The sequence below is a fragment of the Triticum aestivum genome, chromosome 6D, assembly GCF_018294505.1.
Source record: "Triticum aestivum cultivar Chinese Spring chromosome 6D, IWGSC CS RefSeq v2.1, whole genome shotgun sequence".
Lineage (NCBI taxonomy): Eukaryota > Viridiplantae > Streptophyta > Magnoliopsida > Poales > Poaceae > Triticum > Triticum aestivum.
This window is the reverse complement of record NC_057811.1, coordinates 327,657,670-327,728,881: the sequence shown is the minus strand read 5'-3', so window position 1 is coordinate 327,728,881 and position 71,212 is coordinate 327,657,670. Positions and strand designations below refer to the sequence as shown.

At 47.1% G+C, this 71,212-nt stretch overlaps 4 protein-coding genes across 4 annotated transcripts; 3 read left to right on the top strand and 1 right to left on the bottom strand.

The window, feature by feature from the left end:
• Positions 1-28,691: 28,691 nt before the first annotated feature.
• LOC123144913 (putative PAP-specific phosphatase, mitochondrial) lies at positions 28,692-33,106 on the top strand. Its single transcript, XM_044564172.1, has 9 exons — positions 28,692-28,944; positions 29,036-29,156; positions 30,226-30,328; positions 30,418-30,653; positions 30,739-30,798; positions 31,635-32,011; positions 32,351-32,429; positions 32,535-32,585; positions 32,695-33,106. The coding sequence occupies exons 1-9, from the start codon at positions 28,769-28,771 to the stop codon at positions 32,836-32,838; spliced, it is 1,347 nt and encodes a 448-aa protein (XP_044420107.1). The 5' UTR covers positions 28,692-28,768; the 3' UTR covers positions 32,839-33,106.
• Positions 33,107-34,401: 1,295 nt separating this feature from the next.
• On the top strand, positions 34,402-35,452 carry LOC123141557 (F-box protein At3g22700-like). Its single transcript, XM_044560665.1, has one exon. It carries the CDS (start codon positions 34,490-34,492, stop codon positions 35,450-35,452), a length of 963 nt encoding a protein of 320 aa, XP_044416600.1. The 5' UTR covers positions 34,402-34,489.
• Positions 35,453-52,719: 17,267 nt separating this feature from the next.
• On the bottom strand, positions 52,720-56,093 carry LOC123144912 (E2F-associated phosphoprotein). The gene is made up of 3 exons (XM_044564171.1): positions 55,910-56,093; positions 55,566-55,731; positions 52,720-53,169 (listed from the first exon to the last, which is right to left on the bottom strand). The coding sequence occupies exons 1-3, from the start codon at positions 55,989-55,991 to the stop codon at positions 52,914-52,916; spliced, it is 504 nt and encodes a 167-aa protein (XP_044420106.1). The 5' UTR covers positions 55,992-56,093; the 3' UTR covers positions 52,720-52,913.
• Positions 56,094-57,550: 1,457 nt separating this feature from the next.
• On the top strand, positions 57,551-59,370 carry LOC123141556 (MEIOTIC F-BOX protein MOF). The gene is made up of 3 exons (XM_044560664.1): positions 57,551-58,577; positions 58,695-58,853; positions 58,938-59,370. The coding sequence occupies exons 1-3, from the start codon at positions 57,687-57,689 to the stop codon at positions 59,037-59,039; spliced, it is 1,152 nt and encodes a 383-aa protein (XP_044416599.1). The 5' UTR covers positions 57,551-57,686; the 3' UTR covers positions 59,040-59,370.
• The last annotated feature ends 11,842 nt before the right edge of the window (positions 59,371-71,212 follow it).

Here is a 71,212-nt window from a genome sequence, read left to right as displayed (position 1 = left end):
ATGAAACTTTCCGTCGCATGGGGTTAACAGATAAAAATCTTAAACCGTCCAATACGGTGTTCCATGGTGTGGTGCCTGGTAAGTCGGCATATCCTGTTGGTAAGATAGCTCTGGAGGTGGCTTTTGGAGATGAGCATGACTCGAGATCAGAAACCTTGACCTTTGAAGTGGTGAAAATCAGCAGCCCGTATCATGCCCTATTTGGACGGCCAGCTTATGCTAAGTTTATGGCACGGCCTTGTTATGTCTATCTGCAGCTCAAGATGCCGGGTCACAAGGGAACTATAACCGTGCATGGGAGCCGCAAGATTGCTCTGGAGTGTGAAGAAGGTGATGCGGCTTATGCTGAGTCGGTTTGTGCAACAGAAGAGTTGAAGTTTTACAAGGACAATGTTGATCCGGCAGATATGACTTCGTTGAAGAAACCAACTACAGAGCATGATCCGGCCCTGAAGTTTAAATCGGCTGATGAGACTAAGCTTGTTGACTTCGTGCCTGGCGATTCGTCCAAGCAGTTTAGCATCAGCGCTAACTTGGATCCGAAATAGGAAAGCGCGCTCATCGAGTTCATCCGTGAGAATCGGGACATCTTTGCATGGAAGCCTTCTGACATGCCAGGTGTACCGAGAGAACTCGCTGAGCACACTCTCAATGTTGATCCCAAGTATAAACCGGTCAAGCAGTTTCTCCGCCGGTTCAATGAAGAAAGACGCAAAGCTATTGGAGAAGAAGTAGCCAGGCTCTTGGCGGCTGGATTTATCGTTGAAGTATTCCATCCTGAGTGGTTGGCTAATCCGGTGCTGGTCCTCAAGAAGAATGGCACTTGGCGTATGTGTGTGGACTACACAGATCTCAACAAAGCTTGTCCAGCAGATCCTTTTGCCCTTCCCCGTATTGATCAAATTATTGATGCTACGGCGGGTTGCGAGCGTTTAAGCTTTTTGGATGCATATTCTGGTTATCATCAGATCAAAATGGCAGTTAAGGACCAGGAGAAGACAGCCTTCATAACTCCCTTTGGAGCCTTCTGCTATGTGTCCATGCCCTTTGGGCTCAAGAGTGCCCAGGCGACTTATCAACGGTGTGTGCAGAATTGTCTGCATAAACAGATCGGCCGCAATGTTCACGCCTATGTGGATGATATTGTGGTAAAATCAAGGAAGAAGGAGACATTGATTGATGACTTGAAGGAAACCTTTGATAACCTGCGGGTTTATAAATGATGCTTAATCCGGCCAAGTGTGTCTTTGGTGTACCTGCAGGCAAGCTCTTGGGCTTTTTGGTGTCTAACAGGGGCATTGAAGCTAATCCGGAAAAGATCAAAGCCATCACCTCCTTGGCTAAACCGAAGTGTATCAATGATGTTCAACGCCTGGCAGGCCGGATTGCCGCGTTGAGCCGGTTTGTCAGTCGCCTTGGCGAGAAGGCCATCCCTTTATATCAGATGCTGAAGAAAACGGATAACTTCGTCTGGAGTGACGCCGCTAATGAAGCATTTGAGGACTTAAAGCGGCAGCTGGCTAATCCGCCGATTCTCGCTGCTCCAGTGGACAAAGAACCATTGTTGCTATATGTGGCAGCTAATGCTCGGGCTGTTAGTGTGGCTATTGTGGTGGAGCGCAAGGAGGCAGGAAAGGAATATCCGGTTCAGCGGCCGGTTTACTATATCAGTGAGGTACTTATTGAGTCCAAGCAGAGGTACCCGCATTGGCAAAAATTGGTGTATGGGGTTTTCATGGCAAGCCGGAAGCTTAAGCAGTATTTCCAAGGTCATCCCATCACGGTGGTCAGCTCTGCTCCTTTGGGGGATATAATCCAGAACAGGGAAGCAACTGGTCGGATTGCTAAGTGGGCTATCGAGCTCGGGCCTCACGGGTTGAAATACATACCCCGAACGGCGATCAAATCTCAGGCACTTGTGGATTTCATCAATGATTGGACAGAATTACAAGCGCCAGAGGAGAAGCCGGATCACACTTATTGGACTATTCATTTTGATGGGTCCAGGCAATTGGAGGGCTCGGGGGCTGGAGTCGTATTAACTTCCCCACGAGGTGATAAGTTTTGTTATGTTCTCCGTTTAATGTTCCCTTGCACTAACAATGCAGCTGAATATGAGGCTTTACTCCATGGTCTTCGGATGGCTAAGGAGATGAACCTAAGCCGAGTTAAGTGCTTCGGTGACTCGGATCTGGTGGCTCAACAAGTGTCCGACACTTGGGATTCCAAGGACCCACTAATGGCAGCATATCGTCGTGAGGTGGATATTGTTGCAGGTCACTTTAAAGGTTATCAGGTGGATCATGTGGACCGGCGGAAGAATGAAGCGGCGGACGCTTTAAGCCGCCTGGGTTCCCAACGTAAACCGGTTCCACCTAATGTCTTCCTGGATGTTTTGCATAATCCGTCCGTCAAGCTCCCTGGTGAAGAGGATTTGGCTGTTCCTGATCCGGAGGCTCAGTTGGTGGCGGCTCTTCATGTTATCCCGGATTGGACGGTTCCATATCTGGCGTATATGAACCGGGGCGAGTTACCAGAGGATGAAACTTGGCCAGGCAGATAACCCGGCGGTCCAAGTCCATGACTATTATCAATGGAGAGTTACATCATTGCAGTGTGACAGGGGCGTTTCAACGCTGTGTGTCTCCTGAGGAAGGCCGTGAAATTTTGCGTGAGATCCACGAAGGAGATTGTGGTCACCACGCCGGTTCAAAATCTTTGGTGGCCAAGGCGTTTCGTCACGGTTTCTATTGGTTGACAGCTCATGCTGATGCCGAGGACTTGGTCAAAAGATGTGATGGCTGTCAGAAATTCTCAAGGCGCGCTCATGTACCGGCTCAAGAATTGAGGATGATTCCAATCACCTGGCCGTTTGCAACTTGGGGGCTGGATATGGTTGGGCCTTTCAAGAGGTCCAAGGACAAGAAGACCCACCTTTTGGTGGCGGTTGATAAGTTCACGAAGTGGGTGGAGGCAGAGCCAGTTAGTAAGTGTGACGCAGCCACGGCGGTTCAATTCATCAAAAAGGTGATCTTCCGGTTTGGCTTTCCACACAGCATTATAACAGACAATGGTACCAATCTGTCAAAGGGTGCCATGAAGGAGTTCTGTCAACGTGAGCACATCCGGCTTGACGTGTCATCAGTGGCTCACCCCCAGTCCAATGGTCAAGCGGAGAGGGCCAATCAAGAGATCTTGAGAGGCATCAAACCCCGGCTTATGGTTCCTTTGCAACGGACGCCGGGTTGTTGGGTTGAGGAGCTACCTTCAGTGTTATGGAGCATCAATACCACACCCAACAGATCGACAGGATACACACCGTTCTTCATGGTTTATGGAGCGGAAGCGGTTCTTTCTAGTGACATCCGTCATGACTCGCCTCGTGTAGCGGCATATGTTGAAGCTGACAACGAGAAGGCACAGCAGGAAGCTCTTGACCTGTTAGATGAGGAACGTGACATGGCGGCAGCCCGTTCGGCGATTTATCAGCAAGATCTGCGTCGTTATCATAGCCGCCGGGTTAGAACCAGAACCTTTCAAGAAGGTGATTTGGTGCTTCGACTTATCCAGGATCATACGGATATGCATAAGTTATCCCCCCCCTTGGGAAGGACCTTTTGTGGTCAGCAAGAATCTGCACAACGGGTCATACTACCTAATCGATGTTCGAGAGCGCAAAGACTCACGTAAATCGGAGGAGACCAAGCGGCCGTGGAATATTGCTCATCTTCGTCCCTACTATACTTGAGCTATAGGCTCTGCTTATGTACATATTATGACATTGTATATACTATGATCAATATAATAAACCGGAACCTCAGCTAAAGCAGGGTATCTGTTGTTTTTCTTACATCATGTGTGGTTACATGCAGCTTACAAAGCGGCTTCCGGTTTACCCCTTGATTTAGCTTCTCAAAGCTTTATATTACATCACTTGGGGGCTTGGTCGTATCCGAACCATAGCTACACCTCTTGATCGACGCAATGCCACAGCATCACTTGGGGGCTTGGTCGTATCCGAACCATAGCTACACCTCTTGATCGGCGCAATGCCACATCATCACTTGGGGGCTTGGTCGTACCCGAACCATAGCTACACCTCTTGATCGGCGCAATGCCATAGCATCACTTGGGGGCTTGGTCGTATCCGAACCATAGCTACACCTCTTGATTGGCGCAATGCCACAGCATCACTTGGGGGCTTGGTCGTACCCGAACCATAGCTACACCTCTTGATCGGCGCAATGCCACAGCATCACTTGGGGGCTTGGCCGTATCCGAAACACAATCACACCTCTTGATCGTCTCATAGCCACATCAATCCGGGAACAAAAAAAGTGTTGTAAAACAACAGCTCAAACATAGGCACCCACTGAGCACAGCTCACAATGTTGCTTGGGGATTCTTTGCTGTCGAATTTAGGGCCTGGCAGCCCGTGAAAAGCCTCGACTACAACAGTTTTTATTTGCCTTTTGCTAAGTTTTCTTTGTTTTCTTAATATTTGTGATGTTTTTAAACCGGTGTTTATCAACCCGGTTAGGCTGTCAACTACAAGTTGTCAGTACACGATCAAATTATAATCCGGAGACTATCAGCCCAGTCTGGTTTTGACTCAAAGTCACCAGTATGGAATAAACCGGTGTTTATCACAGCCCGGAACGGTTTTTTGATAAACCGACATCATATAACAGGAGTTACTTCTACTCCGGATTAGGGTTATTACCCTCATTACAAAGTTGGTCAGCCAACACTATGCCTAAAAGGTCACAGGTATCATATATTCCATATTTTGGTTATCTTTACAACCTGTTATAACCTTGGTTATATATATTTGGGTATCATGACCCGCCCGGTGGTAAACCGCCAGGGCGCTTTAAGCTTCCTTATCTGCAGGAACAACTTGAATAAATAGCTATGGATTATGAACATCATATCTTAAGGCATGGCGGATTAACACGCATCAGTTGCAGATAAATATGCACGAAGGCATAACAGACCAAGTGTTTTAACTAGCCTATTACAAGGCGTTTCAGTGCCCAAAGGGATAATTGTTTCTCAATAAGCATTGGCAGCACGTGGAAGACTAAACCGGCCCCCGGATTATGATTGCCTTATCAGCTTGACCTGACGGCTGCGGATCATCTTGCACCGGTTCATCTTCTCGTCTCTACCCAGCGGCTGGAAGTCAACAGTTGTCCAGTCGATCCCAGTTAAAGCTTGGAACACAGCTTCGTCGCTTATAAGGGTGGACGGTTCAATTATCAGGGGCATAAGTGTGCTTACGGATTGGAGGGATCAGATTTTGCGCTTCCGGAATTGGTGCAGCAACCCGTCTGTTTTGTATCATAAGCTTGCCTGATAATATGAGAGATCAGCCTCTTCAGCCAAGTTGACAAGCCAGTGGACGTACTTCCCGTTTATGGCGGCGGAGATCTCAGTGCCAAATTCTGATCCGTCTTCTTTTAAGCTTGGGATAGCCTTTAGCCACGTCCGTCGATCAAGATCAGGCACCCATGCCTTTGCCCGGGTTAGTGCGGTCCAGAGCGCCAGCCCTTGCAGCAGACCTCTTTAGCTCTTCCTACCCGGGCAAGGCAGCATAGATAGCCTGTCTAAGGTATCCCTTGATTAACGTCGGGGCGGCTATTGTGAGAAGCGGTGCAGATAATTCGTTGTGGCCGGTATAGACGTTGTTGTGCGGGATCAGCGTGGTAGGCAGCCTTCAAGCTTCTTCTGAACATCATAGCCCAGGATGACTGAATGCGAAGTTCCTGGCTCAGTTACAAACGATCAGTAAACTGGGCAACGCATGGGAAGATATGTTGAAAGTATATAAAGGAAAGGATGCTGTACCAAAACACAGCAGCGGTCATAGGCATTGTACTTGCCGCAATTTCAACCAGTCAGCTCGTCTACCACCGGTTTGAGAGCTGCTTCTGCGTCTTCAGCTCTTTTCCTGCAAAGCGGATTTCTCTGTGTTCCAATCCGCCCGCTCCTTGGTGAAGCTCTCCTTCTAGCTTTTCCATAGCGGCTAAGGCGCTCGTCAGCTTCATCTTTTGCTTTGGAAGTTTCGGGCCTGTTGGGACTTGATGTTCTCTTGCAGATCAGCGGTTTGGCTTTCCTTCTTGCTCAGTCAGCCTATAAAGAGACAGATGATAATGAGTTGACAGTACATATTTGAAGTTACCAAGCACATAACAAGTTATGCCCTTGATACTTGGGGGCTAATGCATATTTGCTCCTTATCAGAAATTTCTACAAGTCCCAAGCACAATACAAGTATTAATCTTGGCACTTGGGGCTAATGTGTGTTTGCTCAAAAAACTGTTGGTATGGGAATTCTTCTACAGTCCCGATTCATCTTCTATAAGTTTAAACCGGCCCTTGGGGGCTATACCGGTGAAAGAGCAGTATGGCAAATTTTAAGGAACCGGTTCATCTTAAAGGTAATCCGGTCCCTGGAGGCTAAATATGCAAAGTTAAGTTATGACAAAAGTCCCGGTTTAGATTGGTATCATAAACCGTCACTTGGGGGCTACTAGGAGTTGATAAACTGCAATTGGACAAAAGAGAAAAATAGTAGTTACCTCATATCGCTCCTTCATCAAGTTTACCAAACTAGCTTCATAGTCACGGCTGGTATACAGACGGTTCAAGAAGCCAGAGTGAATGTCTTGAGCATTGAGATGGGCGTAGCTTGATAAATCGGCATTCCATTTGCCTTTGCCGATAGCAGAGAGCTCGTCCTTGGCAGTATGCTTTGACAAAGCGACAGGATTGCCAGGAGTGGTGTGGCCAGTGCCAGTAATCATAATGTCATCATCTTTCATCAGCAGCCTTCACTGGAGTTGGCGGTTTGTCAGTATCCTTAACTGGACTGACCGGTTTGTCATCAGTTCGGACAGGGCTGGTTGGCCGGTCTGCATGCTTGTAATGTCAACTCGCACTTGTTCGCAAGGAAGTCATGGTCTGAGGCGGCGGATCATTAAGCATGGCGTCAGCGTCGGTTCTTCCGGATCTGAGTTTTTTTCCGGTTCAACAGCTAATTATCATCAGCCGTTTGCTTAACCGAGCCTTCTTGCTGGGGTCTCAGCTTGGTGCTGAGAAAAGATAGACATGAGGATCAGTACAGTCTGTAAAGATAACACATCAAGAATAAAGACACGTGCATAGCTCACCCAGGAACTGTTTTGAGGGGTGGAAGCTGTTGGGCCGATGACTCGCCAGAAGATGAGTGAGAAGTACCCCTGATAATTTGAATCAGACGGGGTTAAGAGGCTGGTGGAAACAACCTGCTTTAGGGCATGAAGTATCAATGGGATAAGAGGACCTCTGATCGGCGTTTCCGGAACCGGACTGTTCGGTTAAACCGGCGGAGGTAACTACCTGGGCCGTGTGGCTGGGTTGTGCGGCGAGCCTCGTGCTGCTGCGTCTTCAAAAGAAAGTTTGTGGTCCAAGTAAGCAAGGGGGTGAGAAAATTTTACTTTGCGGTTTGCTGACGGATTTTTGATGTTGGCAGAGGATCTGAATCGGAGGAAAGAATGGATTACCTCTACATCCATCAGCATGACTGCCATTCAGCGTCGTCCTGATAATAATCATTTGTCAATGAGGTGTACGAAAAATGAACCAAGAGAGTCAAGTTCTACCTCTGGTTCCAGATTACCCACATCGTCATCAGCTGGTAGATTCGGAGGATGCAGTGGTCCTTTTCTTGGCAGGTTTTTTTAACAACCTTGGTCTTCGGAACGAACTGGCTTGACCGGTTTGTCTTGCGGCTTTCACCTGGTTTGTCTTGTGATGGTTTCTTGTTCCAGAACGGGATCATCACCCTGTCAGAAAATAATCACACTTTCAGAGAATATTTGGACAGAAGCAACTTCAGATAAAAAGATTATATGATTCTTACAGCTGGTGGTTTGTTGAAGGTGCAGAAAGGAGTAGTCCGGTTTGGGCACAGAACAGCCTCCGGTTTCGTTCAGTATCTTTTTTACAGCTCAGTGACTTCTGCATCTGTAAGCTGAATGTCAATGTGCCGCTGAGCATCCTTCAACTCCCGTATACTCACACATCAAACCGGAGCGCCGGCTTAAGGGCAGAATACTCAGCTTATCCAACAACGAGCAAGATTCAACTCCTGTCAAACCGTTTGCCATGAAGGCTCTGAGCTTTGATAATTGAGGAGCATAGTTGGCCTTTCTTCTTTGCATCAACCTCTTGAGGAAAAGATGTGTGTTGCTAAGGCGTTCAGGGCGGTAACCCGGCAGGGGGTTTTCATCAGATGGAGATGTATCCATGCAATAAAACCAAGTCTGGCTTCCACTCTTTGGGTGACTGTGGAGTTTGCGGATGAGGGAAGGTGACTTCCTTTCCTTTTTCTGAAACCGCCATTCCGCCCAGTTCCGTATTGGGGTCCATCGAGAACTCTGTGCGACGGTTTAAGTGAAAGAAATCCCTAAACAGTTCGACTGTAGGTTCCTCTTGCAGATAAACCTCACAAAAGACTTGGAAGTGGCAGATGTTGGTCACAGAATTGGGACCGATGTCTTGAGGGCGCAGCTGAAAATTGGCCAGTACATCGGAAATTTTTTGAACCGGGAGGGCTAAAACCTCGTCCGAGATGATCAGCAAACACGACTACCTCTCCGTCCTTGGGTGTAGGAGGATTTTCCGGGCCAGGGACCCTCCAGTGGATGACATCTTTTTGGCTAAAGCGCCCGTTTTAACAAGATTGTTTAACTGCTTTCGGTTACTCGAGAAGGAGCCCAATTGCATTCATAGACTTGCTTGGCCATGGCAATGGAAATCTGAAACATGATTATTGCCGGTTTAAGATTTACATAGTGGACAACTATACAGCGTATAAGGATACAAGCATATTGATAAACCGGATTTGGTTATTCGTAAACCGGAGTCTGACAATGGAAACGTGTAATGCATTGGCGGTTCAACAGGGGACTAATGGTATCTACCGGGTCATCATTTTTTCTGTGAAGTTAAACCTCCTAATTTGGTATTGAAGATACAGATCTAAGAGGAATAAGTGAAAGAAAAACAAGTTTCACAGCTTGGCATAGTAATTTCAGATCTGATGTGCGTTGGAAAATGAAAATATGTTCTGACCTAATTTCAAGTGTCCGAACAGTTCAGCAAGGTTCAGATGAGTTTTATACAAAGCAGATGCCCTAACAAGGAAAAAGGAGTTTAAACTACAAGGGCACTGGAAAATATCAGATCTAACTAGCCATTGGTGTTACTAAAGAGGAACAGGGAAGAATAGCTCCAAGAACTTCGAAGAACTCTGATGAACACTGAACCCAAATGGCGGATCTAGAGTGAGGAGAAGGGGAACTTACTGGTGATGAGGAAGCAACGGAGGATCGCCGCGTTTCTCTGGTGCGATCAGGCTGATGCAGCGGCCGTTGTTGAGGCAGATGCGAAGACCGAAGGCAGCGGCGGAGCTCGAAGGGTTGGTCGGCGCGAGGAAGAAGACAATGCGAAGAGGCACGAGGGGGGAAAGTGAAAAGAACTCCTCGGCCTTATTTATAAGGTGAATGGATAAGTGGCAGGTGCGAGAATCGAGGAGCCCGAAAAATGGGATATGTGACATCTCTGTTGCCTTGATTGTCGGAGGCTCGTTAATGAAGGTGGATTATACACAGTTTTAAATAACAGATGACGTCACGGCGGTTTACCATGATCCTAGAAGATGATGTCACGGCGGTTTACAAGATCATGTGAAGATGTTGAAGAAGAAAATTTCTTAAGTATTGAGGGTTGACGTGAACCGGTTCAAATCAATCTGGGGCCTAATGTTGGGGATATTACCACTTGGCGTAAACTGGCCAGGAGAGGCTGGGTTAACCCGTTAAGTAGTTCATCTGTATCTGAAGTCCATGAAGACAGATGGTGACGCTTTATGGAGGCCCAGGGCCCAAAGCCGGTTTAAGGCCTGTAGACATAAACCGGCATTGATATGTAAACTTGTGTTGTAAGATAGAAGTAGCAGAGACCGAGCCGGACACGATTATGAGCCGGCCTCGGGATTCTGTAAACCGACGGGCGTCAACCCATGTATATAAGGGGACGACCCGACGGCGGTTCAAGAACAACAGACAACAACTCGAGACTCAGGCAAAGCGTATTCGCTCCCTGGTCATCGAAACCCCAGCAATTCCATCACAACTAGACGTAGGCTTTTACCTTCATCATAAGGGGCCGAACTAGTATAAAACTCTCTTGCGTCCCTTGTCCGCATTAACCCCTTTAAGTTAACCCATAGCAATGGCTCCACGACTAAGTCCTTTCTCTAGGACATCTTCCGTGACAAAACCACGACAGAGTGGGAGGAAAGTAGAACTTGATGAGGTAACAGTACCTGCTCCCTTGTTGGAAAGTAGTTCATCACAGAAACCGGTTCCTGTGATGTCTACACCAATTAGTGAGGAAATTAATGATGATGGTCATGAAACTTCAGATCAAGTTGTTACTGAACCTCGTAGGTCAACCAGAGTAAGATCCGCACCAGAGTGGTACGGTAATCCTGTTCTGGAGGTTATGTTAGTAGACCATGACGAACCTACGAACTATGAAGAAGCGATGGTGAGCCCAGATTCCGAAAAATGGCTTGAGGCCATGAAATCCGAGATGGGATCCATGTATGAGAACAAAGTGTGGACTTTGGTTGACTTGCCCGATGATCGGCAAGCCATCGAGAATAAATGGATCTTCAAGAAGAAGACTGATGGTGACGGTAATGTTACTGTCTAGAAAGCTCGACTTATTGCAAAAGGTTTTCGACAAGTTCAAGGGATTGACTACGATGAGACCTTCTCACCCGTAGCGATACTTAAGTCTGTCCGAATCATGTTAGCAATTGCCGCATTTTATGATTATGAAATTTGGCAAATGGATGTAAAAATTGCATTCCTGGATGGATTTCTGGAAGAAGAGTTGTATATTATGCAACCGGAAGGTTTTGTCGATCCAAAGGGAGCTAACAAAGTGTGCAAGTTCAAGTGATCCATTTATGGCTGGTGCAAGCCTCTCGGAGTTGGAATAAACGTTTTGATAGTGTGATCAAAGCATATGGTTTTATACAGACTTTTGGAGAAGCCTGTATTTACAAGAAAGTGAGTGGGAGCTCTGTGGCATTTCTGATATTATATGTGGATGACATATTATTGATCGGAAATGATATAGAATTTCTGGATAGCATAAAGGGATATTTGAATAAGAGTTTTTCAATGAAGGACCTCGGTGAAGCTGCTTATATATTGAGCATCAAGATCTATAGAGATAGATCAAGACGCTTAATAGGACTTTCACAAAGCACATACCTTGACAAAGTTTTGAAGAAGTTCAAAATGGATCAAGCAAAGAAAGGGTTCTTGCCTGTGTTACAAGGTGTGAAGTTGAGTAAGACTCAATGCCCGACCATTGCAGAAGATAGAGAGAAAATGAAAGATGTTCCCTATGCTTCAGCCATAGGCTCTATCATGTATGCACTGCTGTGTACCAGACCTGATGTGTGCCTTGCTATTAGTTTAGCAGGGAGGTACCAAAGTAATCCAGGAGTGGATCACTGGACAGCGGTCAAGAACATCCTGAAATACCTGAAAAGGACTAAGGATATGTTTCTCGTTTATCAAGGTGACAGAGAGCTCGTCGTAAATGGTTACGTCGATGCAAGCTTTGACACTGATCCGGACGATTCTAAATCGCAAACTGGATACGTGTTTTTATTGAATGGTGGAGTTGTCAGTTGGTGCAGTTCTAAACAAAGTGTCGTAGCGGGATCTACATGTGAAGCGGAGTACATAGCTGCTTCGGAAGCAGCAAATGAACGAGTCTGGATGAAGGAGTTCCTATCCGATCTAGGTGTCATACCTAGTGCATCGGGTCCAATGAAAATCTTTTGTGATAATACCGGTGCAATTGCTTTGGCAAAGGAATCCAGATTTCACAAGAGAACCAAGCACTTCAAGAGACGCTTCAACTCCATCCGGGATCAAGTCTAGGTGGGAGACATAGAGATTTGCAAGATACATACGGATCTGAATGTTGCAGACCCGTTGACTAAGCCTCTTCCACGAGCAAAACATGATCAGCACCAAGGCTCCATGGGTGTTAGAATCATTACTGTGTAATCTAGATTATTGACTCTCGTGCAAGTGGGAGACTGAAGGAAATATGCCCTAGAGGCAATACTAAAGTTATTATTTATTTCCTTATATCATGATAAATGTTTATTATTCATGCTAGAATTGTATTAACCGGAAACATGATACATGTGTGAATACATAGACAAACAAAGTGTCACTAGTATGCCTCTACTTGACTAGCTCGTTGATGAAAGATGGTTATGTTTCCTAGCCATAGACAAAGAGTTGTCATTTGATTAACGGGATCACATCATTAGGAGAATGATGTGATTGACTTGACCCATTCCGTTAGCTTAGCACTTGATCGTTTAGTATGTTGCTATTGCTTTCTTCATGACTTATACATGTTCCTATGACTATGAGATTATGCAACTCCCGTTTACCGGAGGAACACTTTGTGTGCTACCAAACATCACAACGTAACTGGGTGATTATAAAGGTGCTCTACAGGTGTCTCCGAAGGTACTTGTTGGGTTGGCGTATTTCGAGATTAGGATTTGTCACTTCGATTGTCGGAGAGGTATCTCTGGGGCCACTCAGTAATGCACATCATTATAAGCCTTGCAAGCATTACAACTAATGAGTTAGTTGCGGGATGATGTATTACAGAACGAGTAAAGAGACTTGCCGGTAACGAGATTGAACTAGGTATTGAGATTAATCTCGGGCAAGTAACATACCGATGACAAAGGGAACAACGTACGTTGTTATGCGGTTTGACCGATAAAGATCTTCGTAGAATATGTGGGAGCCAATATGAGCATCCAGGTTCCGCTATTGGTTATTGACCGGAGACGTGTCTCGGTCATGTCTACATAGTTCTCGAACCCGTAGGGTCCGCACGCTTAAAGTTCGATGACGGTTATATTATGAGTTTATGTGTTTTGATGTACCGAAGGTAGTTCGGAGTCCCGGATGTGATCACGGACATAACGAGGAGTCTCGAATTGGTCGAGACATGAAGATTGATATATTGGACGACTATATTCGGACACCGGAATGGTTCCGGGGGTTATCGGATATATATAGGAGTACCGGGGGTTACCGGAACCCCCGCCCCTGGAGGTTATTGGGCCTCATGGGCCCAAGTGGTGGAAGAGGAGAGGCGGCCAAGGGGCAACCGCGCACCCCTCCCCCCAAGTCCGAATTGGACAAGGAGGGGGGGCGGCTCCCCCCTTTCCTTTCCCCCTCTCTCTCCTTCCCTCTCCTCTCCTACTCCAACATGGAAGGGGGGAGTCCTACTCCCCTACTCCCGGTGGGAGTAGGACTCCTCATGGGGCGCGCCAAGGGTGGCCAGCCCCCTCCCCCTCCTCCACTCCTTTATATATGGGGAGGGAGGCACCCCCTAGAGACACAACAATTGATCCCTTGGATCTCTTAGCCGTGTGCGGTGCCCCCCTCCACCATAATCCACCTCGGTCATATCGTAGCAGTGCTTAGGTGAAGCCCTACGTCGGTACAACATCATCATCGTCACCACGCCGTCGTGCTGACAGAACTCTCCCTCAAAGATCGGTTGGATCGGAGTTCGAGAGACGTCATCGAGTTGAACGTGTGCTGAACTCGGAGGTGCCGTGCGTTCGGTACTTGATCGGTCGGATCGTGAAGACGTACGACTACATCAACCGCGTTGTGCTAACGCTTCCGCTTTCGGTCTACGAGGGTACATGGACACATTCTCCCCTCTCGTTGCTATGCATCACCATGATCTTGCGTGTGCGTAGGAATTTTTTTGAAATTACTACGTTCCGCAACAGTTAAGTTTTCGTTGGTATCACATTACGGGGGAGTAATATGCTATGTGCATATTACAAGCCTAGAAAATGTGTACATTTGAGATATTATCACTTAGAGTTGATATTATTAATTATCTTGTTCCTAGGTGACATGTTAGCTCTACAATTTGCAATTTGATTGTGTTTGTTGTGAAGATGATGTTGGATATCCTTGTTATCTACCACCGGGAATTATTTCCAAATACTTCTTGTCTTTTGACAATTGGTACTCACTTATGTGTGGTAGAATTTAGTGATCATCTTTACATTGGCTTTTGCTTTTATTTGCCTTATCTCTTACCAAGGTTTGTGTCAACTCCCGTTGTCTTCCATATCACTTGTGGATCTTGTTAATTTCTTGATCTTGTCTAGTGTTTTCTAGATATAGTGAAAGTGGTGATCCCACCTTGTGCATTTTGTATTCAAATGCAAATTCTCTATAATGCACTATTCTTGGGGGAGCTATCGTATTTTCTATAAGAACACTCATCTTGTGGTCCTTATCAAGTGTGTTGGTGGAAGGCAAGCCGTTTCTTTTTGGTACTTTGTGCCATCATGAAACTTTGTAGATAGCTTGGTTTGTTTGGAACCAACCTCTCTTTTGGGGGTTTTACATCTTTTTGCGTGTTTAGTGGATATCTCATTCCTTGATGTATCTTTTAATGATATCTTCCAAGTGATGATTTCTCCATTTGGTATTCTATTTTCACTTGGTATTTCTTTTTCATGTGGTTTCAGTCCTTGAAAGTCTTGAGCATGCATATTTACTTCATGTATTTTCTTTGGCATGCTTTCTTTCTTTGACCCATTATATAGGGGAAACTCCACCAAGTCTCAAATTGGATGAGATGTGCATGAAATTCTATTTCATATCTATGTGCACATATTTATGTGGAGTTTGTCCTATGTATTGGTGTTTCTAACTCTATGGTCCCAATGAGTTTGGGTATAATTTTGTTTGTGTTGTTGTTCTAGGAACAATTGGAGATGCATTGGATGCTCGGCTCACTCACAAGGAAGGTGGTGTCACCATGTGCTTATTGGAGTCAAGCTAGGATGATCAATGAACTATTATCTACCTTTGATTGGTATCTACTACATCCTTCCATTGATATCTCGGGAACAAGTTTCATCATCTTCTTCATGCACGCATTTCTTGCATCAACCTTGTGTAGGTTGCATCATGGCATGTAATTCATTCTTTCTTGTGATACATGTTTCCATTCTCAAAGCATCCCAACAATGATCTCTTGTTGCTAGTTGTGATGTCTTTGATGTTTGTGTGTGGAATTCTTTGATATACAATAAGACAATATTTAGCCTTGTGCTATGCTTTTCAAGCAAAGATCTTATCACTACATTTTATAACTTCCGTTTGGGTATTCTTTTCTTCCCTTGAGTAACCATTTCTTGTGTGCATCCTTCTTTGTGGATTGATATCATGCATCTACCTAGAATCTTACACACTTGAGAGAAGTTACATCTTTAGTGGATATCCTTATTCTTTCACGTCCATCTTTCTTTCCTTTCCTAGGTGGCTCCGTGAAAGGATTTGTCTTGAGTGCGGATGAAAGTACATGTAGTCCCCATGTGTTGTTTTGGTAATTAATTAATGACAATCCTTATGGACTAATGTTTGCATTGAGATATACAAAATGGAGTTCATTGGAGTATCTTAAGGGTTGCCATGCTTAGAGCTATGGTTTGAGCCATAATGGATCAAGATCTTAAAAGGATGATTTGAATGATGAATTCTAGGAGTGGCTCAAAGATATGATCATAATGGACTCATGTGTTGAGTCATGATTGAGCAAGCTATTCAAGTGAAGAATTCAATATACCCTTCATGACGTCAAGATTAAACATGGAGTAGAGATATCGGTTGACCAAGTTGAAGCTCGGAGATTGAACTCTAAATGGTCAACACACGAGCGCAAATGATGCACCACATAAGATCTTGTGGTATGATAAGAAATTATCAATTGCACTCTGTGTACTAACCCATACTATGTGTTGTCTATGTTTTTGAGGGTTAGGTGATTCTCATGGGCTCGCATCGAGAGAGAGATTTCAAGTGTCTATGAGAGGATGGCATCAAGTGTTGGTGATCATGGTTGATAAGGGCAAGTTCAAGATAACCATCCCGAGGGATTACATGCTTGAAGCTTGTGGATGATCACATGATGGACAAGTGAAGATGAATACAAAGCAAAGCCTCCCATATTGTGCATGGGGGAGCTACTTGAAGACTTCACCAATGTCTTGCCTTCAACTTGAGCCAAGAAGAAACATCAACATCAAGATCAAGTGAAAGGCTTGAGTCAAAGGTATTAGTTCCTTTGGCGTTAGTGTTGTGGAGAGATGACCACCGAAGAAAAATATACACTCAAGAATGGATTCTCGATAGCTATGTAGTATAGCTCTTTTATGTTTCTTGAGTTATAGGGGTCCCACACTATTAAGAGGGGATCAAAGGGGTTAGTGATAGATTTGCTCAAGTCAACATCTTCTATTTCTACTTCCTCACATCATATTCAAACATAGGCATATTTCACTCCTATCCAATACAAATACAATATGCCTATACATCTACCAAAGTAAATCCATAGCCAAATAGATTCCCCAAAGTATATGATCTTACCTTTCCATACTTTGCACCCTACATTTTGGTTTATCTTGGGTGGTTCTCTATGTGAGGACCTGGAGCTTTTCCATAGCTTCAAAACGAGCCCAAGATCATCAAAATCGGAGTCCGGATGTGAAAGTTATGCATGTTTTACTTTTGGGGCGGCTGCAGTTTTTGTGTTGGCCGGATGTCCGGGCTTTTCCCCGGATGTCCGGCCACTGCTATCTAGAGGGCGTCTGATTTGTGTGAAATCGCCGGATGTCCGGCCCCTGGCCCGGATGTCCGGCCGTAGATGTCCAGAAACCTTACCGAAATGCTGTTTGTATACGCCGGATGTCCGGCACTTGGCCGGATGTCCGAGGCCCCAAGTTTGGCCAGATGTCCGGGCCCTGTAATTTGTTTTCCACATACGTGTGTGTGATTCTCAGCCGCCGGATGTCCGGCCCGGCGCTGCCACTTACACTAAAACGGCTAGTTTTCTTGGCACACTATATATACCCCTCTACCCATCCGGTAGAGGATTGACCACTTCATCTCAAATCGCCCCAAGAACACAAGTGGCTCCCTCTCACTTCTCCTACACCAAATCTTAGATCCCGGAGAGATTCGTGAGAGTTCTTGAGAGTTTTTCCAATCAAGTGATAGATCCACTCCCTCTCCCTCTCTTGACCAAAGGAATTCGTGATTTGAGCAAGTCTTGAGCATTTCCACTTTGTTCTTGTTACTCTTGGAGGTTGGAGACTCCTAGGCGGTAGGAGTGCTCCGGTGAGGAATCAACTTGTGATTTGTCCCCCGGAAAGTTTGTGAAGGTTTGGAGGCCGCCTCAAGGTCTACCACTAGTGGTTGAGAATCGCCTTTGTGGTGATATCTCAAGGAGAATAGGGTGAGCCTTCGTGGCGTTGGTGTGCCTTCGTGGTAACATCCACCTCTCTAACGGTGACTAGCTTCCCTCCAAGGAAGTGAACATCGGGACACATCCTCATCTTCGTGACTTTGGTTATCCCTAACCCTAACTCCTTACTTGTGGTTTACTTTGGTCACTTGACCGTGCATTCACTATATCTTGGTGTCCTCATTATATTGTGTTGGCCATTACCTTGAAGAGATTATTTAGGCCTACACTTTATATTCGCAATTCATACTTTCTACTATTGTTCTATCTTATGCTTAGAGTGAATTGCTAGCTTGTAACATTCATTTCCATATCTTGTGACATAACTTGTGTAAGCTTGTAGTGCTTACTTGAGTTTGCTTATATCATTCAATTACATATATTGTGATACAATTTGTGTAAGCTTGTATTGCTTACTTGTGGTTGTGTGTATTATTCACTTCCATATCTCGTGATATACATTGAGTAAGTTTATGTGACTTACTTGTGCTTACTCATATCCTCGTTGTTCTCATCTTGTCTATCCTAAGTTGTTGGTGCACTTAGTGAGCCTAGTATATTTAGGATTTGTGCTTGAAAAGTATCCGCCTAGTTTATTTCCGCATTAGGATATAGCCAAATCCGCAAAAGATTTTAAAACGCCTATTCACCCCCCTCTAGGCGACATCGTGGTCCTTTCAGCGGATCTTATATCTTTGCATCTTGTTGCACTCTTGTGTGGTGAAATTTTTTTATCATGCTTATTTTTACGAGGCCTTTGCCATCTTAATTGGTATCCCTCGTCTTGATAAGGCTTTCATCTTCTATCTTCACCATGGGTTGTCGCAAGCCTTGTTGTTAATTCACATTTTAGTGAGCTTGTGAACCCATTTGCTTGTTGGGTGTGTGTGGGGAGGACATGCCATGCACCGTGTATCTCATTTATCCGACACTATGTTGATGCTTTATGCTCATCCTTATATTAGTCTTCTCAAGTGCTTTGTCATGATTCACACACATCATTTTGGTTGAGTCTTTTCTTAAGTTTCCTCTTTTTCATGTTGCTCAACCATTTGTTTGTTGCGAGTGCTATGCTTTGTTTCCTATATGCTCACTAGCACTTGTTGTGAGTTTCTGTTGATTTTGGGGGAGCTATGATCCTATTTTGTGTAAGGTGTATCCCAATACAAAAATTCTTATGTGTGCACAAATCATGGGGAGCTTCTCTAGTTTCTTTAGAACACTCCTTTGCTCATATCATAATATCCTTTATTCATGTGGCACGTAGGATCATTGGTCTAGTCAGTTCAATTGCTATCTTTTGATACCTTGCTTCAATTGGTATCTTCTGATTGCTTGATTGCTTGTTTCTCTCTTTTCTATGTCTTTGTGGCATATCATTCTTTTGCCATCTTTGGGCCTCAATATAGTTTGTCTTACTCTAAGTATTGACCTTTGGACATGTGTGTGGCATTCCACTCTCTTGTTGAGAAATACACAATTTCTGGAGGACCACAATTTATATTGGCCTTCTAAGCTTTTCGCCCATTTTGGAAATCGATGCCAATGGGGAGAAGTTTCAGAGAGTTTTGTGGAGAAGTTTAAAGAGTTATTTCTTCTTCTTCTTGCTTTGGTTTTGTTCCTAAGAATTTGCATCTCGTACGCATGCATTATTGGTTGTGCATTGCATGGTGATACATAATTCCTTATATAAACTCTCTTGAAAGTGATTGTCATCAATTACCAAAATGGGGGAGATTGAAAGGACATGCGGTGCCCTCATGTGTGGTTTTGGTAATTGATGACATTCTCTATGGACTAATGGTTGCATTGATTTATATTTGAAGGATTTGTCCATAGGCATTTCTTGAAGTCCATGTGTTGGTTTCAAGGAGTTTATGAGTTGACCAAGGTGCTATTAAGGAATTATCCAAAGATTGGTCATGTGAGTGTTGAGCTTATTGCAAGCATGTCTTGAAGAAGAAGATTGTGTGATCATTCATGTTTATCTTCAAGACATCATCCAAATGAAGGAAAGCTGGAAAGATTCAAGGTTGATCAAGACTAAGTCAAGAGTGAATCAAGTTGATCAACTCACAAAGCGTAGAAGATATACCGAGAGGGATCAAGTGATCCCATGGTATGGTAAGCATTGCCCATTACGCTTTGTGTACTAACCCATGGTCTATGTGAGATTTCTATGTAGGGTTAGGTATGTGTCCATGGGCTTGCGTCAAGAGGAAGACATCATACAACCCATGGAGAGGATGACATCAAGTGGTGATCGTCATCAAGATTGCCGTGTGCAGGTTCAAGTGGAGCATCACGAAGAGATCAAGTGCTTGAAGCTTGCCGTCCATAGTGGTGACAATGGACTTGTGAAGATGTGCGGAAAAGTGGCTCACCCATAGTGGAATATGGGGGAGCAATCAACTAGTCTTCATCATGCCAACGCAATCAAGAAAGGTGGTCCAACTTGAGGGAGTCAAGATCGTCATCATTTAGCTCAAGTGGACCATGTGCAAGGCAAAGGTTTGCCCTTGATAGGTTTTCTATTTTACCGGTCTCATGGTGGTAGTTGGGAGACCGGGTTATAGGATCGATTGTCGTACTATCAAGGGGGGCTCTCGATGCGTAGCTTGATCGTATCATTCGTAGAGAGCTCAAACCATTGCATCCTTGCATTATCTTTCTTGATTCTTGTTTGGTTTCTCCTTGTGAGATTTGGAGCTTATGGTCATCTTCTTGACAAGCTTGAGTTCATCGAAAACGGAGTTCGCATGCTTCTTCTATTGCGTTTTCGGTGTTGGAGGTTTTATCGGTCTTATTCGAGGAAGGGTTCTCACCATTTTCTTATGGGCCTTTTATAATCTCCTTCTTATTGTTATTTCTATCAAGATTGTGTTAGCCCTTTTCTCTAGCTTTCCAACAAACTTGATTTCGTTGAATTCAGATTCCGTTTGCAGAAGTTGTGTCGGTTTTGGTGTCCTTAAAAAAAGCTGCAGCGGTACTACCGCTCATGGGAGGGGTACTACCGCTTGGAGGGGATGTACTTTTTAAGTACCGCTCCCTGTGAGCTGTAGTACCGTGCCGGATTTTTGCACTGACCGAAACTCAGCGGAAGTAGCCACAGATGTATTTTTTTAGTACTGCTCGCAAGCAGTAGTACCGCTACCCTTAGCGGTAGTACCGCTACCCCTAGCGGTAGTACCGTGAGGACGAGCAGTAGTACCGCTCCGACGGTTCTACCGGCCTTTTTCCTCCTCGCTGTTGTTTTTCAAAGGGCTTCCACCGCCCTAGGGTAGTACCGCTCCCATGAGCGGTAGTACCGCTCTGTGCGGGCTGTGAGCATAACGGTTGGATTTTTCCCCACCTATAAAAGGGGGTCTTCTTCCCCAATGAACCTAATCCTTTGAGCTCGTGTTCTTCCCCCATTGTTGATCTTCTTCGAGCTTGCTATCTCTCAATCGCTCCATGAATTCTTGCTAGTTTTGGGGGGAAAGGAGAGAGGAGATCTAGATTCACATTTCCACCAATCACTTTCTCCTCTATGTGAAGGGAACCCCTTGGATCTAGATCTTGGAGTTCTTGGTGTTCTCCTTCTTGTTCTTCCTCCCATTTTCCTCCCTAGCATTCGTTGCTTTGGTGGGATTTGGGAGAGAAGCACTTGGGCACTCCATGTGCCCTTGCCACTGCATTTGGTGCATTGATTTGAGTTCTCCATGGTGATATGTGGAAGTTACAAGTTGAGAAGCTTAGTACTCTTGGGTGCTTGGTACCCTTGAGCTTGATCCTCTTGGGTGCTTGGGCGCCCTAGACGGTTGGTGGTGTACGGAGCTCAATCATTGTGGTGTAAAGCTCCGGGCAAGCGTCGGGGTCTCCAATTAGGTTGTGGAGATCGCCCCGAGCAATTTGACGGGTACCGGTGACCGCCCCCAAGGGTTGCCAAAGTGTACGGATTCGGTGACCGCCCCCAAGGGTTGCCATTTGTACGGTTCGGTGACCGCCCTCAAGGGTCCCTTAGTGGAATCATGGCATCTTGCATTGTGCGAGGGCGTGAGGAGATTACGGTGGCCCTAGTGGCTTCTTGGGGAGAATTGTGCCTCCACACCGCTCCAAACAGAGATTAGCATCCGCAAGGGTGTGAACTTCGGGATACATCGTCGTCTCCGCGTGCCTCGGTTATCTCTTACCCGAGCCCTTTACTTATGCACTTTACTTTGTGATAGCCATATTGTTTCTTGTCATTTATCTTGCTATCACCTGGTAGTTTATCTTGTTTAGCATAAGTTGTTGGTGCACATATGTGAGCCTAGTTGTTGTAGGTTTTATGCTTGACAAATTAACCGCTAGGTTTATTCGGCATTTGTTCAAGTCTAAACCGTAATTTTTTTAAAGCGCCTATTCACCCCTCCCCCAGGCGACATCCACGATCTTTCTGCCAGGATGTTGACCTTGAATGTAGACTCTTTGGATGCTGATGCAAGAATGACCGCGCAATCCGTCTGCTACCAGATGTTGCAGCGGCAGAAAGATCAGTTGGCTGCCGCGGAGAATGAGGACGCGACGGAGGCGATGGAGGAGGATGCAGAGGCTGTCTACGCGACGGCGACGACACCTTGACCGGGGAGTACCCGAGTGGGATTGCCGGTCCGGCAGGACAGAAAATTGCACGTGTTGCCGGACTGATATTCTTTGGATTCAGACATGTAAAAACCAAGCATATTTGGCTCTTTTCAGATGTGATCAGACATGCGATCCGACGTTGGTGTGATCCGGTGCGCTGTGTGGATTGGAGTAAGTTTGAATTTGAATTTGCTAGCGGACACATAAGATAGCGTTGGATATCAGTTGTCAGCATCCAAGCTCATGGACTGGTCCCCTATCCGTGAACGGATGTAAGAGAAAATTTGCGGGTTTGACGTTGAACATGCTCTAATATCATCAGGGTTCGCTTTCAATCAAAAGGGTCAAGAACGATAGACATTTGATGATGGGGGCTACTGCTGATCTGCCACAGCGAAAAATTCAGGTGCCTTGCTCTTGGCGTACTAAAAATTATTATCATGCATGTCATCACCACCATGGGTTCAGAGCAGCAATTTTTTTTTGAATGTTGGCAGTTGATCTGCCAAATTCATTGATCAGAAGAATTTGAGTACAGGAAACACGCCCAAGCGGACAACACCAAAAGAAGAAAACAAAGGAGAAGAAAGAAGACTACTATTGCCGACTCAGCCTGGGTCAAAAGGTATGCCAGCACCGGCCATGTTCCACATCTTGATTTCATCCATGACCTTGCGCTTGAACGCAGCTTTTAGTCATTGCCTCCTGCTGGAATAGCCGTCGGTTTCTCCCACGCCGTCAGATGAACGAGAGAGATCAAGCAACTTGCAAGCGCTCCCATGTACTAGTACATTGTACCAAAGCTGTACCGTGCACTGTGCGACTCCGGCTTGTTGGTCTTGGGCGTTGGTTGGTGGTGCAGTATGGTGGGGGTCAGCCCGATCGTCCGTCACCGGGGACAAGGAGAGGGAACAGTTGGATGGCAGAGGCGCGAAGCGAAGGGATTGACGTCTCCGGGTTAAAATTTCTGTGCGCGTTAACCCCGCAGCGTCGAGTGCACGCTCCGTTGCGCTGTGGAAACTGGAGACAAGTTGTAAATTTCAACCCAAGCGGCAACATTCCAACCTCCCAGTCCGGGATGATATCACCGGGAAATTTACACATCTTGCCGGGATCCGAACGGATTTGCAATATGATGATAGGGAATGGCATGTTGGTGGGAGGGGATAGGAGGTCCAGCGTGCGTACAGGATGAGGATGATCTGTGCTGAAAGGGAAGGCGGGCGGGGATGGACGGGCCACCAGCCTTGCTAGTTTTGGATATGCATGCACTGCGCCTGCGCTGGTCGTCTACCTACCCGCTTTTCTCTCTCCCTCGCCCTGGCCTGTATGATTGGAGCCGCGGCCGGCAAAGTCTCCATGCTTCGTTGGCCAAAGAAGGCATGTCGGCGACCTCTCTCACCCAATTGATTTTAACCCATCCAGATCTTTCTCACCGAGATTGAAACTTGTTAGAGCATCAACAGTCACAAAATGCTATGAGTAGCATTCCTTTATCCCGATATTTTGGACAGAGTAAATCAGTTCAATGCAAACATTGTTACACAAGGAGCCGATAAGCCAAGAAGCTCGAGTGACTTGTTAGAGACTTTATGTCGAGATGAAGATGGTAATGCCATTAATAGGTTTTTTAGATTTTAGTACTGACATGGGGGGGGGGGGGGGGGGGGCAATCACCTGTTTATATTAGGCTTACATGTTTTGTGTGATCCCATCATCATTTTAGCCCACTTTTTGGTGGGAGGGTCCTGACCCAAACCCTATTTGACGCCTTAAGCGTCAATGATAGGCCTTTTTTAAATTGGCGCCACCTCCCCTCCCCCCACCTTGGGATGCCCATCTATTTTTCTTCTCACCACTAGAGTAAAAATTGAACCACCACCGGGTTTGGGGAACCTTCCCATGGAGGTTCTGCCTGTTTTATTCTGCGCGATTTTTCTTTTGGTTTTCTTTCAACACATTTTCTTAAATCATTTTTAAAGTCAATGGTCAACGTTCTGGAGCTCTCCCTATATGTCGCATTTTGCGTCAGTTTCTATTGAGAAATAGACATTTTGCGCCAAATAGACCCTCAAACGCACATAGCATGTGGGCCGACCCATTAAGCGACATCCACTTGCTTGGATTCTTTGCTTCGCATTTTTCTCTAGTAAACATATTGTAGCGACTCGATGACACTATAGTGACTCAGACTACTATAGTTAGACACTGCAGTATGTAGTCTTTTCGGACATTCATTTCAATAGCTTTCTAGAAACATGACATTTTTTTAAATTCCGAACAACTTTTGGAAACATGACCATTTTAGGATTCTAAATTTTTTGTAGGAAATTGGGAAGACTTTTGGAAAATAACTGGGAACATTTTTTGAAGACACTAATATTTTTTAAAATTCCAATCATTTTTGAGGAACATGACCAAATTTTGAAATTCCTGAAAAGTTCTTGAAAAAACATAAAAGATATTTAAATTGTGAAAGTTTTTCAAAAACACAAATTTTATGTGAAATTCTCTTTTTTTTCTAAAAAGGAAATATTTTCAGGAAAACCTAAATACTTTTTGGTAATTCAGACTATTTCTATTTTTTATATAATTTCCCAATATTTTTAAAAATTAGAAGAAAAAAACAGAAAATAAAGTGCAACAAGGCAAGACGTAAACTTTGAGGGGGCAAAACTCAGTTTTTTAGTTTAGACCCTTAAAAAAAATATACACGCATTTTCTACAAGCCGGGGGGGGGGGGGGGGGGGGGGGTGAGGGTGCAGTGGCCCCAACTGAACCTTATGTAGCTCTCCCAGCATAGGGCATAACACCACAACAACATTTTGATGGAAGGCTCCATCTCGGCGATGCCATGGCGGCGAGGTCGAGGGATCCGTGGGAGTTTGTCTTCCTCGTTCCGGTGGTGCGGCGGATCTGGTGTCCCTTGATGGACTTATGGTGTGCGCCCTGGGCGGTGCAGTTAGTTTGGAGGGGATGATTCTCGTCCATGATCTGGTATGGTGCCCGTGGGTGGTGGTTCTGATCCTATGCCTCGACGATGTCGACGACAGGCTATAGTTTTAGGAGGCGAGGAGTATGGGACGTTCCCCGGTCAACGTGCCACTGAGAATTTGGTTGCGCCGGCGGCGGGCCTCTCCACGGACACAAATCTCTTTTCAGGCAATGGTGCTCTATCAACTCTGGCAATGGATTGCGGCAAGAATGGCGGTTGTATTGATCCTGAACGTGTATTTTTCCTTAATGGCCCATGGTTGAAATGGCGTGGAATATTAATTTGTGCATGTATGTTTATCACGGTGAAGTGTATCGGCGAGGTGAGAAGAAGAGTAAAGGAGAATTTGCTAAACACGGTCTTTGATTAATAATGTTAGCTTGCATGCATAGAGAGTTCAGCGTGCATGTGGTAAATGGCAGATGGAACAGGAATGCAGGATGGTGCAGGAAAAATGCAGAGCCGTGCGGGAGAGCTGTTCCTTCTAACGGCGGCCGCTTTAAATGAGATGATGGCCCATAATATTTCTATATCACGTACGGTGAGAATACCTGTTAGAATACAACTTATGGCGCTGATCCGTATGTGACTGGATGGCTAAGATATCAGGTGCAGCTGAGCCCGAGCTCAGAAATGAATTTTCGTTTTTCCTTGCCCTTTATTAGTGATTCCTGCGTGTGCGTTGTATTGCGTCTTGCTATGAATGGTTAGTGATAATCTTCTAAAAAACATTTGATGGAAGAAAATACTGTTGCACTCGTCATATTTATTGGAGTTAGCTAGAGGCTGATGCACGGCTTTCATTGTGTGCGCGCTCTTGAGGGCATCTCCAACGTGGAGCATCTATTGGACAACATCAAATGTCTGTGGGCGTGTCCAAACGTGTCCGCGGATAACAAATGGATAATCGACTGATTCCAATCGTGGACATCAATTGCTTGCCCCATTTGAAACGGATCGAGCATAAAGCACAAATGAATTGAAGCTAAACCAATGAAATTCAACAAAGTTTGGTATATTTACAATGGAACGGCAAAATTTAACAAGTTCAAACTAAATTCAAACTAAACCACACTAAAGTAAGTGAGATACTGGCCACTGACCTCATAGGCATGGTCTCCAAGGCCATCGACAGCTCCGTCATCGTTTGCCCCGTCGTCTGAGTCACCTTGGTTGATGTGCCTATGGCGGAATGCACGCCAGGTGTTGCGGCATCCGTGCCTAGCAACCGCTGCAAACTCGCGATTGAGGCACTCCACCGCATTGTCTAGCTCCTTGCGCTGCTTTTCTTCGATGACGTCGGCGGCTCGGATGAAGGTGAAACGCTTAGACTCCACCAGTCCCACTCAAAGGTGTTGGCCATTGAGCCGGCGTCGGCGGCTCGGATGAAGGTGATGTGCTCGGACTCTGGTATCCCCACTGGAAGAAGCTGGTCGTTGCATCGGAGCCGACTGGGGCATCCTCAAGCCTTCGCGGGCGCGGGGTCAATGAGCACCCATGTCGGCACCACCTGGGTCGTCTTCGTGAACACTGGTCGGCGTTGCACGTTGCATTGCTCTTGGTCTTCCGCCTCCGAGAGGCATTTCCTCGCTGCCGAGGAGAACGCGTCGCCGACTTCGGTGCCTGGGAGATAGCACTCCATGCGCAAACGTTGCTTGGATGGCTGGTGATCGGGCTTCGTCTCAACGATGACCTGGCACCAAGAGTTGCCCAGCTGGCGACGCAACAAGGAGGGAGGCTCCTCCTTCATGTGACGTCCGATCTACACCGTGGCCAAGCGGCAAGGATGGCGACTCCTCCTTCGCACGACGTCTGATTTGAACATCGCAGTTGCATGAAGGGGACTGCGACGCTGACCCTCGGTCGATCATCGTCCACTCAAGCATGATCTCGATCAGCCGAGCAAACTCTTCATCTGTTGCAACTGCGGTGGCGAGGAGGACGACTTTTGCTCCTTCTCGTTCGAGGAGAATCGGCTCCAGCTTGATGGATGGTATGTGAAGACTATCAACACGTGACTCTGCTAGATTTGCTTTTAGTCTATCACTCAGGGCATGGCCAACGCGCCACTGTGGACGGCTGCCCCAGCGCTTGACGTCACTGTAATCTGTCCACGTAGGCACAACCAGTAGCTTGCAGATGAAAGCGTGATCCTGCAGAGGAAGTAGCCTCCTAGTGACAAAAGCAAGAGAGAGAGGGCAAAGGCGAGAGACGGTGTGAGGTAGCTTCTCCTTGTGTGCATGTAAAGTAAGGTAAAAAGCAAGGTTGTATACGTCATACATGGGCTTGATGGGGCAGCTCTATGCGTTGAGTGTTTGAGAAACTAAATGGTGCCCCATCTATCTTTACTTAGGTGGAAGTGGTGAGGCATTAGGAAGGTGATGCCTCTTTTGTACATGCCCTCAATAACCTTGAGTGCAAATGACATCGTTGCTACCGGACTATTTATGCTAGTAGAAGGCACATGCTATACAAGTAGGCTCTTGGTTAGGGCATGTACAATGCATAGCCCCAGGGTGATGCCTCACATACTATGTAGGATAGGATATAGAAGCGGGATCCTCTATGGGAGACGGGTGGTTGGAGAGAAAAAATGTGGTTCAGTGTCAAAAGCTGAAAATGTTGGAGTGAAAAGTAAAGATGCATGTGTACTAGAGTCTTTATTTTCTATTTCTTAATGAGACCTACTAGTGGTAGCTTGCATTTTTATTTAGAAGAACAGGGAGGCTCCTCCCCAGTTCCATTATATGAATGAAACCACAAAGTCGTTTAGGGATACATCAACTCACTGAGAGGAGCAGTTCAGGGAAGATCCGAGAGAAGGAAATTACATCAAGCATGCAGACATAAATCGACAGGAACACAACATGCACATAGCGCAAGCAATCACGCCCTTAGATGCAGAGCAGTTCCTGGGAGGCTTTGCGAGACTTCAACGGGGGCGCAACCACAGCTTGAGGCGACCAGGTGGCCGTCAGGGTTGAGATCGGGCTTGAGAATGTTGTTGCTCCAGTCTCTCGCTTCTTGGAAGGAGAGGCAAAGCCCAGCGCGTCGTCTGTGATCTTCAGCTTGATCCATGGATCCATCAGAGGGGCTTCGGGGTGCCCCATCATCAGCCACTGATTAGTAGCGGCCGTCGCAGGAAGTTTGCTGGTAGCTTGCATTTGAGAGAAAAAATAAATGTAGATGCCCTAAACTAGTTTTTGTTATGAGGCCGCCCTCATTGTACATGCCCTTAGGCAGCAAAAGAGATACCATATGTCTTTAAATGATGAGTACGTAAGAAAACAATCACAATGAACCTTTTCTAAGCACCACCACGTGAGGGTACAGGAGGTGTGCAAGTCCAGAAGAATCCAGCACAACTCATTTTGACGCGCGAGCTCATGCAGCGAATTCCAGAAATTACAACCGTTGGATCGGTTGTGTTTGCTATGATAAATTGATAAGCAGTACCAACTCACATTCACTTTGTGAAAGAAATCAACGGCTAAGAAGTGGTCCACGTCAGGGCCAGCGGCAAATTCAAGTTTAAAATTTGCTGATCATAGCAGTAGTAGAGATATCAGTAGGACACACACAATCATATGGTACCTAGCTGGAGCGAGATGGACCAAAAAAATTCAGAAGTGGACGGAAGTGGTGCAGACTCGCACAAGCAGGCCCAACATCTGTGCGTCACGTAATCCCTATCCCGTACCGTATTGGCGGTCCATGCGAACACGCATTCCCTGCAAAAAAGAGTCGGCCGTTCTGCTCCCGCCACACGCGCGCGCGCACACACACATGCCGCTCCTCCACCCCTCGCTTCCGCCGCACCGCCTCCTCGTCGTCCGGCAGTGCAGGCTCATCGCCCCGCCGGTGCATCCTCTCTCCCGCCTCTCCGTTAGGTCGTGCCCTCGCCAACCTCCGGACAATACTAACCCAACTCTGACAGCAAGCCGCCGCCTCGTTGGCTCACCCCTTATTGTTCTTGGACAGGGCGGCATCGGTCGCGCATGAGGTGTGCGCGCTGCCCTTCCCGCCGGACCGCGCTTCCCACCACCGCGAGCTCACCGCGGCCGTCGCCTCCGTCGAGCGCGCCTGCCGCCTCTGCGTGGATGTGAGTTCAACTCGTCCCCTCTCCTTTGGATCTGTCCGTTTGAGAAACTGGAGGCCTGTCAGATTTGGGCGTGGGATTATTCTCCGTTCGGTGATATCGTGCCACTGTAGTGTATGTAATAATAAACTGATATGGTCCTTTGGTAAAGTCAGATTCTGGCAATGGTGTGTGTGCGGATTTTGGGCGTTCCGAAACTCAGTTACAGTAGATTTTTTCCTGAACTGAAAACTCGGCTAGTTAGTCGGCCACAGAGCTGAGCAGCGATTTTACAAATCGTCAACTACTCCCTCCGTTCCTAAATATTTGTCTTTTTAGAGTTTCAAATGGACTATCACATACGGATGTATATAGACATATTTTAGAGTGTAGATTCACTCATTTTGCTCCGTATGTAGTCACTTGTCGAAATCTCTAGAGCTGAGCAGCTGGGAGTAATTTGCATTTTTATGTGGAGCACCATAATGTTGATCTCCAGCAATGCCAACACGGGGAAGCTTTGATAAAACCATGAGACTTCCCGTGTGCGAAGGTCCTTCTCTGGTATAAAGTTTGCCACAGGAAAATATAGTACAGAGTGAACCACCAATATTTTGAAGCAGGATGTAGTCTGCTCAGTATTCTGTCAGCTTATGAAACTTTTTTCAAACGTGTCTAGAGCACCACTTTAGTTATTCAAAATGTTCCAATAGCCAGGATAGGTCATAGTGCATTGCAATATGTATGTCTGTGACAGGAAACTGAAATCATGTCTAGAACAAGAATTAACCTACAGGATTACTTAGAAAAATCACAAAAACTAAAGGTAGAATAGATACGATTTAGCCATTATTAGAAAATTACCCTTGTTTAGCAGCAGAAAAACAATTTTGTTCTCGTCAGGTTTACTAACACCAGAGGTTTCAGAGGAAAAAGACTATACTAAATCCGAATGTTGAACTTTTTGAGTTGCCAATTTATCATCCATCATCCAATTATGATTTCTTAAATTTTAAATGTTTTTCCGACATGTCGCTGAAAATAATTGAGCAACCTGAGCTTATTTTGCTGGTTAAATTGATTGCCTTGACAGGTGAGGGCATCAATGCTTGTAGGTGACGAGAAGATTCTTGAAAAGAACGATCAAACTCATGTGACAATTGCAGATTTTGGAGTTCAGGCCCTTATCAGCTTTGGTAATTCATAATTCACTTCCTCAGTTCATCATATGATATGCACTTTGCACCGTTGTCTGATGCCACCTCTACCATGATGCCATTGGAAGAGCTACACCAGTTGTTCCCATCGATACCTCTGGTCGCAGAAGAGGACTCGGCATTTATACGGTCCTCTAATGCTGCTGATAGTAAGAGTAATACACTTGTTGAGTCCATTTCAAGTTTTTTCACAAAACATGTGAATAACAACGGTCCTCCTTTAACTCATGATGATGTGTTGAGAGCTATTGACAGAGGAGGCAAGGATGCTGTCTCCTTTGATTCAAATCCTGCTACTTATTGGGTAAGCTATGAAAGTTTTATTAATCATACATCCAGATCTGCAAAAGTTAGTTCCAGTGAATAAAGATGATGCTTTAATTTTGTAGCTACTTGACCCGATTGATGGTACCAAGGGTTTCTTGAAAGGAGAGGATTCTTTGTATGTGGTATGTTTCTTTGTATGCATTTTATGACTCATGATTAGATTTTGTTGATCACGTCACTAGTGAAATCTGGAAAACAGCCATTGTTAGAGCATGCTACAAAACCGCACAAGCATACAACTTCGTTATGGGCTGCACATTCATGCATGCACAAAAAATGTTTTCCCCATCGAACAAGCATGGGACTCATGGGTCTTTCTTGGTAGCCACATTCGTGTTGACCATGCTCACTTTTGTGGGATTATCTGTATTGACACTATGGACAGGCCTGGGGCAGTGGTGAAGTACTCCCCACTTGTGCCAAGTGGTCTTGGGTTCGATGTGGCCTCTCTGCATTGCACCATGCAGGGGTAAGGCTTACCTCATATAATCCTTCCCCGGACCCACCTGGTGTGGGAGCTTCTAGCACTGGGTCTGTCCTATCATTTATCTGTATCGACACTATTTGTGTAGTTTGTTCCAATACTTTGGTCAGCCACTACCTGTAGCATTGGTAATTCGGATGCATGCATCAAAGCAATAATCAGCATTATGTGGTTTGTCATACTTTTGAGGTTTGTAGCTTGACGTTTCTACCTAGTCTTTCATTCAAATAAATCATTGATTAACCAAGGGTAAGAACACATATGCAAAAAATTCTGAGGCACATTTCCTTTTGACTCATCGTTCAGTATCAAAATCCAACAGTTCTGCATGTCTGAATATGAAGTATGTTTCCTCCTATCTGGTCACTGTTCGATAAGGATTTATTCCTCAGTGGTTTTCTAACATTAGATCTTAGTCACTTTGTTTTCTTATTCTCTTTCTTCCAATATGAAGCTTTTTGGCTTGGTCCTTAGGTGGGTTTGGCTCTTGTGGTGGATGGAAAGTTAGCAGTAGGAGTGATGGGATGCCCAAATTTGACCGATACTACCGTAGGCGACACGGAAGATGAAAGTATTGCGGCTTGTCCTGGCCATGGCATCCTTATGGTGTCTCATGTAGGCTGTGGTACTTGGACTAGGCCCATGTCTGCTGACCAATTGACAACAGCACCGGATATTTGGAAGAGATGCTCTGTTGATCCCTGTTCAGTTGCACACATGGCACGCTTCTGCATTGTTGATAGCCATACTTGGGATATGATGCCATTATCTGCCCACTTCAGCTCGACAATGGATGAATCTGAGCCGAGAGATGAGAACAAAATTCTTCTCCAAAATTCTTGTGGTGGAAGGTTTGTTGCAGTTTCCTCGCGCATACTAGTTTACCTTCCTAACCAATTTAAACATGGTCCTAGTGAATCAGCACATGGCTTTTCAAGGATTGGCAACTATTTTATCGCCGTCCTAACAAGTTCTCAAATTTCAAAAAGATGTTGTTTACTAGTACTAGTTTGTGAGCAGAATCTGAAATGGAGCCATCCTTTTTCTTTCTTGTGCTGTCCTGCTACCTTATTGCTTTTAGTTATCCTAGAAAATCTATCTTAGGTTGGTAGTAACTATCTTAGACTAACTATCGATTTGTTAATACATGATTTACCTTGATTCTGATCTTATTGTTGCTGCTTTTTTAGCTTGTCCAAGTATCTCTTGGTAGCTTGTGGGAGAATGTCAGTTTTTATCCTCCTAGCACGGGCGGAAAAACTACTCAAGGTGACCTCTTACTTGAATTTTCCATTGTACTGCATGACAAGCTGAACAGCTTGCTGGCTTAGTTTGCGCTCGTACTGATCCTTTCTACTCCGGCTGTTCACATAGGCTTGGGATCATGCTGTTGGGGTAATTTGTGTTGAGGAAGCTGGAGGTCAGGTATGCCGTCTCGTTTGCTAGGCCAGGGATACAAGAAATTTCCATTTGCTCTATTGATCCTTAACATTATACATATACTTATGAGTCCCTAAATTGATAAAACTTACAGACATGTGATTGGAGCGGGAAACCATTGGATTTTGGAGCTGACCTAACCGGGCGTAGAATCATCTATCCTTCGGGTGGTGTTCTGGCGACAAACGGTGCTCTTCATGACAAGCTTGTGGAAATGGTCTCAGCAAATTACAAATAGAAACGTTGAATAGATTCAGAACTGAAACACGGTTTCTTTTTCTTTTTCTTTTCACTTTTTTTTTACCAAAGTGATCTGGCTGAGCATTAGATCGCATGACTTCTCGCGTTACAGAGATAAACCACAAAATTTGGCAGATTACTTTCAGTGTCGATACCAAAATGTATATACATGAAGAGAACAGATGTTCTCTCTGAATAGTTGGTGCCTGAACTGCTTAAGCAATGCCATTCAGAAGCTTTACAGGCTAAACATGATGGTCCTCTTATTAGCCGTCTTGGTATCCAATTGGCTACCAAATTCTAGAACCTTTTGCCTCCAATCTGACAGTAGACAATAGTGCACCATACAAGATTTTGGCCATCAGTTCAAACAGACGATAAGGACCCCCCCCCCCCCCCCACACACACAAAGGTTGCAGTCGTCGCTCCAGCGCAGGGTAAGGATAATGACTTACCTTTCTATGGGTCTTCATGCAGAACTCGCCCGCCAAAAGGTTAGCACATGTACTATGATACTATCTTAGTTGAGGTGGAGAAAAGAGAAATCAGCAGAAAAGACTTACCTTCTCTTAATTAAGAGATGATCTCTTACCAACAATATGGTCTCATCATACTTTTAGGAGTGTCTTGTTATTAGAGATAAGAATAAGAGATAATCATTCTACATTTTGTTTTTATTGTCTTCTCTAGACTATATGGCACGCTTAAGATAAAACAGGCTTTGCCATTGGCTTCTTGTTGTAATCCATGTTGACTTTACGAGGCATCATCGGCTGCTGGTGCATGAATTTGTTGTGCGAAGAAAGTAAAAAATACACGCCTTGGAAACAATTCTATCATGTGAAGCAAGAATGTTGAAAGTTAAAAAAGAGAGTCAATTTCACATTTTACCCTGGAGATAGTACATTTGTGACACATATTACCCCATTTAGTGAAACTTCTATCGAAATATCAGATTTTGGAACACGGTTTAACCCTAGTTTTGCATTTTCCTTGTTTATATTAGATAGGATCTTATTGTTGTGTCAATGATTCCTAAAAAAAAATGTGTAAAGACTTTTCTTGTCCATTTGTTTCATCCATCGTCATCATACAGATATTTTTGACTCCGAACGTCACCTCACACCTTGCTTAATGGATATGCATCAGAATATGAGGGCCCAAAGCTTCTAAAAAGGTTATTCTAGACGAATTTCCACTCGACGGGTAATTAGTGTCACAAATGCATATATAGGGGGTAAAATGTGGAATTCACTCTAAAAAGAATGTAAGTTCATGTTTAGTCTTTTTTCCGTCACTCTTTCGTCCAATCTTCCCCGTATGAAATCAATCAACTTGATCTATTTACCTTCTGAACAAATTCACTTTAACTTACTTACTAAACTTCTTAACAAAATACTATAAGGAAAATCACGAACAGAATTTGATAAACATTTATTTATACAATCACATTAACATGATGATAAGGTAAACCACGAGCTAACGTATTACGTATACAGTACCTTGGAGTGATTTAGATACATCCCAAATCTAACACAAGTTTTTCGGGAGCGAGCGAGTATTATATACCCTGGCCTCTGGCCTTGTTGGACGCATCGTATCCTTATACTTCGTGATTGCGACGTGTTGAGTTGTTGACCCTGTCGGCCATGGCGGATCACAGACAATCCTCTGATACTCCTAGCAGCATCCCGGACGACCTGATCCCCGAGATCATCTCCCGCCTGCCCGCCCGAGCGGTCCTTCGTTCCCGCGCCATCTGTAAGCTATGGCGCAGCATCATCGACGACGACCGGTTTCCCCACGCCCACCGCCGACATCAGCCGCACATGCCCCTGCTGCGCCTCTACCGCGACGGCAGCCTAGCGCCCCCGGAACTGAACCCGCCGCACTTGCGCGTCCGCATCGAAGGCATCGACCTCCGCGCTCGCGCGTCCCAGCCGGTGATCCGTTTCGCCGTCGCTCAAGAGCACAAGCATGCCATCGAGTCCGAGGAGCAGCGGCCGCGACGGGACCGCAATTTCCGGTACATCGATCCGGCGAAGCTGTCGCACCCCAGCGCGTTCGACGTCCACGGCTCCTGCGACGGCGTCCTCCTCATCTCCCACGGATGGAGCATATATGCATACAATCCTGCCACGCGCTGCTGGGCCGACCTCCCCGAAAACGACAGCACCGTCATCGGCTTCTACGTGCATCGCCCTTCCGGCAACTTCCATATCCTGTTGTCCAACCGGCTCCGTCGTGCCGAGCACTGGGTCTTCACCATGGGCCACAAGGTGGTCCAGAGGCGCATTCCCTCCCCCGAGTTTCTGTCCGATCAGAATAGGATCCGCCCCGCCTGCGAGTCGCCGCCGGCCCTCGTCTCCGGCAACCTGCACTGGCTGCCGCAGAGCTTCCAGAGCGACAGACAACTGCTGGCGTTCGACACCGTCTCGGAGACGTTCCGGTGGATGAGCCCACCCAACGTAGATGCGGACGGACGGGCGCTGCTCGAGCTCGAGGGCATGCTTACCATGACCGTCATGCGCGGGGAGAGGACGGTGCAGCTCTGGGTCATGCCGGACTACCAGCAACCTGCCTGGTTCTGCAAGCTCCTGATAGAACTTTAGATCGGAGTAGGCTAGTAGATCCGGTGAGCCTACCTTGTCCAGGAGCAGATGAACTTGAGCTGGAGGCCATCGTGGTGCTGGGGCGCACGGTGATGGCGGAGAGTGGGCGACGGTGGTGGAGCTTCCTGTGAGCACCGCGCTAACCCTAGATCGGTAGAGATTGTAGGTGGGGATTGTGGCAGCGATTAACCTCGTGAATAGCGCCCCGGCCCCACCTCTGTTTATATAGCGCGGGTCACAGGGGCCCACCAACCATGGTTTGGTTGGGCGCCCCCGATCAGGGCGCGAGTCAAGGGCCCGTTCGACCCGTTGGGCTCGAACGGGAGAGAGATCAACCTAACATTCTCCCCCTTGATCTCAACTTTACTTTTAACTTTATACTTTCTAGTTTATCTGTTTCATCACATATTGGTACATAGAGCATGTTTCATCGTCACGGCTTAATTGCCGTTAGAATCATACAGCTACAACATACTTTATGTTCAGAAACAAATTCTGTTCCTTTTGGGCCTATCCAGGAATCATAAGGCTTTCCCTTAAACCCATGCCGGCTAAGTGTTCCTTGAACACATTGGGTGGTAAGCCTTTCGTTAGCGGATCCGCAAGCATGTCCTTTGTCCTTATATGCTCGAGACTTATAGTTTGATCCTGGATTTTATCTTTCACAACATAATACCTTATCTCTATTGTTTTGGCAGCATTACTCGACTTGTTGTTGTGAGCATAGAATACCGCGGGCTGGTTGTCACAGTACATCTTTAGTGGTTTGTGAATACAATCTACCACTTTCAAGTCGGGTACAAATTTCTTTAGCCATATTGCCTGCCCCGTGGCTTCGAAGCATGCTATGAATTCTGCATACATCGTGGATGATGCAACTATCGACTGTTTGGAGCTTTTTCACGAAATAGCTCCCCCAGCGAGGGTGAATATGTATCCCGACGTGGATTTTCTATCATCTCTGTCCCTCGCAAAATCTGCGTCTGAATACCCTTTTATCTCTAGGGAATCACTTCTCCTGTATATTAGCATGTAGTCCTTCGTGCCTTGCGCATAACGCAATGCTTTCTTTACCATCTTCCAGTGCTCTAGGCCTGGATTCTCTTGATATCTACCGAGTACCCCGGTGATAAAAGCTAAGTCAGGGCGAGTGCACACTTGTGCATACTGTAAGCTGCCAACTGCCGAAGCATATGGTACTGCTTTCATTTGATCGATCTCATACTGGTTCTTGGGACATTGAAATTTCCCAAAACTATCGCCCTTGACTATTGGAGCAGGTGTGGCTTTACTCGCATGCATATTATACTTTTTAAGAACCTTTTCTAAATATGCTTGCTGAGATAGTCCTAAGACTCCATTGTTCCTATCTCGGTGAATTTCTATGCCCAAAACATATGATGCTTCACCAAGATCTGTTATGTCAAAATTTGAGGATAAGTATTTCTTTGTTTCTTGTAGTAGACTAACATCACTACTAGCAAGCAGGATATCATCCACATACAAGATTAGGAAAATATATTTCCCACTTTTAAACATTGCATAAATGCAATTATCCTCAATATTTTCTTTAAATCCAAAACTTTTAATCGTTTGATTAAACTTTAGATACCACTGCCGAGAGGCTTGTCTTAATCCATAAATGGACTTCTTCAGGCGGCATCCCATATTTTCCTTGCCTTCCATGATAAAACCCTTGGGTTGTTTCATGTAGACCTTTTCTTTTAAATCACCATTCAGAAATGCCGTCTTAACATCCATTTGATGTAACTCTAAATCAAAATGAGCAACTAATGCCATTATGATTCTGAAGGAATCCTTACATGAGACTGGAGAAAATGTCTCATTGTAATCTATCCCTTCTCTTTGTGTAAATCCTTTTGCCACGAGTCGTGCTTTATACTTTTCTATATTCCCTTTAGAGTCATACTTAATTTTGTAGACCCATTTACAGCCTACTGTTTTGGCTCCTTTGGGAATTTCCTCTAAGTCCCAAACATCTTTGGAACTCATTGATTTCATCTCGTCTTCCATTGCCTTCATCCAGTTCGATGAATGAGGGCTTTTCATGGCTTCTTCATATGAGGTGGGATCTTTTTCCATATGAACCATTTCTGTGTTATAAACTTTAAAGTCAGTAGAAATAGCCGACTTTCTTGGTCGTGTAGACCTTCTAAGGGCCTCAATATCTGGCACATTTTGTGCCTCAACTTCTGGCACTTCTTCTAAAATTTGCTATTGCACCTCCCTTTCATGCTCAACAACGGGTTCAGTCGGCTCCTGACGGACAGGTTCCGGGTCTTCCCCCATAGCTGTCATGGGTGGAGTTGCAACTGGTAGTGAGAAAAATGGCTCCTGAATCATCGGATTAGGTGCATGCACCCTCTTCTCCTCAAGATCAATTTTTCGAGCTACCAAGCTCCCCCTCATCATTTCGTCCTCTAAGAAGACTGCATGCCTCGTTTCTACAAACTTTGTATATCTGTCAGGGCAGTAGAAACGAAAACCTTTTGATCTGTCTGGATAGCCAATGAAGTGGCAACTTAATGTTTTGGGATCTAACTTTGCAATGTTTGGATTAAACATTTTGGCCTCAGCAGGGCACCCCCACACCCTGAAGTGTTGTAGGGAGGGCATCCTTCCTGTCCATAGCTCGTACGGTGTTTTGGGCACCGACTTGCTTGGTACTCTATTGAGAATGTGAATGGCGGTTTTAAGCGCCTCCATCCATAATCCCAATGGCAAGTTGGAATAACTCATCATGCTGCGCACCATGTCCATAAGGGTACGGTTGCGCCTTTCAGCTACTCCATTTTGCTGAGGCTCGCCCGACATTGAATACTGGGCTACTATGCCAGTCTCATGCAAGAACTTCGCAAAGGGTCCAGGGACTTGGCCATATGGAGTGTGTCGACCGTAGTACTCTCCCCCACGGTCGGACCTTACTATCTTTATTCTTTTATCGTGCTAATTTTTAACTTCAGCTTTGAATATTTTAAATTTATCCAACGCTTCCAATCTTTCTTTGATTGGATAAATATAACCATAGCGAGAGTAATCATCTGTGAATGTTATGAACGAGTCATATCCATCCACACTTTTCACCGGAAATGGTCCACAAATATCAGTGTGAATGATTTCTAGTGTGCCTGTGCTATGGATTGCACCTTTTTTGATTTGTTTTACGTACTTTCCTTTAATGCAATCTATGCATTGTTCTAAGTCTGAAAATTCTAACGGAGGAAGAATTTCACTTTTGACTAATCTTTCTATTCTCCCCTTCGAAATATGGCCCAAGCGACAGTGCCATAATTTCGATGAGTCAAATGTTCTTTTTCTTTTCTTTCGTTCTTTATTCGACGCAGAAACATGTTCTTTCACATTGCAAACGGAATGAACTTTTTCACGAAGTGATAACAAATAAAGCTCATCATGTAGTAAAGCATCACCCACATAAGCATTATTTAACCAAATGGCACACTTGCCATGTCCAAAATAACACTCATAATTATCTTTGTCCAAGCAAGAAACACTTATTAAGTTTCTATGACATGATGGAACAAATAAAACATCTCTAAGTAGAAGATTGAATCCATCAGCTAACTCCAAGGAGATATCACCGACAGCTTCAACTTCTGCTTCAACTCCGTTCGCCACTTCAATGCGTCTTTCGCTTCTTAGCGTAGTCCGCGTCGAATGGAATCCCTGTAAAGAATTTGCAACATGAACAGTTGCTCCTGAGTCAATCCACCAAGTGGATTTTGAAAACTATGCATACAGGGATTCATTGACAAATGAAACTATATTGTTACCTCTTTTTGCCATGATCGACTTTAGCCAAACAGGATAGTCTTTCTTGTAATGCCCGGTCTTCTTACAGTGGAGACAAGTGTCTTTGTCCACTGAGAAAGGCTGTTGCTGACGCTGATTTTGATAGGAAACTTTTCCTTCTGGCTTTGAAGGAGAACTTTTGTTGTTTAGATTGTAATTCTTTCTTTTGTGACCCTGCACATAGTTGAGTGTACCACCATGTGAGGCTTTGAGTCTCTCCTCTTCTTGAACACACATTGCTATTGTCTTTTCAACGTCCCATGTTCCAGGTGACATATTATAGTTCACAACAAAAGCTTCAAACTCCTTCGGCAATGAAGCCATGACAAGGTGGACCAGGAGCGCTGGTTTGATCTCCAGATCCGCATCCATGGGTTTGAGCTTTGCTGCCATATTGCTCATCCTGAGGATGTGCTCTCTTATGCCATGACTACCACCTGTGTATTTTTCTGTCACCAGTTGCTCTAACACCTGGGTGGCATATATCTTTGAAGAGCCAGTGAACTGGCTTTTTATCTTTGAGAGCAACTCCCCTGCGGAAGTGCACTCTGCAATGGAGCCCACAATGGCGCTCTCAATGGTGTTCTTTATAAAAGCCATGCAATTTTTATTTGCATTGACCCACTTTTGATTATCTATGAGGTAGGACTGCTCCAAAGGAGCATAGTCCCCTTTCTTTTTAGCCCATGCAGCATCATCATCAGTAGCCTCTCTTACTGGCTCTGTGGGTCTGACCGGCTGTGGTTTCTCCACAACCCAGTCAAGATCAGCACAAACAAACGCCAGTTCAACTTTCTTCCTCCACTCAGTGTGGTTGTCACCTCTGAGTGTCGGAACTTCTTTTAGGCAACTCATCAAATGAAAGCCTCCTGAAATTACAATTTAAGTGACATCAATATAACAATCATATGTATTAATCTAACGTTGGTCAAATTAAACATATAATTGTCTATGCAATTAAATCTATATTACCGTTGGGCAAAAATTAGAAATAAATGCACCTTTAAATTTCAATAATAAAACATGATCATGTTATTAACAACGTTGGTCATAAAAATAACATAAGCATATTCATTTTAATAATCACTTTAACATGCTCTTAAAAACTTAATACTATGTGAACTTTTATTTTCTTTGTAAAAGAGCATTAATTATTTACGCAGCGGAAAATCATGAATAAAAATTCACGAACTTTTTACTTTTTACAGAAACTTTTCTATGACCGAATAAAAAATCAAGAACTTTTTTAGTTCTACAGAAACTTTTACTTTATAAAATACATAAACTTTTCTTTTTGGAATTTTTTTCTATTCTCTGAGAAAATAAAAATTAGCTGCAGCAGAGCCCGCGGCCTGGCCTACACTCCGCTCGCGGTTGTGGCCTCGGCCCAAAAACAGCACGCGCGCGCCGCAGCGGAAGGAGCCGGCCCACGGCCTGGCCTGCGCGCCGCCCGCGGCTGTTGTAACACCATGGGAATCATGCTACAGTAACTCCCTGTGATTAAGCTAATCATGTTGCTAAACAGGGCTTGATCACATTTGAATCACCTTCCTTTTCTAACTCCTAGTTCAAACTTCAAATATAATTAAAGTGAAAAATAAAAGTTTTCAAAAACTCAAACAAAAATGTTCTGTGGGTGCTAAATAATACACTGGCAATTATGGTGGAGAAAACTCCCTTTTATAAAATGCCTAAATACTTTAAATGAAATAAAACAGAAAAGGAAATAAACAAATAAAAGGAAAACAAAAAACAAAACAGAACAGAAAAAGAAAAAAAGGAGAAGGCCCGTTCCCCCACTGCACCCCGGCCCAAACTGGGCCGCCACCCCCCGAACCCCCCGGCCCAGTCGCCCCAGCCCACTCCCCCCCCCCCCCCGCGTCCCCTTCCCTGTTCCCCCGACCGGGTCGAAACAGGGGCGCGCGCTCCCGCCCGACCACCTCGCCGGCACCGACGCCGGAGAGGATAAGGGCGCCAGCGGCCCCCGCCTCCTCGGGCCTCTCTCCCACTCACCCCGCTCACTCCCTCGTCCTCTGCGCCTCTCCCCCGCCAGATCCCCCTCCCTCTCCCCTTCGATCCCCTCTGCCCGCGCGTGCTCGCCGCCGTTCACCGTCGAAGTCGCGGCCACCGTGCCCAGATCGCCCCGACGACGTGCCCGAACGACTCCCCGCCGTCGACTACGTCGACTACGCCAACGGGAACGAGCCGAGCGCCTCCGCACCGACCTCCCCGAGCTCGTCTTCAACCTTCGGCCGCCGTTGATCGTCGCCGATTCCGGCTACCCCGCGCCCTCCCCGAGCACGCTGCCACTCCCTACAGCTCCGCTGTGAGCTCCCGCATCTCCTCCCCCTCCCCGTTAGCTCGCTCGCGCTCCGTAGCTGCTCCCCCACGCGCGCCCGAACGCCACGCCGCGGAGCTCGCCGCCGGCGTGACTCCGGTGACCAAATGGTCACGGGCGTAGGCCCGCTAGCCCGACCGCACCGTGCCGCACCCGCCTAGGTAGTTAGTTCGGCCGCTCGCGCGCTCTAACGCAGCTTCCGTCGGGCACCCGTAGCACCTCGCCGCCGGCGAGCTCGTAGCGGTCGTCCCCGGCCGTTTCAGCCCCTCCGACCACCGCCGTTGGACGCGCGACGTCGAGCCGCGTCGAACGCGCCCAGCCCCGCCCCCGCAAACCCACTGTGGGTGAAACCCGCGCCCCTCCCGCGCGCGCCGTCGTGCGTTTTGGTCGCCGGCGTTGCTCCGGCGCCGGCCGCCGACGTGGCAGGCCTGGGGCCACCCCAGTGCCCCTGCCAGTGGCCCCCACGGGCCCCAGTTGACTGGGTTGACCCAGTCAACTGCTGACTGGGCAGGCCCAGTCACTGACATGCGGGCCCCGCCGCAAAAATAAAAGAAAAAGAAAATGTTTTATAAATAAAGATAATTATTTTAACTAATCACTCACTGACATATGGGGCCCACCCCTCTAATTATACTGTTAGATTAGTTTAAATAGATATTAGAATAACAGAGACTGACATGTGGGTCCCACTGGACCCACCTGTCTGGTTTGACTGGTCAGCCGACCTGTTGACTTGCTGACGTCAGCATTGCCTCATGCTGACGTCATAATTCCTTTTTCTTAATATAAATAATTTCAGAAATTCAAATAAACTTTGAAAATTCATATCTTTTAAACCGTAACTCGGATGAAAATGTTTTCTATATGAAAGTTGCTCAGAACGACGAGACGAATCCAAATACGCAGTCCGTTCATCCACCACACCTCCCTAACCTATCGAACTAGCAACTTTCCCCCTCCGGTCCGTCTGTCCGAAAACGTGAAACATCGGGATCACCTCCCGGATGTTCCCCCCCTTCACCGGTACCACCTACTGTCGCGTTAAGACACCCCTAGCACCGCTCACTGTCATGTCACGCATCGTCATGCTTATGTTTGCATTGTATTTACTGTTTCTTCCCCCTCTTCTCTCCGGTAGACTACGAGACCGACCCTGCAGCTGCCCAGTTCGACTACGGGATCGACGACACCTCCTACTTGCCAGAGCAACCAGGCAAGCCCCCCCTTGATCACCAGATATCGCCTATTCTTCTCTATACTGCTTGCATTAGAGTAGTGTAGCATGTTACTGCTTTTTGATATCCTATCCTGATGCATAGCCTATCCTTGCTACTACTGTTGATACCTTTACCTGCAATCCTACATGCTTAGTATAGGATGCTAGATTTCCATCAGTGGCCCTACATTCTTGTCCGTCTGCTGTGCTATACTATCGGGCCGTGATCACCTGGGCGGAGATCACGGGTATATACTTATATACTACATACATGACACATGTGATGACTAAAGTCGGGTCGGCTCGTAGGAGTACCCGCAAGTGGATCTTTGTGGCGGAGCGACAGGGCAGGTTGAGACCACCCAGGTGAGAGGTGGGCCTGGCCCTGGTCGGCGTTCGCGGTTACTTAACACGCTTAACGAGATCTTGGTATTTGATCTGAGTCTGGCCATTTGGTCTATACGCACTAACCATCTACGCGGGAGTAGTTATGGGTATCCCGGCGTCGTGGTATCAGCCGAAGCCTTCTTGACGTCAGCGACTGAGTGGCGCGCGCCGGATTGGACTGGAACGCCACTAGGCTAGGTCTGCTTCCGGCCGCGTACGCAACGTGCAGGTGTGCATAGGGCGATGGGCCCAGACCCCTGCGCGCATAGGGTTAGACCGGCGTGCTGACCTCTCTGTTGTGCTTAGGTGGGGCTGCGACGCGTTGATCTTACGAGGCCGGGCATGACCCAGAAAAGTGTGTCCGGCCAATTGGGATCGAGCGTGTTGGGTTATGTGGTGCACCCCTGCAGGGAAGTTTATCTATTCGAATAGCCGTGTCCCTCGGTAAAAGGACGACCCGGAGTTGTACCTTGAGCTTATGACAACTAGAACTGGATACTGAATAAAATACACCCTTCCAAGTGCCAGATACAACCCGGTGATCGCTCTCTAACAGGGCGACGAGGAGGGGATCGCCGGGTAGGATTATGCTATGCGATGCTACTTGGAGGACTTCAATCTACTCTCTTCTACCTGCTGCAAGATGGAGATGACCAGAAGCGTAGTCTTCGACAGGACTAGCTATCCCCCTTTTAATTCTGGCATTCTGCAGTTCAGTCCACTGATATGCCCCTTTACACATATACCCATGCATATGTAGTATAGCTCCTTGCTTGCGAGTACTTTGGATGAGTACTCACGGTTGCTTCTCTCCCTCTTTCCCCCCTTCCTATCTACCTGATTGTCGCAACCAGATGTTGGAGTCCAGGAGCCAGACGCCACCGTCGACGACGACTCCCACGACACTGGAGGTGCCTACTACTACGTGCAGGCCGCTGACGACGACCAGGAGTAGTTAGGAGGTCCCAGGTAGGAGGCCTTGCCTCATCGATCGTTGCTACCTTTGTGCTAGCCTTCTTAAGGCAAACTTGTTTACCTTATGTCTGTACTCAGATATTGTTGCTTCCGCTGACTCGTCTATGATCGAGCACTTGTATTCGAGCCCTCGAGGCCCCTGGCTTGTATTATGATGCTTGTATGACTTATTTATGTTTTAGAGTTGTGTTGTGATATCTTCCCGTGAGTCCCTGATCTTGGTCGTACACATTTGCGTGCATGATTAGTGTACGGTCTAATCGGGGGCGTCACAGCTGTGGCCTCGGCCCAGCGCTGGCACGCGTGCTGCTGCCGCCGGCCTCGTCCACTTTCGGCCCATCGGCCCAGTCTAGCGCTAGGGTTTTAATCGCCGCCGTCCGTCGCGATCCGACGGTGGAGCGTCGTTTGCGCTGGATCAAAACGATCCGACCGGCCTCACCGCCCGAACCCTAGGCTCATTCCGTTTCTCTCGCGCGCCGCGCGCCTCTTCTCGTCTCTTTCGCCGGCGGCGGCTCCTCTCGCAGCCCACGGCCTGCTCTCTCCGGCCGCCGGCGACGGTGACGAAAGTCACCACGCCAGGCGTGCCTCCCCTTCTTTCCCCCTCCTTTCCCTTTCTCTTATCTGTTGCAGAGAGAGCCCACGATGCGAGCCCCTCCTCTGCTCTACTACGCGCGACGGCGCCGGTGGAGGAGCTTTGCCCCGGCCGCCGGCAACGGCATCAAAACCACCGCGCCGCGTGAGCCTGGGCTCCTGCCATCTCTTCTTCCCCTTCCTTGTTTCTCTGTTTCTCCACCACCCACTTCTCCTCTCTGTGTTCACCGAGGACAACGACGGCGTGAAGCGGCGGTGCCCCCTCTGTCCCCCTTGCCGGTGTGCGCGAGCTCCCGTGGGAGAGCGCGCCGCCGTCAAGCGGTGCGGTGGTGGTGCCCTTTTGCCCCCTTGAGGAGGCTGTGTTCTTCTTCCCCGCACCTCGGCTTGCCGATGCGTGTGGGGATCGAGAGGAACGGCGCGGCCTTGCGGCGGCGCGATTTCTTTGCCCTTTGCCCCTATTGTTCTTTTAGGGTTAGGGTTCTTTGGGGGAGGGGATGTCTTTTTCTTTTTCTGTTGTTGTTTCTTTGTACCGAAATCAACTAGCCCGATCTAGCTGATACCATTGATAGAACTTTAGATCGGAGTAGGCTAGTAGATCCGGTGAGCCTACCTTGTCCAACAGTAGATGAACTCGAGCTGGAGGCCATCGTGGTGCTGGGGCGCACGGCGATGGCGGAGATTGGGCGACGGTGGTGGAGCTTCCCGTGAGCACCGCGCTAACCCTAGATCGGTAGGGATTGTAGGTGGGGATTGTGGCAGCGATTAACCTCGTGAATAGCGCCCCGGCCCCCACCTCTGTTTATATAGCGCGGGTCACAGGGGCCCACCAACCATGGTTTGGTTGGGCGCCCCCGATCAGGGCGCGAGTCAAGGGCCCGTTCGACCCGTTGGGCTCGAACGGGAGAGAGATCAACCTAACAGCTCCAAGTCTCACTCTCGGTGGATCACATCGACCGCTTCGGCGGCGTGGCAGTCGTGTCGTTGGAGGGAGACGTGCTGGTCCATGGCGAGCGCTGCGTGTTGCAGTGCGATTCCAAGGGGAGAGTGCAGAAACACCACAAGCTTGATTGCCACCGGACCGTCGCCATGCCACACTTGTTTAAAGAAAGGGGTCTGCTAATTCTCAGTCGACTGAGAATTAGTGAAGTCTCAGTCGACAGGATTAACCATACGATTCGATTGACCTGTATTTATCGCTGATGTATCCCTGTTGGAAAGAAGTCCGTATAACCCCTTGAAGTTTCACAAACTGATCAGTTTATCCCCCAAGGTCTAAAACCAGGTATTTAACCCCCCAAGCTTTCCCAAACCATGTGAATTACCCCCTAACCCTGATTAGAGTGGTTTTGAAGGCGGTTTTGGCCCTCATCCAAGCACGAGCCAGCATCATACAACTTGGGCGCAATGCGTCGATGCCTAACATTAATTAGCAGTAGCTCACCGAGTCACATTCTTCTAGCTTCGTGAACTTCCCAGTCTCCAGGTCACCATGCAGCCTTCACAAAGCTAGCAACGTCTTCCACTCTCGCCAGACTTGAAAGACATTCCTTCGGTCAGGCGAAGATTGCATCGCCGAAGCTACTTCTCCGGCCTAGCGCATGCCGCCGGGGCTCGCGGGATCGGTCTAGCCGTCTGCTCCGTTGGGCTCATGCTGCGCGGATGCGGCGGCCGCACCGGCGTGCAGCGCAACCAGCCAACCGGCGGATACAATATGCACGTACAGACATACTGGATTGATTCCAGGACAAGCACTCACGTACATGCAAGAAGTACATACCACTATGTCCGAGGCAGGTAGGACTAACATAATCGTGATTAGCTCTAACAGTGGACATAGTTATCTGCCGGCGGAAGCCGCAGGCTGCCCATGGCGCGAGCTTGATGAGTTCTTGTCAACGGAGGAAGAAGCAGACGCGGCCGGCGAGAGCGCTACTGAGGCGACTACGGCGCACGAGGGACGCGATGGCAAACCGAGTTTGCATCAAGCAAAAACACAGCCCTCGTGCCAGGGTGGAGATGGCGTGCCACGTCACCAAAACCGCCTGCAAAACCACTCCAATCAGTGTCAGGGGATGATTCGCATGGTTTAAGAAAGCTCAGGGGGTTAAATACCCGGTTTTAGATCTCGGGGGTAAATTAGCCAGCTCGTGAACGCCAGGGGTCATGTGGACTTCTTTCATTCCTGTTGCTCAAAACCGGTCATGTGGACTTCTTTCATTCCTGTTGTTCAAAACCTATTTGGGCTTTCTCTATTTGAGCGGCTGGCGGCTGCATGGGCTGTGTGGGCTACGGCTTGTGGTCCTTCTCATTTTTCCTTTTCTGTTTTTTTATTTTCTTAATAGGTATCCCATGTAAATATATTGTATTTTTTTTGTTTTTCTGTTAGGTTTGTGTGTATACAAAGAAGATACGTGTACTTATCTAGCTTTTTTCCTACTTTATTATTTATTTTCTATTTTCTCATTTTGTGTATTTATTTTTATATGTTTTATTTGTCTGTTTTACTTCTATTTCTACTTTTGCCTATTTTTATCATTCATCTTTGGAAGATTTAAGTTTTGTAGAAGTTACATTTTGACACGCATGAACAATTTTTATTCTCACTTGTTGTTGTCTTTTCTACATGTTTTTGTTTTAATTTTATTCATGTAGTACACAAAAATACATTTTCATCATGTTTATATGTTTTATTTGTTTGTTTTTACTTCTATTTCTTCTTCTTTGTTTGTTTGTTTTTGGGCGTGATTCAAAGGGGAACGGGCAGATATGTGTGCTCCCGTCGCACTACCGATGGAGATGGGTGATGCTGCTGATGGAGTATTTTATCTCCGTTATTATCCGTTGTCTTTTCTGTCTTTTTTCTTTTTTGCTTCTGGTTCGAGTAGGTTGAATTAAGTACAGATCATTAGGGGTACCAGAAGGTTAAATTAAGTAGAGATTAGAAGTAATCTACTTTCTTTTTTGTTTCTGGTTCAAGTAGGTCGAATCAAGTACAGATCAGTAGAGGTACTAGAAGGTTGAATTAAGTAGAGATTAGTGGTAATCTACTTTCTTTTTTGTTTCTGGTTCAAGTAGGTTCAATCAAGTACAAATCAGTAGGGTACCAAAAGGTTGAATTAAGTACAGAATCAGTAGGTTGAATCAATTGCATGTCTTCTAGCCCGACCGCAACTAGACTTTTTTGTTTTGTTGGATTGGGCACAGGTAGGAGCGGGCGGGCAAGTTGCAAGCCAGACAACAGCCTCACAACTGCAAGTGTCGTACCTGACCGCAACTTGCATGTCCTCCAACATGGTTGCAACTGGACTTTTTTGTTTTGTTGAAGGGGGCACCGGTAGAGGGGCGGGCAAGTTGCAAGCCAGACAACAACCTCACATGCTGCAAGTGCTGCACCTGACCGCAACTTGCATGTCCCTCAACATGGTTGCAACTCGACTTTTGTTTTGTCGGAGGGGGCAGCGGGAGAGGGGGCGGGCCAGTTGCATGTCCGACACTAGGCATGCAACTGCAAGTGTCACCCCCGACCGCAACCTCATCTCTTCTAACCCCGACTGCAACTGAACTTTTTTGTTCTGCCAAAGGGGGCGTCGGGAGAGGGGGCAGGAAAGTTGCAAGCCCGGCAACAGCCCCGCAATAGCAATGTCACACCCGACCGCAACTGCATGTCTTCTAACCCGACCGCAACTTGAATTTTTTTGTTCTGTTGGAGGGGGCGCCGGGAGAGGGGGCGGGCCAGTTGCAAGCCCGCCAACAACCCCGCAACTTCATGTCCCCCAACATGATTGCAACTCAACTTTTGTTTTTCGGATAGGGCATTGGGAGAGGGGCGGGCCAGTTGCAAGCCCGACAATAGCCCCGCAACTGCAAGTGCCGCACTAGACCGCAACTGCTTGTCCCCCAACATGGTTGCAACTCGACTTTTGTTTTGTTGGAGGGGACGCCGGGAGAGGGGGCGGGCCAGTTGCAAGCCCAACAACTGCCCCGCAACTGCAAGTGTCGAACCCGACCGCACCTGCATGTCCCCCAACATGGTTGCAACTCGACTTTTGTTTTGTCGGAGGGGGCATCGAGAAAGGGGGCGGGCCAGTTGCAAGCCCGACAACAACCCTGCAACTGCAAGTGCCGCACCCGACCGCAACTGGACTTTTTTGTTCTATCGGAGGGGGCGGGGCGGGGGGGGGGGGAGGCAGTTGCAAGCCCGACAACAGCCCCACAACTGCATGTCCCCATGGTTGCAACTCGACTTTTGTTTTGTCGGAGGGGGCACCGGGAGAGGGGCGGGCTAGTTGCAAGCCCGAAAACAGCAGTGCAACTGCAAGTGCCGCACCCGACCGCAAATGCATGCCCCCAACATGGTTGCAACTCGACTTTTGTTTTGTCGGAGGGGGCACCGGGAGAGGGGGCGGGCTAGTTGCAAGCCCGACAACAGCCCCGTAAATGCAAGTGCCGCACCCGACCGCAACTACATGTCCCCCAACATGGTTGCAACTCGACTTTTGTTTTGTCAGAGTGGGCGCCGGGAGAGAAGGCGGGCTAGTTGCAAGCCCGACAACAGCCCCGCAACTACAAGTGCCGCACTTGACCGCAACTGCATGTCCCCCAACATAGTTGTAAGTCGACTTTCGTTTTGTCAGAGTGGGCGCCGGGAGATGAGGCGGGCCACTTGCAAGCCCGACAACAGCCCCACAACTGCAAGTGCCGCACCCGACCGCAATTGCATGTTTTAACCCGATCGCAACTGGACTTTTTTTGTTCTGTGAGAGGGTGCGCCGAAAGAGGAGGCGGGCGAGTCAAATGACACGCGTACTCCTAGTGACACACATACGTACATATGTGACAAGATGACACACGTGTAGACATGCTAATCACGTATAGTACACTCTACAGACCCATATCCATCCATCTGCATGCACATACATCTGTACGTGGGCATATGTACGGGTGGCACCGTACGTCCGTGACCTCCGAAGAAAAAGAAAGAAAAGGGCCCGGCCTAATGACAACAAAAAAAGTGAGCAGCCCAGCCCAAAATAACAAACAAACAAACAAGTAAAATGAAATAAGCCCAAGTGCTAAGCCGATTCAACCCAACAGAAATAGAGCTAGTTAACAGGCCTAATCTATATGTGATGACGTCAGCGAAGTCTTAGTCGACTGAGCCGTAGACAGACCCTTAAAGAAAACCTTGTTCGACATGGCTGCCTTGATTGTCCACAGCCCAAGGCAGGGTGGCGTGGTCGTGAGAGACCACCTTTTTTCCGCGATATGTGGGATGGATGCTACTACCGTACATGAAAGTGGGTGGTGAAGTAATCCCTCAAAAAATGTAGATGATGAAGTAATTCCCTCAAAAATAAAGTACTCCTACATGATGAAGCAAGTTTCGACGGCCTTGTCCTTGATTGTGTCAACGTAAGCATGAAAGTACATGATTTTGAATCTGAACTTACAAAGCCAGATAGTTTGTATCTCGGCAGGTTTAGTGTGTCCAATTATGTTTTAGGTTTAGATGTGCTTTAGCAAAACTGTTAGGTTTATGTCCTCATATACTTCTTCATATGGATCTGATGAATTTGTGCTAGAGATTTCTGTCGCTTTTGTTGGTGTAGTTCATTGTGACTTTGGAGTTTGGAGTCCTTCTTTAGCGTTTTGGTGAGGATCTTGTAGTCCGACAACATCTATCTCTGGAGGAACATCCCCGGCCCAAGTATGTTCAAGGATTATGGCTTTTCATCCTTTTGGATGGGCGACTCAAGAGGATTTCTGAAATACATGAATGTAGTGAAGTATGTGCAGGTGTACGAGTGGCATTGTCGCTGTTCCGGTTTGGCTGTAGTTCACTTTACTAAAGCCTTGGCCGTATTTTGTGTTGCAAAGATTGATATCATGGAGAACATGTTTCTGAAAAAAATTCTTTGTACTCTTTCTAGCGACAAGTAATATGGATCAAAGGAAGTAGTTCTTTGTTACAAGAGTTGCTCTGTGATTTCTCAGATCTATAATCTAAAGCATTGTACTTGTAATTTTTGTTGAGTTTGAACACAGTTATAGGTCATTCTAGAAAAACATCTCCCTCCTTTGAAGAAATGTACATATTCCTTATAAGCCATGACTTGAAGATAGTAAGAGCATCTCCAGCCGCGCCCCCAACAAGGCTTCCCGGGCGATTTTTCGTCCGCCGGCGTCGAAAAATCGGCCAGTCACGCCCCCAAAGGCCCTTTTTCGTCGGCTCGGGCCGAAATTGGCGCCGGCAGACCTAGGCCGAACCCGACGCGTTGGGGGGGGTGCTTGGGGGCGCCGGCCGAATCGTTTTTGGCGTGAAAATCGGCGGGCCCTCCTTGGCAGCGACTCGGCTCTTCTCACCGCTTCGTCGTCCTCATCGCCTCGGTTCCCGCGGCGGAATCAATGCCAAAGCTGCCGCGCGCTGCCGCGCCGGTCAGCCTCCTCCATTGATGCCTCACGGGCGGCGCAGTGAAGACGGGACGACGCGCGTCCCTCGCCCGCCTATATAAGCCGCCCCCAGCGCGCCGGTGACGCACAGACTCTCCACCGCCGACGCCCTCGTTCCTCCCTCTCTTCTCGCCGTTTCCAGTTCAACCATGGCCGAGCGCTTTCCAGGCGATGGCGCGGGGGCGAACGGCTTCGGCCGCCGCCACCTTCACGAGGACGAAGCTCGGCTCCTCTATGAGGCCGAGTACCCGGTCCCGCCGGACATGCGGGTGCCCGAGGATCAGCGCCGGAGGGGTCCCGGTGCCACCGCCGCCCACCGGGGCGGCGCGGCGTGCGGAGATCGCGTGTATCTGCGCCTCTCTGCCGCAGGTGGCGAGGGAAGGTCCGAGGTACGCCCCCGACAGCCCGCCGTGGGAGCCCTACTTCCGTCGCCGCCACGCCGAGCAGCTCGAGGCCACCAACGGCGTCGTGCCCTCCGGAAGGCTCAACTCCGAAGGCCGCCGCCGATGGTGGGCGTGCCCGGCCGCACGCTGGAGGCCGTCCTCGAGTACATCGAGGGCGGCAACACGCCCAGGCTGGAGTACCCCGCTCCCCCGTCCTTCTCCCGCTGGCGTGGGAGCTCGTGGACGCCGAGACACATGGACCCCGGGGCATCCTCCTACTCGTCCGGCCGCTCGTCCGGCTCTCCCTGCCTCCACCCCTCAAGCCGGAGCTCCAGGACACGCGGTCAGCCAGCGCACCCGCAGCTCCGGCGTCCGCATCGCCGACTCCTCCCCCACCTCTGGCCGCCTCGTCCTCGTCAGGCTGAAGGCGGAGCCCGGCCTCCCCGCGGAGTACGAGGCCATAGTCCGGCGCGGCTTCTTCGACGAGGACGCCCTAATGTGGGCGCGAGATGACTACCTCAGCGACGAGATGGTCCGGCAGCGCCGAGCCCTGGAGGAGATAGCCGCCCGCAAGCGTGGGCGCGAGGACGAGAACGGCGTGGTGATCCTCGACAGCGACGAGGACGAGGACGCCCCCGGACCGTCCAACCCGCCGCGCCAACCTGGGAAGGGGTGCAGCAGGGACGGCGGCCGCGGAGGAGGCGACGACGACGGCGGCGGCGGCGACTACACGCAGTTCTACAGGCTCCTCGGCATGTAGAGCTTCAAGGGCGTCGGGCGGCGGCGGGCGTAGTAGTTTTTTTTCTTCTTTTGTAAAATATTTTAAATATGTTATGAACTCGCCGAAGTTTGGTTGAATTTGCGCCTTGTTTGTGCCGGATTTTATTTTTCAAAAAAAAAGAAACGTGGGCGCAGCGACTGGGGAGCATTACATCCCCAGCACGCGGTTTGCGCCGGTGCGGCCCCAGGGGCCGATTTTTAGCGCCTCCTGGGGGGGGGGGGGGGGGGGGGCAACGGCTGTAGATGCTCTAACATGCTGCTTTAGCTACCATATGCAATTCATGTTTATCCACTTGCTTCCATTTTTGCAAGGATGTTTCTTCCCCTCTGAAAATTCTATTATTTCAGATAATCCAAATCCATGATGCCAGAATATAATTTCCATGAAGGACGGCAGGTTTAACTTTGTCTTGATATCATGAAAAGAAAAAATAATTCACATACTACCACATCAGCTCTAGATTGACAAAAAACAGCACTACGAGAACTATTCTCACAACATCAGAAGGTTCATGAGTTACTAGGAATGACATTAAAGAAGTGGTAAACTTCATCTTCATCAAACACTCCAACCTCAGTTGAGCAGATCTCACAACAAACAGGGTGATAAACTGGCCCCTTGCTTGCAACTTCTGGTGTAGTAGAATCAACAGCCGTTACTTTCCGATTCTTCCTTTTTCCTTTCCCCTCACGTAGAATCTGATCAGTCTTGACCTTGCAGTTGCACACAAACATTGCACGGTACTGGTTTACATACTTTTCGTGCCTGAACATCAGACAAAACCATCCACAATTTTAGTATTGGTGTTCGTATAAAATACCAATTTAAGCATTGTAAAATCTATTGTCAGCAGTACCAATATAAAGGTGAACAATCAGAAAGACAGATAATTGAGAATATTTAAAGCATTCAGGGTTCTGAAGTGAAAGCTTCGATTGAATCCTCAAGGAGCCGTGCAGTACAGTGACAACTTTATCTGGTGTACATGTTTTTTTTTTCTGCGGGGATATAGTGTAAGTGTACAAGGCATGGGAAACAGACAATTACATGATGGGTGGCAAGAGGACTTGCTCTAAGAACGTAACCATGCTGGACTCGGTACAACACAGCACATATCTGAGCCGGGAGGCCAAAATGTATATATCACGGTTAGTTGTGTTATCTTGTGCAAAGCAAGCTATTTACGAGCATTGTGCAAAGCAAAACAACATCGTAATGTTTATAGAGATAATCATATCACAGACTTCACAACATACAACAATTAATCAGATATTTTCATGTTTCAGACTTCACAACACACACCAAACAAATTGTACTAAATTAGGCCTCCAGAATATTGCACTTGTGGGATTCTCATTCATTTTCAAACAAACCAGATTAAGAGTTCAGTAAAAACAAATTGTACATTTTCATATTCATAGCTGAGGAAATGAACAGGCACAATTAAGAATGATGCAGTTAACATTTCATCACAGAATAAGCTTACGGTGTGTGGGAGTTGGAGCTAAGGCTCACAGTGTTGTCGCACCAATTGTAGACTTTTGGGTTTCTTTACCCCCCCCCCCCCCCTTCTATAGTATGATATGCACACTCGTGCATATTCGAGAAAAAAAAAAAACAGAATAAGCTTACAAAGATAGATTCCCCATGCTAGTTTAAAACAGTGGTTACCTCTCACATAAGCAAAACCAAATTAAGAAATGAAATGTGTAGGAACAATGAGCTGTACACATTTATCCCAGACAAATAAACCATGCCAAGATTTCATTATTTCTTACAGCTACTTGATCAGTATGACGCAGAGATGCGGGAGGCTCTGAAAAATACTTACTCACATATATTCCTGAAGGTATTAACACACGCCAATTTTGCTAAACATGATTATAGAATCAGTATCACTTAAACTTCTCCATGAATTTATCAAATCAAGGCCATTATCCTATAAATGTTGACAGAGGCAGTCACAGCACAATCACAAGGGATAGTACTTCTAACAGATATTGAGATATAACTTGCTCCGTCTTCACCTTTAAAAAAAGGGTCCCGATAACGCCCACACGTGTGGGCGTTAAGGGGTCTGGACACACGTTTCGTGTGGTATCTAAGAGAACCAGTCCACACGTCTACGTGTGGGCAAAACAAGTAATGCCCACACGCCCGGTCTTCTGCCTCGCGGTCCCTCCTACACACCTACGTGTGGGCAAAATAGATAACGCCCACACGCCCGTACGTCCGGCCTCCTACCTCAAGGTCCCGCACGCCCCGCGTGACAGTCACCACGCGTCCCCACAGTTGCCATGGTCCGGACCCTCTTCCATGTTCGTTTAACTGCAGCTGCCATGTTGTTGAACTACAGTTGCCATGTCTGACAACTACAGTTGCCATGTTGTTGAACTACAGTTGCCATGTCTGACAACTACAGTTGTCATGGTTGCTCAACTGCGGTTGCCATCTCAGGTCAAGTGCCAGATGCCATTTTTGGACAACTGCAGCTGTTGCCATGTATGGTCTGGTCTACTATAGTTGCCATGATTTGAAAACTTTAGGAGTTGTCACCTACTAACACTAGGCAGTTGCCATGTAGCACTACAAAAAAGACATGGCAAAATAACATGTTCGGGTAAAGAGAGAGTTGTCATCTGCTTACAAGCACACTAGGGCAGTTGGCATGTAACCTGCAAAACACATGGCAACTGACAGCTTTGGGTGTGGGAGAGGAGACGGACGTGTGGGCGAACTGATAAACGCCCACACACCAGCCCCTCTGCGTGCGTGAAAACTGGCGTGTGGGCGAACTGCTAAACGCCCACACACCAGCCCCTCCGCGTGGTGAAAACGGACGTGTGGGCGACCGGATGAATGCCCACACACCAGCCCAGTCCTACGTGGCATAAAAAATCTGGCAAAGCATGCCAAGATTCATGCAAACATAAACGGACGTTGATCCATGCGTGTGGGCGAGATGCAAGATTGTCACGCGGGTGGGCGTTAGTATTTTCGTAAAAAATGCAACCTTTACCATTAGGAAAAAGTATCGCTGCAAAGCCTTATAGTTTCTTTGAACCATGATAAAAGTCAAAACCATGTAAAGGCATCTTATAGTCCAAGACCCCCCTGTAGTCTCTGAGACGAGACCCAATGTGAAGCATCAAGTGGATTACCTCTGGGAATCGAGGCACAAGGTAGTGAAACACGCGGGGCAGCTGAGCACGGCGTCAGAAGTCCGTCCTTTCCTCTGCTTGTGCGCCCAGCGGTCATCAACATCGTCTATGGTGGGGTCGTAGAACTCGGGCTCCACGGAGTAGTCTATCTCATCGTCGCTGGACACTGCACCAAATTAAACAATTTTTTTGGCAAATCAGTACAATTAATTGAGAGCACTTGTTAGAACATCATGAGCATGCGCTGCATCTCACCAGATTGCAGGAGCCTGGTTCTTTTGAGCGATGTGGGGTTGCCGGATTGGGGATTTACAGCGGAAAAACGGGGGGATTGGGCAAGTTACCTAGGTCGCGGGGATCTGCTGGATCTCCGGCCTCCGCCTCCATCGGCTGCTTCTCCCCCTGCTTGGAGGCCTCGGGCTCCATGAATCCTCCTACTCCTCGGCGCAGTCTCCCTTTACTTCTTTCCAGCCCTCTCGCTCTTTCCTCTTCTCCTTTTCTTCTCTATCTAAGAGGATGCGGCCTGCGGAGACCGAGCAGCAGCGTAGGCGGCAAATCCTAGTATATGCCGCCTTAGACACGCCGCCCAAACACTGGTGGGCCGGGCCGGTAACGTGTTCCTTTCGTTTGCTGTCTTTTTTCCTGTTTTGCTTTTGTTTTTTTTCAAATTTATTGTTCTTTTTTAGAAAATAAATAAATAATTTTAGAATTACATTGACATATATTCTAACATGCGTGAACAACTCGATTCAATTTTTCTTAAAAAATACGTGCATTTTTTCCCACATGCAGAAACTTTTTCTTCAAAATATATGAATATTCATAGTCAAAGTACATGCAATGTTTTCATATAAATATTTTTGTATTATCAAAGAGACCTGCAAAATCAGAAAGAAAATATTGGTTGTGTGATATTCCCTGGTGATTTGGCTTTACCCTTACTCCTAGTTTTTCTTAAAATTAGTTTTGATGACATTTTAAAATGAAAATAGTTTTTTGGATTTTTTGGAATAATGTAATAGTTAATGTGTCATGCTAGTGGCTAGGCCATTATGGGGTTCCATAGTTACTGCTTAAGGCGATATTATAATTAGATTCTTAAAAACTGGCTGAGTTCAATTTTTCACAAAGTAATTTTTCAGTTAATTTAAAAAGCATTTCATTTAATTTCAGTAATGATAAAGTAATTTCAATACATTTCGCAATAGATTCAAATGCAGCTTCAACTCGAAAATGTTCAGATGCATTTGAAACTATTACGGAATGTATTACAATAGTGTCGTGTCATGGTCCAAACGCATCGCAAAAGCATTTGAAAATTTTGAAATGAATTTCAAAACTATTGTAAAGTATATTAAAATATTACTGAATCATGACAAATGCATTTGAAACTTCTATAAAATATATATTGAATTATTATTGAAATTAACTGAAATACATTTCAAAATTAACTGAATTTCATACTTTGTGCAAACTTTGAATCCAACATTTCAAATATTTTTTGAATCTCTTTTTCCAAAATATTGAAGTTTCAAAATTTAGAGCATTAATTATTACTTATAATTGTGCCCACCTATGAATTTTGCAGGTATCTGATTTTTGACAAATCCTAAAAGATGCATCAATGGATTCAAATATAGGAATACATTGCACGAGTCTTAGAATCAAATGCGAACAGTTGATACCTTTATGCTACATACCTCGAATTTGAGTCGAATTAAGTTTTTAATATAAATCCAATGCTTTATGCAAAATGAAAATACAAGTCAAACTAGACTTATTCATAGGATAATATGAGATATTATTTTGTTAGATTTCGCTGCAAATCGAACGTCGGATTTTTAGGTAAATGGCAAATCGAACATTCGTGACACCAAATTATGTTGCCGCGAGGATATCAATTTTCTCCAGCAAGCCTGACAAATCCTGAGGACAACATAATTTGCCGTCCAAGGCGTTCGATTTGTCACGCCAGATTTTTAACACTTCCCTATCCCTAATGACAAGTTGTAAACAGAAACGTCCTGTCCGCGTGGAGCGTGCGGATCGGAAGATACAAACAAACCTCGTCGTCCGCCGATCCGATCAACTCCCCAGGGCAAGGGGCCGGTTTGCCTTGCCATGGCGCCGGACAGGCTGAGCAAGTTGCCGGACTGCCTGCTCCAGGGCATCGTCTCCTCCCTGGGAGCCAGGCAGGTCTTGCAGACGACGGCTCTGTCGCGGCGGTGGCGCCACGTCTGGCGTGGTGCTCTGTGCCTGTCCCTCGACATCGACCAGCGGGAGTTCGAAGCAGCGTCGACCGACCACGACGGCAGGAGCAGCAGATCGGTGGAGCTCGAGGAGTGGGCAAGGTTCGACGACTTCGCGGACAGCCTCCTCCTGCTGGAGTTGGACCGCCGCGACGGCGGCGACGGCCTGCCCCTGGACCTGGACTCGCTCCGCCTGCACGTCGTCGACCATCTGCAGGCCAGCCGCAGGAGGCTGCCGCTCCACATCAAGTGGCTGGAGTGGGTTCACGGCTGCCTCGACCGCTACCGTCCCGCCGCGCTCGAGATCCAGAGCAGTTACGACATAACCGTCGACCTGCGTCTCATGGGCTTCCGCTCCGATCTAAGCCGCCTCAAGACGGCGCGCCTCACCGGGATCCTACACAGCGGCGGCCTCGGCGACTCCGTGTGCCCTCAGCTGGAGCACGTCGAGTTCACCAGCTGCGCCATTGGTTTTGGGGAGGTGGTGACCAGTCCCACGCTGAAGAAGCTGGTCATGGACCGTTGCTGGAGGAGAGGGGATATGAAGCAACGTGCTCCCCCGCTCGTCGACGCTCCTGCCCTTACTTCTCTACGTCTGGTCCTCGAGTTCCAGGGCATATGGGTGTTCCGGACGCCGTCGCTCGTCGAGGCATCGGTCCGTTCCACGAGACGGTGGGTCGGCAGGGCCGACGAATACCAGCTTCTCTGCAATCTCTATAACGTGACAAGATTAGAGCTCTCCGGCTTCCTGGCGCTAGAGAAGGTGCGTTCTATGGCCGACGAGAGCTTCTCTTTTTCCTTGGCTTATCTTTCATGCAGTACAGACACACGGGGAGGAAGAAAGCAATTTTTTATGACACTGAGTTCCTCTCTGTTTCAGATTAGGATGAAGCGAGGACATCAAGATTTGCCAAAATTTCATAACCTGACTACATTGCTCTTGGACGAGTGCGACTTGACCGGTGAAGTATACAACATGCTAGAGTTGTTTCTGAACAATGCTCCCAACCTCGAGAAACTTACTCTGCAGAATTGCAAGGTACTTAGATATCTCCCCTTACTTCCAACTTGAAATAACAGTTAAGCTTGCACGGATCATTAATACTTTCAACTTAAATTAAAGCTTCCGCAAGATTGGACCGAGTCGAAGAAGATGTGTCTGAACCTCAAGTTTAGGGAGATCAACTGTCACAAGGAGGGCGATCTTCAACAGGTGGATCATTGAGCTTTTGCTGGGATTGAAGAACGTCCAGAAGACCGGCATTTGCTAAGCAACAATGAAGGGACGTGGGCGTTGATCAAATAAATGTTCTATTTAATTCAAACACAAGCATGCTTGTATTCAAATAGGTTACAGGAAACCAAGAAAAACTCTTGCAGATAACATTGCTATCATCTGCTTTCTCTCTGCCCCGAGGATTTGTAAGAGCATGACTATGACTAATAATACTCAAAATGATATTTGCGATGTCATCTAAAGACATCATATATATTCACTCATATAATAAAGTTGGCTATTACTCTCACAGGATCACTAGTAGAAAAAGGGCCATTTGTCCCGGTTCGTAAGGCCCATTTGTCCCGGTTGGGGAACCGGGACTAAAGGTTCGGTACTAAAGCCTTATACCTTTAGTCCCGGTTCTTACACCAACCGGGACAAATGGGCCTCCACGTGGCCTCTGCGGTGAGCCCAGGCAGGAGGAGGGCCTTTGGTCCCGGTCGGTAGCACCAACTAGGCCAAAAGGCATCCACGCGTCAGCAGCTGGCAGGAGCTGAGGTTTTTTTTTGAAAGGGGGTGGGTTTAGGGGGTTTTGGGGGGTTAATTTAGGTGTTTCATATATTGTGTTAGCTAGCTAATTAATAGAGAGAAGTGTCCTCTCGTATCTCCGTGCTTGGTCGATGCTACGTACTATACGTATAGAGATGACTCGACACGCTAGCTAGTAAGCAAATGAAGGAAACCGTTAAGTACAGAATATCGTCATGAACATATGCATACAGAGAGAAGTGATATCGACCTCTCCTTCTCCGAGAGATTGGTCGAACAACAAGTTTTCCTATATCTATCCGACGCTACTAGCTACATATATACAATATAAGATCTCTTACAATATAATCCCCTAATTATATAGGAACTCAGGGTCCACATGGTATTCTCCGTCTTTATTGATCACGTGGTCAAGAAAGAATGCCGCCAATTCCTCTTGAATTGCTCGCATGCGATCTGGTGCTAGGAGTTCATCCCGCATCTGAAACATCTATTAACTTGAAGAAGGGGGTCAATACATATATATGAATTAATGAAACTCAACACAAATGATGGTAATAAAATAAAATTGTGAATATTATTGCTTACGCACTTCATATTGTTTTTTAGAGTAGCCCCGCTCACAGGTCGTGTGGCGGATGGACTCGCAAACGTAGTATCCACAGTAATTATTCCCAGCTTCCCTCCACAACCACTTTACAAGAAATAGAGGTCAATCAAACTGATAAGCAAGCATGCTAAATGGTATTGATGAAACTAGCGCTTGAATCACTAGGAGATGCGCGGAACTAGCTAGTAGTACTTACTTTCGGGTGTCTAAATCGCAGCTTCACCGGCAATCCCGGAGCTTTTGCGGTGAATTTTTTCCAAACTCTGCCAGACAAAGAAAACAATTACTTGATATCAGGAAGTGAACAAAGTTGCCGATATGGTGCGATAATGATCGATTTAACTTACTTCTCGAGCATTTCAGTCATGTCCGCATACTCCTGGGGATCTTTTCATCTCGAGTCTAAGACGGTTACTAGTCCCTGCTCAAGCTTAATCTCTAGGAGAATATAGTGGAACCTGCGCACGCATGCATAACTCATCAATTACATTACTATAACCTCGACTAATAAGGAAAACCGAATATGCACAAGACAGTAACACTCACTTGAAGTTGTAAGGAAAGAGTATTATATCTTTGTTTTGATTTATTACCAACGATCGTAGCAAGTTGGCCTCGGTATCTTTGGCTTGAAATTCAACCGTAAATTGATCTATGAGATTTGTGTTAATGAACTCAATATTACCGATTTGTCTTTTCTTCAATTCGGCGATTTTCAATCTGCATAATATAGTGAGGGTAATTATATATACATGCAATGAAAGAGCTGAGCTATATATAGAGACTTAATGACAGAAGTAGTACTTACAGACAGTAGCAAGTGACCGTTAATTTATCGAGGGCCTTTTGATTGAAAACTGGAAGAACTCCTCAAATGGAACGGACAACAGATCAATTCCAACGAGGTCATGCTCCTCTTTAACTCTCAGCGTCAAAGTATTCATCCCCCCAGACTCTCTACAGGTTTTCATGTACCAATCATCGAATCTTCACATCATCGTTGTTAGAGATCTTTCATCTTTGACGAGAGGCTTCCTGTAATGGTATTTGTGTTCGTCCACCTCCAAGAAATCATAATGTACATCGTCGGGCAGGTAATCTCCAAGATTGGTATTGGGCAAAATCTTCGGATGATTAGCGACGATATCGCTAGACACCTTGAGCGGGGGGCACGATTGGTTCGCTTGTTCGCCGAGCTGGGCAATTTTTTTCCTAGCTCATCGTTCTGCTAACCTTTGATCACTGATAGTACTTCCCGACCGCTCCGCTTCGATATATGACCTTTGAATAATGCGATCATAGTTGGATTGCGGCGGAGAAGGTGGTGCTCACTTCAAGGCATCGATAGTACGCTTCGCTTTCACCGGATCTATCTTCTCCTCCGGAGGTGGATGTTTCTTTGCTTTCACCGCTTGAAAGTAGTCCCTCACTTCGGCTTCCACGATCTTCTTGCTTTCCTCCACGGTCATCTCTTATGGTAACTTCTCTAGAGGCTTGAGAGATGGACCAAATCTGTATTGCCTCCTGCCTCTGGCTGTACTGCTAGACGCCGGAGCAGACAGAGCGGCTGCGGCTGTCTTCTTTCCTTGCTTACGAGGCGGAGGAGAAGGACTACGACGCGCCGGAGCAGCCGGAGCGGGGGCGGGTCTCTTCCACCCTTGCCGACGAGGCGGAGAAGGAGGAGGCTGGCTGCTCGGGCGCGTCGGCGCAGGCGGAGTGCCGCCACGCACCGGAGAAGGAGGTTGAGTGCCCTGATCACTTGCCGAAGGAGGAGGCGGAGTGCCCTGACTGTTGGAAATATGCCCTAGAGGCAATAATAAAATGGTTATTATTATATTTCCTTATTCATGATAATTGTCTATTGTTCATGCTATAATTGTGTTATCCGGAAATCGTAATACATGTGTGAATACATAGACCACAACATGTCCCTAGTGAGCCTCTAGTTGACTAGCTCGTTGATCAACAGATAGTCATGGTTTCCTGACTATGGACATTGGATGTCATTGATAACGGGATCACATCATTAGGAGAATGATGTGATGGACAAGACCCAATCCTAAGCATAGCACAAAGATCGTGTAGTTCGTTTGCTAGAGCTTTTCCAATGTCAAGTATCATTTCCTTAGACCATGAGATCGTGCAACTCCCGGATACTGTAGGAGTGCTTTCGGTGTACCAAACGTCACAACGTAACTGGGTGACTATAAAGGTGCACTACGGGTATCTCCGAAAGTGTCTGTTGGGTTGGCACGGATCGAGACTGGGATTTGTCACTCCGTATGACGGAGAGGTATCTCTGGGCCCACTCGGTAATGCATCATCATAATGAGCTCAATGTGACCAAGTGTCTGGTCACGGGATCATGCATTACGGTACGAGTAAAGTGACTTGCCGGTAACAAGATTGAACGAGGTATTGGGATACCGACGATCGAATCTTGGGCAAGTAACGTACCGATTGACAAAGGGAATTGTATACGGGATTGATTGAATCCTCGACATCGTGGTTCATCCGATGAGATCATCGTGGAACATGTGGGAGCCAACATGGGTATCCAGATCCCGCTGTTGGTTATTGACCGGAGAGTCGTCTCGGTCATGTCTGCATGTCTCCCGAACCCGTAGGGTCTACACACTTAAGGTTCGGTGACGCTAGGGTTGTAGAGATATTAGTATGCGGAAACCCGAAAGTTGTTCGGAGTCCCGGATGAGATCCCGGACGTCACGAGGAGTTCCGGAATGGTCCGGAGGTGAAGAATTATATATAGGAAGTCCAGTTTCGGCCATCGGGAAAGTTTTGGGGGTTATCGGTATTGTACCGGGACCACCGGAAGGGTCCCGGGGTCCACGGGGTGGGGCCACCTGTCCCGGAGGGCCCCATGGGCTGAAGTGGGGAGGGGAACCAGCCACTGGTGGGCTGGTGCGCCCCCCTTGGGCCTCCCCTGCGCCTAGGGTTGGAAACCCTAGGGGTGGGGGGCGCCCCACTTGGCTTGGGGGGCAAGCCACCCCCTTGGCCGCCGCCCCCCTCAGATGGGATCTCCAGGGGGCCGGCGCCCCCCAGGACCCCTATATATAGTGGGGGGAGGGAGGGCAGCAGTAACCTAGCCCCTGGCGCCTCCCTCCCGCTTGCGCTTGGCGAAGCCCTGCCGGGATCCCCGCTACTTCCACCACCACGTCGTCGTGCTGCTGGATCTCCATTAACCTCTCCTTCCCCCTTGCTGGATCAAGAAGGAGGAGACGTCGCTGCTCCGTACGTGTGTTGAACGCGGAGGTGCCGTCCGTTCGGCGCCCGGTCATCGGTGATTTGGATCACGACGAGTACGACTCCATCAACCCCGTTCACTTGAACGCTTCCGCTCGTGATCTACAAGGGTATGTAGATGCACTCCTTCCTTCTCGTTGCTAGTAAACTCCATAGATGGATCTTGGTGATGCGTAGAAAATTTTAAAGTTCTGCTACGATCCCCTACAGTGGTATCAGAGCCAGGCCTATGCGTAGTTTCTATGCATGAGTAGAACACAAAGCAGTTGTGGGCGTAGATGTTGTCAATTTTTCTTGCCACTACTAGTCTTATCTTGTTTCGGCGGTATTGTGGGATGAAGCGGCCCGGACCGACCTTACACGTACGCTTACGTGAGACAGGTTCCACCGACTGACATGCACTAGTTGCATAAGGTGGCTAGCGGGTGTCTGTCTCTCCCACTTTAGTCGGAACGGATTCGATGAAAAGGGTCCTTATGAAGGGTAAATAGAAATTGGCATATCACGTTGTGGTTTTACGTAGGTAAGAAACGTTCTTGCTAGAAACCTATAGAAGCCACGTAAAAACTTGCAACAACAATTAGAGGACGTCTAACTTGTTTTTGCAGCATGTGCCTTGTGATGTGATATGGCCAGAAGATGTGATGAATGATATATGTGATGTATGAGATTGATCATGTTCTTGTAATAGGAATCACGACTTGCATGTCGATGAGTATGACAACCGGCAGGAGCCATAGGAGTTGTCTTTATTTTTTGTATGACCTGCGTGTCATTGAATAACGCCATGTAAATTACTTTACTTTATTGCTAAACGCGTTAGCCATAGAAGTAGAAGTAATCGTTGGCGTGACAACTTCATGAAGACATGATGATGGAGATCATGGTGTCATGCCGGTGACGAAGATGATCATGGCGCCCCGAAGATGGAGATCAAAGGAGCAAAATGATATTGGCCATATCATGTCACTATTTGATTGCATGTGATGTTTATCATGTTTTACATCTTATTTGCTTAGTACGACGGTAGTAAGTAAGATGATCCCTTATAATAATTTCAAGAAAGTGTTCCCCCTAACTGTGCACCGTTGCGAAGGTTCGTTGTTTCGAAGCACCACGTGATGATCGGGTGTGATAGATTCTAACATTCACATACAACGGGTGTTGACGAGCCTAGCATGTACAGACATGGCCTCGGAACACACGCAATACAATTAGGTTGACTTGACGAGCCTAGCATGTACAGACATGGCCTCGGAACACGGAAGACCGAAAGGTCGAGCATGAGTCGTATAGAAGATACGATCAACATGAAGATGTTCACCGATCTTGACTAGTCCGTCTCACGTGATGATCGGACACGGCCTAGTTGACTCGGATCATGTTTCACTTAGATGACTAGAGGGATGTCTATCTGAGTGGGAGTTCATTGAATAATTTGATTAGATGAACTTAATTATCATGAATTTAGTCTAAAATCTTTACAATATGTCTTGTAGATCAAATGGCCCACGTTGCCCTCAACTTCAACGCGTTCCTAGAGAAAACCAAGCTGAAAGATGATGGCAGCAACTATACGGACTGGGTCCGGAACCTGAGGATCATCCTCATAGCTGCCAAGAAAGATTATGTCCTAGAAGCACCGCTAGGTGAAGCACCCATCCCAGAGAACCAAGACGTTATGAACGCTTGGCAATCACGTGCTGATGATTACTCCCTCGTTCAGTGCGGCATGCTTTACAGCTTAGAACCGGGGCTCCAAAAGCGTTTTGAGAAACATGGAGCATATGAGATGTTCGAAGAGCTGAAAATGGTTTTCCAAGCTCATGCCCGGGTCGAGAGATATGAAGTCTCCGACAAGTTCTTCAGTTGTAAAATGGAGGAAAATAGTTCTGTCAGTGAGCACATACTCAAAATGTCTGGGTTACACAACCGCTTGTCTCAGCTGGGAGTTAATCTCCCGGATGACGCGGTCATTGACAGAATCCTTCAGTCGCTTCCACCAAGCTACAAGAGCTTTGTGATGAACTTCAATATGCAGGGGATGGAAAAGACCATTCCTGAGGTATATTCAATGCTGAAATCAGCGGAGGTGGAGATCAAAAAGGAACATCAAGTGTTGATGGTGAATAAAACCACTAAGTTCAAGAAAGGCAAGGGTAAGAAGAACTTCAAGAAGGACGGCAAGGGAGTTGCCGCGCCCGGTAAGCCAGTTGCCGGGAAGAAGTCAAAGAATGGACCCAAGCCTGAGACTGAGTGCTTTTATTGCAAGGGAAGTGGTCACTGGAAGCGGAACTGCCCCAAATACTTAGCGGACAAGAAGGCCGGCAACACCAAAGGTATATGTGATATACATGTAATTGATGTGTACCTTACCAGTACTCGTAGTAGCTCCTGGGTATTTGATACCGGTGCGGTTGCTCATATTTGTAACTCAAAACAGGAGCTGCGGAATAAGCGGAGACTGGCGAAGGACGAGGTGACGATGCGCGTCGGGAATGGTTCCAAGGTCGATGTGATCGCCGTCGGCACGCTGCCTCTACATTTACCTACGGGATTAGTTTTAAACCTCAATAATTGTTATTTAGTGCCAGCTTTGAGCATGAACATTGTATCAGGATCTCGTTTAATTCGAGATGGCTACTCATTTAAATCCGAGAATAATGGTTGTTCTATTTATATGAGAGATATGTTTTATGGTCATGCCCCGCTGGTCAATGGTTTATTCTTAATGAATCTCGAACGTGATGTTACACATATTCATAGTGTGAATACCAAAAGATGTAAAGTTGATAACGATAGTCCCACATACTTGTGGCACTGCCGCCTTGGTCACATTGGTGTCAAACGCATGAAGAAGCTCCATGCAGATGGACTTTTGGAGTCTCTTGATTACGAATCATTTGACACGTGCGAACCATGCCTCATGGGTAAGATGACCAAGACTCCGTTCTCCGGAACAATGGAGCGAGCAACCAACTTATTGGAAATCATACATACCGATGTGTGCGGTCCAATGAGTGTTGAGGCTCGCGGTGGCTATCGTTATGTTCTCACTCTCACTGATGACTTGAGTAGATATGGGTATGTCTACCTAATGAAACACAAGTCTGAGACCTTTGAAAAGTTCAAGGAATTTCAGAGTGAGGTTGAGAATCAACGTGACAGGAAAATAAAGTTCCTACGATCAGATCGTGGAGGGGAATATTTAAGTCACGAATTTGGCACACACTTAAGGAAATGTGGAATAGTTTCACAACTCACGCCGCCTGGAACACCTCAGCGAAATGGTGTGTCCGAACGTCGTAATCGCACTCTATTGGATATGGTGCGATCTATGATGTCTCTTACCGATCTACCGCTCTCATTTTGGGGCTATGCTTTAGAGACTGCCGCATTCACTTTAAATAGGGCTCCGTCGAAATCCGTTGAGACGACACCGTATGAATTATGGTTTGGGAAGAAACCTAAGCTGTCGTTTCTAAAAGTTTGGGGATGCGATGCTTATGTCAAGAAACTTCAACCTGAAAAGCTCGAACCCAAGTCGGAAAAATGCGTCTTCATAGGATACCCTAAGGAAACCATTGGGTATACCTTCTACCTCAGATCCGAAGGCAAGATCTTTGTTGCCAAGAATGGGTCCTTTCTGGAGAAAGAGTTTCTCTCGAAAGAAGTGAGTGGGAGGAAAGTGGAACTTGATGAGGTGATAGTCACCCCTTCCGAACCGGAAAGTAGCGCAGCGCGGGAAGATGTTCCTGTGGTGCCTGCACCGACTGGGGAGGAAGTTAATGATGATGATCATGAAGCTTCAGATCAAGTTACTGCTGAACTTCGTAGGTCCACAAGGACACGTTCCGCACCAGAGTGGTACGGCAACCCTGTCATGGAAATCATGTTGTTAGACAACGGTGAACCTTCGAACTATGAAGAAGCGATGGCGGGCCCGGATTCCGACAAATGGCTAGAAGCCATGAAATCCGAGATAGGATCCATGTATGAAAACGAAGTATGGACTTTGACTGACTTGCCCGATGATCGGCGAGCCATAGAAAATAAATGGATCTTTAAGAAGAAGACAGACGCGGATGGTAATGTGACCATCTATAAGGCTCGACTTGTCGCTAAGGGTTATCGACAAGTTCAAGGGGTTGACTACGATGAGACTTTCTCACCCGTAGCGAAGCTGAAGTCCGTCCGAATCATGTTAGCAATTGCCGCATTCTATGATTATGAGATATGGCAAATGGACGTCAAAACGGCATTCCTTAACGGCTTTCTTAAGGAAGAATTGTATATGATGCAGCCGGAAGGTTTTGTCGATCCTAAGAATGCTAACAAGGTATGCAAGCTCCAGCGCTCCATCTATGGGCTGGTGCAAGCATCTCGGAGTTGGAACATTCGATTTGATGAGATGATCAAAGCGTTTGGGTTTACACAGACTTATGGAGAAGCCTGTGTTTACAAGAAAGTGAGTGGGAGCTCTGTAGCATTTCTCATTATTATATGTGGATGACATACTATTGATGGGAAATGATATAGAATTCTTGGAAAGTATAAAGGCCTACTTGAATAAGTGTTTTTCAATGAAGGACCTTGGAGAAGCTGCTTATATATTAGGCATCAAGATCTATAGAGATAGATCAAGACGCCTCATTGGTCTTTCACAGAGTACGTACCTGACAGATTGAAAGTTCAATATGGATCAGTCCAAGAAGGGGTTCTTGCCTGTATTGCAAGGTGTGCAATTGAGCACGGCTCAATGCCCGACCACGGCAGAAGATAGAGAAAAGATGAGTGTCATCCCCTATGCCTCAGCCATAGGGTCTATTATGTATGCCATGCTGTGTACCAGACCTGATGTAAACCTTGCCGTAAGTTTGGTAGGAAGGTACCAAAGTAATCCCGGCATGGAACACTGGACAACGGTCAAGAATATCCTGAAGTACCTGAAGAGGACTAAGGATATGTTTCTCGTTTATGGAGGTGATGAAGAGCTCGTCGTAAAGGGTTACGTCGACGCTAGCTTCGACACAGATCTGGATGACTCGAAGTCACAAACCGGATACGTGTATATTTTGAATGGAGGGGCAGTAAGCTGGTGCAGTTGCAAGCAAAGCGTCGTGGCGGGATCTACATGTGAAGCGGAGTACATGGCGGCCTCAGAGGCAGCGCAAGAAGCAATCTGGATGAAGGAGTTCATTACCGACCTAGGGGTGATTCCCAATGCGTCGGGCCCGATGACTCTCTTCTGTGACAACACTGGAGCTATTGCCCTTGCCAAGGAGCCCAGGTTTCACAGGAAGACCAGGCATATCAAGCGTCGCTTCAACTCCATTCGTGAAAGTGTTCAAAATGGAGACATAGATATTTGTAAAGTACATACGGACCTGAATGTAGCAGATCCGTTGACTAAACCTCTCCCTAGAGCAAAACATGATCAACACCAGAACTCTATGGGTGTTCGATTCATCACAATGTAACTAGATTATTGACTCTAGTGCAAGTGGGAGACTGTTGGAAATATGCCCTAGAGGCAATAATAAAATGGTTATTATTATATTTCCTTGTTCATGATAATTGTCTATTGTTCATGCTATAATTGTGTTATCCGGAAATCGTAATACATGTGTGAATACATAGACCACAACATGTCCCTAGTGAGCCTCTAGTTGACTAGCTCGTTGATCAACAGATAGTCATGGTTTCCTGACTATGGACATTGGATGTCATTGATAACGGGATCACATCATTAGGAGAATGATGTGATGGACAAGACCCAATCCTAAGCATAGCACAAAGATCGTGTAGTTCGTTTGCTAGAGCTTTTCCAATGTCAAGTATCATTTCCTTAGACCATGAGATCGTGCAACTCCCGGATACCGTAGGAGTGCTTTGGGTGTACCAAACGTCACAACGTAACTGGGTGACTATAAAGGTGCACTACGGGTATCTCCGAAAGTGTCTGTTGGGTTGGCACGGATCGAGACTGGGATTTGTCACTCCGTATGATGGAGAGGTATCTCTGGGCCCACTCGGTAATGCATCATCATAATGAGCTCAATGTGACCAAGTGTCTGGTCACGGGATCATGCATTACGGTACGAGTAAAGTGACTTGCCGGTAACGAGATTGAACGAGGTATTGGGATACCGACGATCGAATCTCGGGCAAGTAACGTACCGATTGACAAAGGGAATTGTATACGGGATTGATTGAATCCTCGACATCGTGGTTCATCCGATGAGATCATCGTGGAACATGTGGGAGCCAACATGGGTATCCAGATCCCGCTGTTGGTTATTGACCGGAGAGTCGTCTCGGTCATGTCTGCATGTCTCCCGAACCCGTAGGGTCTACACACTTAAGGTTCAGTGACGCTAGGGTTGTAGAGATATTAGTATGCGGAAACCCGAAAGTTGTTCGGAGTCCCGGATGAGATCCCGGACGTCACGAGGAGTTCCGGAATGGTCCGGAGGTGAAGAATTATATATAGGAAGTCCAGTTTCGGCCACCGGGAAAGTTTTGGGGGTTATCGGTATTGTACCGGGACCACCGGAAGGGTCCCGGGGTCCACCGGGTGGGGCCACCTGTCCCGGAGGGCCCCATGGGCTGAAGTGGGGAGGGGAACCAGCCACTGGTGGGCTGGTGCGCCCCCCTTGGGCCTCCCCTGCGCCTAGGGTTGGAAACCCTGGGGGTGGGGGGCGCCCCACTTGGCTTGGGGGGCAAGCCACCCCCTTGGCCGCCGCCCCCCTCAGATGGGATCTCCAGGGGTCCGGCGCCCCCCCAGGACCCCTATATATAGTGGGGGGGAGGGAGGGCAGCAGTAACCTAGCCCCTGGCGCCTCCCTCTCCCTCCCGTGACACCTCTCCCTCCCGCTTGCGCTTGGCGAAGCCCTGCCGGGATCCCCGCTACTTCCACCACCACGCCGTCGTGCTGCTGGATCTCCATCAACCTCTCCTTCCCCCTTGCTGGATCAAGAAGGAGGAGACTTCGCTGCTCCCTACGTGTGTTGAATGCGGAGGTGTCGTCCGTTCGGCGCTCGGTCATCGGTGATTTGGATCACGACGAGTACGACTCCATCAACCCCGTTCACTTGAACGCTTCCGCTCGCGATCTACAAGGGTATGTAGATGCACTCCTTCCTTCTCGTTGCTAGTAAACTCCATAGATGGATCTTGGTGATGCGTAGAAAATTTTAAAGTTCTGCTACGATCCCCTACACTGACTCGCTGGAGGAGGAGGAGGAGGAGGAGGCGGAGGCGTCCAGTTCGGAAGGTTGATGAGCTCCTTCCGCCATAGGCATGGAGTCTTCAGAGCAGAACCCAGCCGAGTCTCCCCTTCACCGGTAGGGTGGTCAAGCTCAAGGTCCTTAAATCCCTCCGTTATTTCGTCCACCGTCACCCTAGCATATCCTTCTAGAATTGGATGGCAGTGAAAAGTTGCGCCGGGTTCAGGAGGTCGAACAGAGCCGACAATCGCCTTGACTTTGAAGTTCTGCCATTGCGTCATAAGGTGGCAATGTTGAGACTCCATGATAGCATCCACGGGGTAGCTAGCAGGAGCCGTGAAGACAGGCTCCAGCTGAAGCAGCTCGGTGGAAGCCACGCTGCTTCTCCGCTGAGATGGCGGGGTAGCTTCGGGGGTAGCTTTGGCAGGTCGCTTGCTGCGAGCGGCTTCTCGTTCCTCTATCGCTTGTACCCTTGCGTGCAGCGCCTGCAGTTGGGTCTACTCCACTTTCTTCCTCCTCTCCTGGCA

Bases quoted from the DNA above. Each gene is read 5' to 3' on its own strand.
- LOC123141556 (XM_044560664.1), top strand. From the start codon at position 57,687: ATGGCGCCGGACAGGCTGAGCAAGTTGCCGGACTGCCTGCTCCAGGGC. The intron at 58,578-58,694 runs GTGCGTTCTATG...TCTCTGTTTCAG, and splicing joins GCTTCCTGGCGCTAGAGAAG to ATTAGGATGAAGCGAGGACA. The intron at 58,854-58,937 runs GTACTTAGATAT...CTTAAATTAAAG, and splicing joins TTACTCTGCAGAATTGCAAG to CTTCCGCAAGATTGGACCGA.
- LOC123144912 (XM_044564171.1), bottom strand. From the start codon at position 55,991: ATGGAGCCCGAGGCCTCCAAGCAGGGGGAGAAGCAGCCGATGGAGGCG. The intron at 55,732-55,909 runs GTAACTTGCCCA...AATTTGGTGCAG, and splicing joins AGCAGATCCCCGCGACCTAG to TGTCCAGCGACGATGAGATA. The intron at 53,170-55,565 runs GTAATCCACTTG...TCTGATGTTCAG, and splicing joins TTGTGCCTCGATTCCCAGAG to GCACGAAAAGTATGTAAACC.
- LOC123144913 (XM_044564172.1), top strand. From the start codon at position 28,769: ATGCGAACACGCATTCCCTGCAAAAAAGAGTCGGCCGTTCTGCTCCCG. The intron at 30,329-30,417 runs GTAATTCATAAT...TGCCATTGGAAG, and splicing joins TCAGGCCCTTATCAGCTTTG to AGCTACACCAGTTGTTCCCA. The intron at 32,586-32,694 runs GTATGCCGTCTC...TAAAACTTACAG, and splicing joins TTGAGGAAGCTGGAGGTCAG to ACATGTGATTGGAGCGGGAA.
- LOC123141557 (XM_044560665.1), top strand. From the start codon at position 34,490: ATGGCGGATCACAGACAATCCTCTGATACTCCTAGCAGCATCCCGGAC.